Genomic DNA, 71,800 nt, shown 5'->3' with positions numbered 1-71,800 from the left:
CAAGCAATTTACTTTGGAATGGCGGAGAAATACCATGTAGTAGGTAGGTATGGTGGACACAAATGGCATAATGGTTGGCTCAAGGATTTTGGATGCATGAGAAGTATTCCCTCTCGATACAAGTTTAGGCTAGCAAGGTTTATTTGGAAACGAACACGCAAGGATGAACGGTGTTTGTCAAAACTCACATAAAAGACATATTATAAACATTATACACGGCAAGACATTGTACCGTAGTTAGGCAACTTGTATTCCGGCTAGGACTCTCCATGTAAACCCTAGATCCGTGCGCCTTTATAAGCCGGATCCCGGGAGCCCTAGAGGCACAACCACAACTCATTGTAACAACGCGAAAGCGCCCGGATAATTCCGGACAAGCAGCGAGTAGGCCCTGTCATCGTGCAGGTGTTCCAAAGCTGGGTAAATCGCGTACCACCGTCCCGTGTGCACTCCGCCCTATGGCCCCTACTTCTTCTCCCCCTCGTGAGGATCCCTCCTCCGAGGCACCGTCGATTAGGCAACGACACCTAGGAAGTTACCTCCCGCGAGACAATCAAGAACATATCTATTCCAACTAGAGATACCAACATAAAAATTCCTGAGTAAGATAGTGGTGGAGTGTTTCTTAGTGCACCTATTATGGGCATCACTAATTCTATACCAAGCATCTTTTAAACATTCTCCCCCATGTTGCTTAAATGAACGAACTTCAACTTCAGGATTACTCATTTTAGCAGTAGTAAATAAAACAAACAAGATAAAGTAAATGCAAGTAACTAATTTTTTTGTGTTTTTGATATAGCAAACAAGATGGTAAATAAAGTAGAGCTAGCAACTAATTTTTTTGTGTTTTGATATAATGCAGCAAACAAAGTAGTAAATAAAATAAAGCAAGACAAAAACAAAGTAAAGAGATTGGGAAGTGGAGACTCCCCTTGCAGCGTGTCTTGATCTCCCCGGCAACGGCGCCCGAAAAAGAGCTTGATGGCGTGTAACTCACACGTTCGTTGGGAACCCCAAGAGGAAGGTATGATGCGCACAGCAGCAAGTTTTCCCTCGAAAGAAACCAAGGTTTATCGAACCGGGAGGAGCCAAGAAGCACGTTGAAGGTTGATGGCGGCGGGATGTAGTGCGGCGCAACACCAGAGATTCCGGCGCCAACGTGAAACCTGCACAACACAACCAAAATACTTTGCCCCAACGAAACAGTGAGGTTGTCAATCTCACCGGCTTGCTGTAACAAAGGATTAACCGTATTGTGTGGAAGATGATTGTTTGCAGAAAACAGTAAAGAACAAGTATTGCAAGCAGATTTGTATTTCAAGTATAAAAGAATGGACCGGAGTCCACAGCTCACTAGAGGTGTCTCTCCCATAAGATAAAAGCATGTTGGGTGAACAAATTACGGTCGGGCAATTGACAAATAGAGAGGGCATAACAATGCACATACATGTCATGATAAATATAGTGAGATTTAATTGGGCATTACGACAAAGTACATAGACCGCCATCCAGCATGCATCTATGCCTAAAAAGTCCACCTTCAGAGTTATCATCCGAACCCCTCCAGTATTAAGTTGCAAAACAACAGTACAATTGCATTAAGTATGGTGCGTAATGTAATCAACAACTACATCCTTAGACATAGCATCAATGTTTTATCCCTAGTGGCAACAAGCACATCCACAACCTTAGAACTTTCCGTCACTCGTCCCAGTATATCAATGGAGGCATGAACCCACTATCGAGCATAAATACTCCCTCTTGGAGTTAAGAGCAAAAACTTGGCCAGAGCCTCTACTAATAACGGAGAGCATGCAAGATCATAAACAACACATAGGTAATAACTTGATAATTAACATAACATAGTATTCTCTATCCATCGGATCCCGACAAACACAACATATAGTATTACAGATAGATGATCTTGATCATGTTAGGCAGCTCACAAGATCCAACAATGAAGCACAATGAGGAGAAGACAACCATCTAGCTACTGCTATGGACCCATAGTCCAGGGGTGAACTACTCACTCATCACTCCGGAGGCGACCATGGCGGTGAAGAGTCCTCCGGGAGATAAATCCCCTCTCCGGCAGGGTGCCGGAGGAGATCTCCGAGAATCCCCCGAGATGGGATTGGCGGCGGCGGCGTCTCCGGAAGGTTTTCCGTATCGTGGCTCTCGGTACCGGGGGTTTCGCGATGGAGGCTTTAAGTAGGCGGAAGGGCAACGCGGGGGCCACACGAGGGCCCCACACCATAGGTCGGCGTGGCCGGGGCACTGGGCCGCGCCGCCCTAGTGTGGCGGCGCCTCGTGGCCCCACTTCGACTCCTCTTCGGTCTTCCGGAAGCTTCGTGGCAAAATAGGACCCCGGGCGTTGATTTCGTCCAATTCCGAGAATATTTCGTTACTAGGATTTCTAAAACCAAAAACAGCGAAAAACAGAGAATCGGCTCTTCGGCATCTTGTTAATAGGTTAGTTCCAGAAAATGCACGAATATGACATAAAGTGTGCATAAAACATGTAGATATCATCAATAATGTGGCATGGAACATAAGAAATTATCGATACGTCGGAGACGTATCATCGACCCGTGTGGAGCGCAGCCTCGGGGCTGGCGTGTGGTGTCGTGGTGTAACGGTTTTTCGGCCAATTTTCCTCATAAACGGCCAACTCTTTTCTCCTATATCAATAAAAGACAAAGCTTTTGCCTCGTTTAAAAAATATAGTTGATGGTTGGGAAGGAGCCAAAGAACTGCGCCTTATAGGCAGATGCCGAGTTGTAAAAAGATGCCTCCAGGAGATTTGATCATCCTCATTGGAAAGAGTAATGCCATGGAGCTTTATCCACAGCTGAGTGAACTCTCTAAGCTAAATCTTTTGAGTTAACACGATGCAAACACGCCATCCATTTGTCGTTTGACATGGAGCTTCTTGAGTTTAGAGAGCTTTAACATGTTTGGAGCCACATCAACCAGAGCAATTCCATCCAGCCACTTAGAGCTAGAGATCCAGAACTTTGCAATGTTGCCTCTCCCCGAAGTGATTTGAGTGCAAACATCAAAGAGAGCAGAGCACTCCATTTCCATCTCAGCGTTAACGCCCTGTCCAGAATTCGAAGCGCAACTAGTAGAGGATAAACCCAGTTATGAATAGTATCAAAAAGATAAAATTGGAGAGACACTTGTCAAAGTTAGGTCCACCTTTATTATTTATCTGCGTGTAGATCGACTTTAGAATTGGCCTTGTGTGTTTACACACACATTTTGTCAATCCACTCAATTACACCCTCCGTTCCATGAAACTAGTTTTAAGTTTGTCTAAATTTAGATGTATGTAGATATTATTTAGCATCTAGATATATTTAAATTTTGATAAGAATAAGACAAACTTCATGGAGCGGAGGGAGTACTACCAAAACCCTTTTACAAGTCGTGAGAGATACATCCGTTTATTTGTAGCAGCCAAAGTGCTTTTAGCATGATAACGTTTCTCTTTGCTTCCTCGTTAGTTGGGTATTGCCAAACTTGTGTGATGTGCTCAAGTCGCATTCCCCATCAGAAACAAGAATACTGAGAAATTATTTTACAAAAAATCCCGAGAAACTACTAAGCGCGATGGATCAACACCATGAGAATTGGATGTTTTGGATGATCTGGCCCTGAATATGTGATCCTTATGAGCCAAGGAAATTGGATGTTTTGGTTGATCTGGCTATGAATATGTGAACCTTATGAACCAAGGAATGTTTCGCCGTGACAATACTACTGCAAAAGATAAGGATAGAGATTGAGGAAGTATGATACATGGTCTAGAAAAACATCAATGGATGAAGTACGTGATCGGACTCCGTAACACATTTGGTTGTACCAGATTTTTTCTCCACTCAAGAAGAAGCTGATAGCAACGAACATTTTGGAAGAAGAAAACTTATTACGAGCACTTGTCAAGCTTTGACGCGAGAGAATGATATCTTGTCGACTCTTTGCAACTTTGAAGCAACGTACGTATGTACGTACGTACGAGCACCTGTCAGGCTGCTGTCACGTGAGAAAAAAGGATCTTTTCAATTCTTGGCAATTTGGATCAGCATAGGAGCACCTGTCAGGCTGTCACGTCCTGCATCTTCTTCTTTTTCCTTTTCTGCGAGAACACGTCCTCCATCTTCGTGCTACCTTTGGTTTCATGAGAAGGTGCTACGATACGACACGCTGATGATGAAACTGTTAGCGTATGTATTAGCGTGTATAGTAGTTCTATTTGCTTTTGTACTCTAATTGTATTGTACCCTAACTCTTGGCCTTTGGCCCATTATATAAACACCTGGAACCCCACGTATTACCGTGAGAGGCTTCCCCCAAACCCCAGCAACCTTTCTACATGGTATCAGATTGATCTCTCCCGATCCAAAACCCTAGCCGCCGCCCTAGTCCATCTAGCCGCCGCTGGCCTCACCTTCCGCTGCACCCCACGATGGCCCTCAACTCCACCTCCGGCGCCATCGTATCCACCACCACGGGCGCTGTGTCTCCCGCCGGTGCTGCCCGCTCCGTCTCGCCCGTCGTCCTCTCCTTTGACGCTGGTAACTACACCAAGTGGGCGATCTACCTCCGCGCCTCGCTCGGCCGTGCCGGCCTCATCGGCCACATCGACGGCACCACTCAGGCCGCTCCTACCGACGGCGCATGGATGGCGGAGGACTACACCGTGCTCAACCATCTGCACGCGGCCATCGACGAGGACGTCGCCGACATGGTCCTCGCCAGCAACCAGACCGCCCGCCAGCTCTGGCTAGCCATCTACGAGCTCTTCTCCGCCAACAAGGCCAGCAAGGCGATCTACCTCGACAACGACTTTCGCCAGCTGGTCCAGGGCACGTCCTCCATCACCGAGTACTGCCGCCGCCAGAAGCAACTCTCCGACGCCCTCGCCGACAACGACTCCCCAGTCTCGGCCCGCGCGCTCGTCCTCAACACTCTGCGCGGCCTCGGGCCTCGGTTCTCCTCCGCGGCTACTGTGATCTCCATGACGGACCCGCTGCCCACTTTCATCCGTGTTCGGAGCATGCTCCTCATGGAGGAGATGCAACAGGCCAACGCGGCTGCTAACGCCGCCTCCACCGCCCTCGTCGCCCAGTGCCATGCGACCGGCGCCTTCTACACCACCGTGCACGGGCACCGCCCGTCAAGGCGGGTCGTCCAACTCCGGCCGGTCTCGCAAAGGCAAGAAGAAGACCGCCACCACCCGTGCTGTCGCGCCCAACCGCGCGCCCACCCCTCGCGCCTACGGGCCCCCGGTTCCGCATCTCCCCGGCGCCGGACAGTGGCGCCCTCCTACGGGCGCTGGCATCCTCGGCCCCCGTCCTCAGGCCTACACCACCATCAACGCGCCCATGTTCCAGTCCGCGCCCTCGACCTCGACATCGCCATCGCCTGCCTGGGACAACGCCGGCCTCATTGCTGCCCTCAACTCGCTGTACCAGCAGGGCGGCTGGGTCATGGATTCTGGCGCCACGTCTCACATGACGAACGACGAGGGTAACATCCAGTTCTCCGCACCTCTATCCTCTCCACACTTTGTCACTGTTGGGAACGGTACCTCTGTACCAATCTCCTCCTATGGCTCTACCTCTTTTCGCTCTCCTTCTGGTCATGTGTTTAAACTCAATCATGTTCTCCTTGTTCCACGTTTAATTCGCAATCTCCTATCTATTCGCAAATTTACTCGTGACAATTCATGTTCTGTTGAGTTTGACTCTCTTGGTTTTTCTGTGAAGGACCTGAAGACTCGTCGTGTGATCCTTCGCTGCAATAGTGAAGGGGATCTCTACACGTTTCCTGGCACCCCTCGTCGAGCACCACCCACCACCGCCATGCTTGTCTCCACCAACACCGATCTCTGGCACCAAAGACTTGGTCACCCTGGTCGCGATGCTATGTCGGCGCTACAGAGTCTTTCTTTTATCAAGTGTAATAAACTGCGGCGGCCTCATGTCTGTCATGCTTGTCAGCTCGGCAAACATGTGCGCCTTCCGTTTAGCTCGTCTACTTCTGCGTCTAGTACCAAGTTTGAGTTGATACATTGTGATTTGTGGACATCACCAATTATTAGTAATTCTGGTTTTCGATATTACCTTGTTATTATCGATGATTACTCTCACTTTTACTGGTCCTTTCCGCTACGCCAAAAATCTAGCGTCTCCAGCACTCTTGCTAAATTTTTCGCCTATGTACGCACTCAGTTTGGTACCACCATCCGTTCCATGCAAACGGACAACGGCACCGAGTTCCTGAACTCTGTCGTTGATGATATTCTTGCACAACACGGCACCACTCTCCGTCTGTCGTGTCCTTACACTTCTCAACAAAATGGCAAGGCTGAGCGTGCCATTCGTACCATCAACGATACAATGCGCACCATTATGTTTCATGCTCACATGCCTGAGAGTTTTTGGGCTGAAGCTCTTGCGGCCGCGACCTTTCTCCTTAATCGCCGTCCTTGCACGGCTATTGGGTCACTGATTCCGTACACACGTCTCTATGGTCGTTCTCCCAAATATGACTCGTTGCGTGTCTTCGGATGTCTATGCTATCCCAATGTTGCATCTACGGCTGCACACAAACTTCGCCCCCGCTCGGTGCCGTGCGTGTTTCTTGGCTATCCGTCTCAACACCGTGGCTACCGCTGCTTTGATCCATCCTCCGGGAAAATAATAATCTCTCGACATGTTGTTTTCGACGAAGGTGTATTTCCGTTTCAGCTTGCAGCGACCACTTCGGGCGTGTCTACCGCCACGCCCACGCCACGGCGGCTGGACTTCCTCTTCACCGACATACGGAAGCCCGCTCCGCCCGTGCCACCCGCCCCGCTCGGGCCGATTCTCCACCCACGGCAGCGGGCTCGCTCCGTCGCTGCCTCGCGGCAGCCCCGGCAGCCTGCCCCGGCCTCTTCGTCTGCCACGGTAGGACACAGTGCTCCCGCACCTGTCTCGCCTCGCTCGCGAGCCGCTGCCCGGCCCGAGCCTTCTGCACCCAAGACGACACGCTCTGGCCGTGTTCCTCGTCCTGTCCATCGCTCGAATCTTTCTGGCTGTGGACTCCGTGGCCCCGCCCGTGCCCACGACATTCCGACAAGCAATGCAAGATCCTCTCTGGCGTCAAGCAATGGCTGACGAACACCAAGCTCTTCTGGACAACAAAACTTGGTCTCTCGTTCCGCGTCCACCTCAGGCAAATGTGGTCTCCGGGAAGTGGATTTTTCGTCATAAGTTTCACTCTGATGGCACCTTGGCTCGCTATAAGGCTCGTTGGGTTCTGCGTGGGTTCTCCCAACGCCCCGGTTTGGACTACGACGAGACTTTCAGTCCGGTTGTTAAACCAGCCACGATCCGTCTGGTCCTTCAGATTGCCGTTTCCAGCTCATGGCCGATTCGCCAGCTTGATGTGAAGAACGCTTTTCTCAATGGTTACCTGGATGAGGTTGTCTACTGTCAGCAGCCACCCGGTTTTGTTGATCCTGCTCATCCCGATCATGTTTGCCGTCTGCACAAGTCCCTCTACGGTTTGAAGCAAGCTCCTCGTGCCTGGTACCAACGATTTGCTGCTTATCTCTCCACCATTGGATTTGTTGCTTCTGTGACGGATACATCACTGTTTGTTCTTCGGTCTGCTGCTGACACAGCCTATCTCCTGCTGTATGTTGACGACATCATAGTCACTGCTTCATCATCTGCGTTTCTGCAGCATCTTCTAGACAGATTACACAGTGAGTTTGCTATGACTGATCTCGGCGACCTACACTTCTTCCTGGGAATTGCTGTTCGTCGCTCTTCTACTGGGCTGTTTCTGTCTCAGCGCCAGTACGCCGTTGATCTCCTTCAACGGGCTGGTATGTCTGATTGTCATCCATGTACCACACCGATCGATACTCAGGCCAAGCTTTCTGACATTGAAGGTGAACTCGTCACTGATGCTACGGACTACCGGAGTCTTGCAGGTGCTCTCCAGTACCTTACTCTGACGCGTCCGGACCTTTCATACGCGGTACAGCAGATATGTCTTCATATGCATGCTCCCAGACAGCCACATCTTGCTCTTGTGAAGCGTGTTCTACGCTACGTTCGTGGAACCTTGGATCTCGGCCTTCATCTGTCCGCGTCCTCTTCTACAGCTCTTACCGCCTACTCCGATGCTGACTGGGCTGGGTGTCCTGACACACGCCGCTCCACATCGGGATACTGCGTATACTATGGTGATAGCCTGATCTCTTGGTCATCCAAGAGGCAGACCACCGTTTCTCGCTCTAGTGCAGAAGCTGAGTACCGAGCCGTGGCACATGTGGTTGCTGAGTGCTGTTGGCTCCGCCAGCTCTTGCAGGAGCTTCATCGACCTCTCAGTTCTACGACTGTTGTCTTCTGTGACAACGTCTCTGCTATCTACATGTCCTCTAATCCGGTGCAACACCGCCGCACCAAACACATTGAGATTGACATTCACTTCGTTCGCGAGAAGGTGTCCCTTGGGGAAGTTCGTGTTCTACATGTTCCCTCTGCGCTTCAGTTTGCTGATGTGATGACAAAGGGGTTGCCGACTCAGTTGTTTCTTGACTTTCGGTCCAGTCTCTGCGTTCGAGAACCTCCCGCTGTGACTGCGGGGGGGTGTTAGCGTATGTATTAGCGTGTATAGTAGTTCTATTTGCTTTTGTACTCTAATTGTATTGTACCCTAACTCTTGGCCTTTGGCCCATTATATAAACACCTGGAACCCCACGTATTACCGTGAGAGGCTTCCCCCAAACCCTAGCAACCTTTCTACAGAAACAGATGGCGTCTCCGGCTGCATCATACATCACCAGACCGCGCTCCAATATATCTTTTCTAATTAACCTTACATTTTTGTAATTCTAGGTCAACCTAAAATTAAGTTAATTTCACGTCGATTTAAAATATAGATATGCATGTAAGAGTTACAGTCATCAATAATCAGGTGCAATTATATGTGTTAAAAGACAGGTGATGTTCCTCTATGGTACATGTTTTGTAACAATCAACGAAGATTTTGTGGTACACTTGAATTTTCGTATGCGTCATTCCTTCCCCCAAACTAAGAGCATCTAAAAAAAACGCTTCCACTCGTGTTTTACAAAATGAAAAAAACGTCACGTTTTGTGCCTATGATCTCCGGTAGAGACTCTATACACATGGAACGGGTTGGGAACGCCGGAAAGCGACATATCATCCTCTTTTTTCCACCTACTCCACACTTTTTCTTACCTACTTTTTCCACATGGATTAGTCTCTCTATCAAAATGCATGCATCTCGACGTTTTTGGGAAAAAGTCTCTTTTTTATCTAGATTTTTGGTTTATTTTTATCCGACGCTCTCTCAAAAAAAATAACATCGTAAACCGCCGGACGTTTTCTGAGAGAACTCAAAATGCTCTAAGACGAGTGCTCTCAAGATTTTGGTCCCCTGTGCGAACGACTTGTCAGTCATCCACTTATTTAGTGGACGGTGATGTAAAAACAACTTAAAATAACCGTTCACTCTTCGAGAACGAGTTTGTATAATATTGGCGTCTCGGCGAAGATGACTGACAAGTCCTACGAGTGAACTTTGGCATGCGCTATTCGTTTCTTTCCCCGAACTTGAACTAAGATGAGTGACTAATAGTAGTACTCATAGTAGTACTGTAACTAGATTTCAGTGGTACGACTCCTAATTATACAAAAACCGGATGTAATGTTTAAGTTTTTAGATAATAAATCATTTCCTATAAAAAGATAGTAGTAACTAGATGAGAGGTCAAAACAAAATGAAAGACTCCGGCTTTTTCGCTGCATTTTTCTCTACCTAGTATAGTATGTGCAAGTGTGTGTTGGCAAAAAGACAATCCTCTGAATGTATGTATGTACTCGTACAATTCTCAGAAATTCCATTCAGCTCCGAGACGCATATGCTACCTCTACCCAAAAAAAATTTACAATTTTGAAAAAAAATTGACGAAAAAATTCTATATGTACATCCCCACAATATAAGTTTGTTTATCAAGTTTCGCGAAAACCAATATTCTTAGTGGTCTATGTAAAGAAAAATTCATCTTGTGAAAAGCTTTATTTTTTGCACTGAATTTTGACATTTTTACACACACCACACGACAAGTCGATTATTTATGAAATGACTTTGTGGGCGCGTAGCACGTGAAGATGTACGTGTGAAATTTTTATTTCAAAGTTTTTAACATAGCAAAACAAGGGAAGATGCATTTCAAAATAAAGGAAGCATATGATCTCATGAGCCAAAACACCACACTGATTAGTTATACATGTTTTGCACATAATTGCTACTTCTTTCGATCCAAAATACTTGTCGTGAATGAGACTCCCGTGTTGCCTTCTCTTGCGTACCGGGAGAGACCAAACCCTAGCCATCGGGGTGTGCACTTCCGTCTCTACAACCGCCAATAACGATGGTTGGGTCCACGGTGTGGCGAACCTCGTTTCCTAAGTGCATGTACAATAGGAGATGCTTAGAGGAGTAAACACCGGTGCTTATTTCTACTAGACAAATGCCTACCTAAGCACCTCTCATGTGCAAATAAGCACCAATGCTTAGCAAAAAAGCTTGGTTTATTTTTCTAAGCACCCCTCTAAGCTCCTCCCATTGTACATGGCCTAAGGGGATGGGGCCCTCCGGCGGGCGGCGGATTCTGGATTCTAGGGCGGTGATCCTGGTCGGTGGAGGAGGATGAGGCTCATGCCTCCTTCGGCTACGCAACGCGGTGAAGTCCAATGCGAGTTGGTTGTGCACCGTTGGTCTAGTGTCTTCGGCCTCCACGTCTTCTGGATGTTGTGGCGGCAACGAGTAGGGCTTTCCCGACGGCTCGTCCTACGAGATTTGGTGGGGGTGGCGGCTCTCATCCCTTGCATTGTTGGTGGCGCGCTTTGGCAACGGTCTCCTGAGGTGTTCTCCAATGAATAGCAGTCCAAAAATGCAAGTTATCTAAGGATTACTCAAAAGTCAATGTTTTCTAAGTTTGACCAACTTTGCACACAAGAATCTGAACAATTGTAATATTGAACCAATATCAAAAGATTGACCGTAAAACATGTATTATCCTAATGTGTTTATTTAATATTATAGATGTAGATATCCTTTTCTAAATATTTGGTGAAAGTTAATAAGATTTGTCTTAACTAATCTCTAGGCGTCTTACACTTTAGGGACGGGACGAAGGGAGTATTATTGTATTAATCACCTTTTACTTAATTAATACAGTGACTACTATGAAGAATCTAGTATTAGCGTGTAATGGCAAATGATGAAAGCCGCATGTGGTAACTCCACAGGAACTGCTAATCATGGCATAATTCGCACCAACTCACGCAGATCACCAACTCATTACTCCAGGTCCAGGACGACTCCTACCTCGCCTGGCCGGCACGCCCGGAACTGCAAGGCTCCCCCTCCCCTCCTCCTCACGCCGGCCGCAATGGCTAACCATGATGGCCAACGGGAGTAGTAGAGTACTAGTAGTAGCAGAAGTTGCCAAAACTAGGCGCATCGCTTTCCCCCAAATCAAAAACCACCGGAGAATCGCAGATACGCTTCGCTTCCCTCCCTCGCCCACAAACTCATTACTCCCCCCACTTCCTCCAACTCCCCAGTCCTTTATGCCAAACGCGCGGCGGGCTCGTGAGTAGCCAGCCACCCAGCCAGCCTCCCGTGCTCCTCGGCCGGTTCCGGGCGACGGACGGGAGATCTCTCGCTTGGGAGGCGGGGATGGTGGGGGAGCCGGCGAAGCGGCGGGTCATGAGGAGGCCGCTGGAGAAGGGCGGGGTGGCGGGGCTCGCGGCGGCGGCGGCGGCCGCCGTCGCGCTCGTGCTGCTCGTCTGCGCCGCCTCGCTGCGCTGCTCCGTGGCCGTAGACTACGCGCTGGCCGCGCCCAGGAAGCTCTGGAGCGGCGGGGTCTCCATCGCCGCCGAGGCCTCACCATCAGAGAAGCCGGCGCGCGGAGGCGCTGCGCCTTCGGCCGCGGCCGCAGCGGCGGTCCCGGGGGAGGAGGAGGAGTGCGACCTGTTCGACGGGAAGTGGGTCTGGGACGAGGCCTACCCGCTCTACGACTCCAGGGACTGCCCCTTCCTCGACCCCGGCTTCCGCTGCTCCGAGAACGGCCGCCCCGACGCCTCCTACTCCAAATGGCGATGGCAGCCGTCGCGCTGCGATCTCGCAAGGTTAGTTAGTTAGACTTCTTCACTAGTACTTATTGCTTCTACTACGAGTATTATCCTTGTCACTAGATACGAATCGACTGCCCCTCCGTTTGGTGATTCGATTTGAGGGGGTTTCACTTTCAGGGTTTACATACGAATCGACTCGAATTTCGCACTAGTTTCGCCAACCTTTGCCAACCACGAATTCCTCTGTTGCTTAAATTGAATGAACACCTGAAATGTTCCTTTAAAAAACATGACGCTCTGTGGCGGTGGGATGAATGCGCACCTGACATTTCAATTCGCAAGTTCCAGTCCAATTCAGGGCAGGTGGGTACGTGTCTGTGCAGTTTAGGATGTCGACTTGGGACTTTCTAATACCTCCTATGCAGTTTAGGATGCCGACTTGGGATTTTCTAGCACTTACTCAGTTCCTCTCGTGAACTCGTCAAACGAAATTAGGACGGCGATGGCTTTAATTAAAACAAAACTGATGCAGTCTACCAATCAGCACGTTACATTGCCGATATGATGAGATTAAAAATTGCAGGAGTACTACTTCTGACTTGCGAGATGTGGATCCATCGGTGTGGATTGTATAATCTGGACGCTACTTAACATTAGATTATTGGAACCTGGCGCAGTAGACGAGAGTCTCGCCTTGGGTGCTGGTACGGCGCGGTACGATTGGGAACTCGATGCCCTTTCACCCTTTGCTCTGATTAAATTAAAGAAATGTTATGAAGAGAGTTGGTCCTTGGGTAGATATACTATGGAGTAGCCGATTAATCGGTATTGTTTAATTACTCGATCTGCCATTATGTTGCCATCTTGACACACGTGATGCCAGGTGGTATCTTCTTGTAATTTGCTGACTGCTCTGTTATTTCTGCGTTGTTAACTTTTATCATAGAGTGTGGGATATGTGGTTGGTTTGCTTCATTAGTTAAAATTGGAAAAATGTAGTGAGTCTGGCCTAACTTTCCAGGGTCTGTTTTCTGCCTTGTTACCAAAAGCAAACCAAGTATGGATTCTTGTTTTCATGCGTACCTGGAGTAACTTCGTTGTCCTTCGGTAACAACAATTATAGCTTATCTTATCTCAAAAAAAAAAAAACAATTATAGCTTATCTTACAGAGCTATTCTAGAATATTGCTATGTTAGGGATGTGCTATGTATATAGTAAAAGGTTAATGTGGCCTCACGCAACTGTACAATGTTCAATAGTTTGCTGATTTATTTTTTTCCTTGGTCAACCCGAACGCAGTAGTACAGTTAAATTTTGTTCTCTAACAATGGTGTATGCGTATCAATAGGCTATGAAGTCGCACCCAAAATAATTCATTTTTTGTTTTGTTGAAAATGACAATCTAATGTCATCACAGTGTTATGTTTTCACTACCTAACAGATAGAGATTGATGGTGTTAGTTACTAGTTACATGGGGCTAGCGCTAACCGTAGCCATGCGGTACTGCGGAATTACCATCATTGCAAAAGCAGCTAAATAACAACACACTGTGCCACTGTTGCTGCCATTTGATTTGTGCCGCTGATGGTGGCATCTAGGAAATCCACATGTTTACAGTATGTAAGAGGGCAGGCACATGTGGTTGATCTTAGGTAATGTATTGCTGTGACTGCAGCGGATAGCTTACTCTGCTTAGCACATTACTGATGGACAGACAAATCATGAGCCTGTATGGTGAAACAAGAACATTGCCTTGTAGTGAAGTTGGAACTTGTACATTTGGCGCTTGTGAATTGTGATGTAGTCAAGCTTTACTTAGAATAACCACGGTACCAATATTACTGAAAATATCACCACCTTTGAGCAACTTGAAACTTCTTGGAAGCCTAAAAATAGTAGCTGATTTGAAGTTCCATTTTATTTATGCAAGTTCATGATTTTTTTTATACTCCCTCCGTCTAAAAATAGGTGTCTCAACTTTATGTAGGTACGGATGTATCTCTAACTAAAGTGCATCTAGACAAAAGTGAGACACCTATTTTTAGATGGAGGGAGTACTTTTGATCATGTCTGTGTGCGCGGAACAACCTTAATAATCTGCACTTCTCCTCTACCATAATTGATGTCAACTTTCTGACTTGAGCATATTTTTTTTCTCCCATTCCCTAGATTTGATGCAAAAATTATGCTCGAGAAGCTACGGAACAGAAGAGTAGTATTCGTTGGTGATTCAATTGGAAGGAACCAATGGGAGTCTCTACTTTGTCTGCTCTCTAGTGCTGTTCCTGACAAGAGCTCCATCTATGAAATCAATGGGAGTCCCATCACTAAGCACATGGGTTTCTTGATTTTCAAGTTTAGAGACTATAATTGCACTGTGGAGTATTACAGATCCCCTTTCATAGTCCTTCAAGGCCGTGCACCAGCTGGAGCCCCTAAGGTTGTCAAGTACACAATTAAGGTGGATGCCATGGATTGGATGTCTGGCCGAGGTAGGTGGAGGGATGCTGATATTTTGATCTTTAACACTGGGCATTGGTGGAACTACGAGAAAACAATCAGAGGGTAAGCAACTATGATTATATATTATGTTGACTTAATAACTTGTCCTGTTCACTGCCAGATTTTATTGTAGATTTCCTCTTTTGGCCAACCATACCGTTTTCACATTCATGAATTCACCTTTCAAATTCGAAATTAACATCCACTGCTGATTAGTACACAGACCAGCAGATTAGTAGTTAATTAATATACACACTCCTGCAATATGTTCATTTGTATATTTTTCTATTAGCTATTTCACAGAATTATGCTATCACAGTTCATGTGACTACTGAGGATATGGAATGTTAAGATTTGGTTAGAGCTAAATGCATAAAAATAGGCCTTGGTACTCTTTTTGTTCTTTTAATCCATACAGAGAACTTACTATGGGTGGGATTTGGTTCCCAGCCTGATCTATGTGATGATGGATACATCATTATCTTTATTTTGTTCTATTGCAATCAATTATTTTAGACCAGCATAATTGCATATTCTGTAGTCTACTTGAACTAGGCTTACTTTATCCATACCAGGGGTGCCTATTTCCAAGAAGGAAATAAGGTGAAGATGGAGATGACTGTTCATGATGCGTACCAAAGATCAATACAAACACTATTCAATTGGCTTCACAAAGAAGTTAACACAAGCAAGACCCATGTCATGTTCCGTACATATGCTCCTGTGCACTTCAGGTCTGTTTGAACCACTTCCTTTTTATGTTTCCTTTGCTAGAGCATTACCTTGAGAATGCTCATGTTTGAAGGCCGGAAACAATATCATCACGTCCTGCTGACTTGACTCAATAAGTTTCAGAGTCGGGATTTACTCATCATGTTATTGATTTGAAACTCCATGAGTTGCACTTCACCGGAACATTTTTGTTCAGTATATAATCCACCTTTCGGCAGCTGTTTTCACCATTTTTACCAATGCATGGCATTCTGGGTTGGGAAGCCTTGCTTCTTGAATCTTTTGTTACTGTTGATATTTCTATTTAGTTAACTCCTTAAATTCATGGAGATATTGACTGCTCTTTAACTGGAGTTATCCATGTTTTCTGCAGAGGCGGCGACTGGAAGACTGGAGGGAGTTGCCACTTGGAAACACTTCCAGATGCGACACCGTTTAAATCGCTGGAGGAATGGGCAGACCAGCTTCAACCTGTGCACAATATTCTTGGGAGCAGCATCAGACCCAAGCTGCCTGGGTTAGCTATACTGAATGTGACACAGATGACAGCGCAACGAAAAGATGGCCACCTCTCAGTATACATAAGCCCTTCAGGACCTGTCCCTCGCAACAAACAGGATTGCAGCCATTGGTGCTTGCCTGGAGTCCCTGATAATTGGAATGAGCTTCTCTACGCCGTCTTCATGAAAAGGCAAACGATGATAGACCAGAATGTTTCCCTTGCTGGCTCAAGAACACTGAACACCGGCTGACTAAACAGATGGAGTAGGCTTGCCCAGTGAAGCTTGGAATCTATGTCCGGCGGGTAGGTCATCATGAAAAAAAGCAAAGATTCGTGATTCTCCTGCATGATAGCGCTGTCGATCTGCTTCCCAATTGGGTAGCCCAATGGCGAAAAACAATTTTGCAAGATAGGGGTTGTGGTTTGCAGTAAGCTGCACCACTCTGCTATGCTGTGTGCTGAGAGGTTAGGGAGTATTAAGAGCAAAATTAAAGAAATGCATATAGCTTACTGTGATGTGTATGTTTCACAGAGGCGGCAAAAGTGTCGGCCGACGTGATCATAGCTTAGGGGCTGCAGTCAGTGATGTAAGATTAGTCATAGTGGGGAGTAACATAGAGTAGTAACATGGTGCATGTTAGTACTCTATGTTACTACCTTCATAGTGGGTAGTTACATATATGTGGTATCATGCATGTTATATTTATTAGATTGTAGACTCATCTTGTCTTGAGAAGTGTGATGTTATGGTAACATAGCTAGTTACCACCCCACTCTCTTTCTTCATTTATTGTCATGCCATGTCACCAAAATGTCTTGGGATGTGTGATGTTACTACCTATGTTACTCCCACTATGAGCAGTCTAAGTAGTAGATTGGGTGCTGTGATATTGGCGGTGTTACCGTGGCAATTGTATGTAATTCAGGAATTTGTCTCCCTGATGGGTATATTCTCAGTTGCTCCAGCAGTTTGTTTGGCCTACGATTCGGTGTTCCTATCCTATCAGAGCAATTCCAATAGTATAGCCAACTGTTGGCTATAACAAGATGTCATATCATTTGTAGTCATCATATAGCTAATATGTACAATAGTTGGCTATAAGAATGTAGTACTTTACTAATATATGGCCCACATTTCACTCTCACAAGGTGCTTAGGAGCACGTGCAAGAGCTGGCTATTGCATAGTAGCCCACCTCCCTTCTCTCTCCTCTTCTCTCTCCTCCAACTCATCTAAAATATATTATTTAATGTCTTATAGTCAGCTGACTGGACTCTATTGTACTTGCTCTCAGGATCCTCAAGTGCTTGTCACCTGCCACTTTTCACATGATCCTTGTTGCATCATCTGCAAAGATTGATGCACGAAATTTGGGTGGATCAACCATCAACTTAGGCAACTTCGCCGAGGACCTGGGCACTGTATGCACTTCATGTTTCTCCCGTCAGAACAAAGAACGGAACCAGTTACTCAAATTTTAGAACCTGCCTCAACCACTTCCTACAAACGAAACACCACCACCTGTTCGTTCTCCACAAACCAGTTCTCCTTGTCAACCCTGACAATAAATTTGGGTATGGGTATGTGCTGTGGAGAAAAATGAGTACAAACACCCTTTTTTGAATGCTTGGCCTGACGGAAAATGACTCTGAACATGTGTATGTGCAGCCATATGCAATAGTTTTTCTTTTTTGAAACAGAGGCAAAAGTTTTGCCTCATCCATTCATTAAGCAGAAGCATTCATTAAGCAGAAGGTGCTCAGTTTTTAGGAGAAAACGGGGCGAAAACCAACAACAACAGTGCCAAAGCACACCCACAACCACACTCACTCCGCCACAAGGGGCACACCTAGCCACCCTGGCTACCCACAAAAGCTACACGAGAAGCTCAAATCGGCCTATGCCGAACAGATGACTCTTCGAGAAGAGACCGGCAGCTCCGATTCCGAAGACGAACCTCGGAGAGGAGATGCGCAAGACAAGCGCCGAATAGGACCTTCATCGGACCGCCCCTCAAAGGTCATCGTACACCGCCCAAGAGCGGCTTCGACTTCACGGCAAGAGGAGACCACCACGAAGACATCCGGACACGTCGGAACGGAGCCGACTAACATGACCTTGCCGCAACCGGACCTTGGTCACCACCATTGTCGTTGCCTCACAAGCCTCCACCCGGAACACCCGCATCTCCGGTTGACCTCCTGCCAACCCAGATGCCTAGTGTGTCCAGGCCGCCGGAGAGCGCGAAGGGGATCACCAACTTCAAGACGACGCCCTCAAGAGGAAAAACGACGAAGAGACGACGCCATCGTCCGATCCCGCGGGATCTAGGTTTTCACCCGAAGTTGTGAGCCCGAGGGCAGCGAAGGCCGGCCTATGCAACAGTTTTTCTTGTGTTGTAGAACTCGTGAACATGTGTATGTGATCCGGAATTGGTGATACTATCCAGAATTTGTTAGTGGTTAGCTGTTGAGATTCTTTCATGTTCAGAACCTTTGTTACTTCCTCCGATTCATATTACTTGATGCTAATATAGATGTATCTAGACATATTTTAGTTGTAGATACATCCATTTTAGCATCAAGTAATATGGATCGGAGGAAGTAGTATTTCTACTTTGTATTCAAACGTACATCCCCCGGCTCCTTCCCTGCGCGGCTCCAAGCTCCTCACTGGTGGCGCGCACGCCGCACGGCGTACTTCCGGTGGCAGCTCAGCTGCAAACCGTCCGTCGACGACGTTGCAGCCGAGCTCAGACGAGCCTTAAGCCGAGCTGGACGGACCGAACTCGAGCGCGCCTCCAAACTCGCAGGTAATTCTGGGCTCGCTCGAGCCGGTTGTGGGCTATCTCTAGCTCGGCTCGACCCTGGCTCGCTCGCGTCCGGCTCGCTGACAGCGCTTCAGGATCAGACGTTGGAATCTCGTCAGACTGCAAGTCCACGAAGCGGCGATCTGCTGCTGCTGCTCTCCTCGACCCCTCCGCCTCCCCGCAACAAACCACGACACACGCGGCCGGCCGGAGCGATGGCCGTCGTGCCGGAAGATGCCGCGCCTGCAGCCGACTCCCCCGCCCCGACCGGCTCTACCGCCGGTGAGTGAGCCCCTCCAGCTCGCGGTCCCTCTCTCTCTCCCTCATCTTTCGCTCCGCCGGGCGCTGCCGCTTAGCGAGATTCCTGCTTCCTTTTGTTCGTACTGGAGGCTCTGAATCTCCATCGTGACAAGTTAAGTCTTCAATTCACGGGGAGCTTCTTTTTTCTATAGCAAATTTGGTGTGGCATTGCTGTGCGACTTTCATTCCGATTTGTAAGAACAAACCAATTAGGCTCCTTGATACATGTTCTTTTCCGGTTTGTACTTCGATCTAAGGGTAGTTAGTGTAAAGACACATGATCCAGATCACTCTGTTCCTGGCTGAAAGAACCACAAAGGCTCAAAACAAAATGATATGCCTCATAATTGTTTCTCCCTCCATCTACTCCCTCTGTTCCATTCTATAGTGCACTTACTCTTTTCTCAAGTCAAACCTGTTTAAGTTGCATTCATTGATGAATTTGGAAGAGTCCAGACACTAAGCTGGGACAGGGGAACTAATCTATGCAGCGTACAAACAAACATTGGACAAAAATTGGGGGTGGGGTCAGTCAGAGCTCATCGGCCAATGCGTCAGTGCTGACATCTGGCTTCGACTGGTTTGGTTCCAGTCTTGTGCTTCCGCCACTAGACAAGCCTATACCACTACTGGAGTCGATCCCCAATGGTTGAAGACACGTAATAAAATTGTTAAGCAGTGAAGTAGCTTTTGACAAATGGACGGAAATGTTGCAATTGGATAGAAAATTTTCTTTCTAAATTTGGTTGTCCTATGCAAAAGCAAATGGATTTAGTTCCGGTATGGGTTTGTAGCACAACTCAACTCTAGGATTATCTATTTCTGTTTCTGGAGCTCACGCTTCACGCTTTAGCGGGTCAAGTAAGGATACCACAATGTTGTATTGTGCCAATGATCGGTACAGAAATACTAATGCAACAATATGCAAATCTATATCTAGGTGGACGATAATTTCTAAAACCTCGCCGTTCTTTTTCCCTTTCATGCTTGACTTATGTTCTGTTTTTTAGGTTCTAGTGATAATGAGATAACAGTGGAGGAAACCTCTTTTGTGCATACTGAACCTCAACAAGATGGCAGTGCACCACCTGTGGTTACCACTGATATGGAAGTTCTCCACGATAAAGTCAAGAAACAAGTCATTAAGGAAGGCCAGGGGAAGGTGCCCTTAAAATTTTCTACATGCTTTGGTAAGTATGACGCGCGTGATTTGTCTGCCTCGCTTAATTTCTGATTTCGATCTCTAAAATTTCTGTTGATTTCTAGGATGATGCTACCAATCTATATTACTTGCTCACATGTAATTATATTTCATGTAAGTGCTATATTCACTGGTACCATGCCGGAAAATCAGTTTACACATACTGGGAAACCATTCCACGCCTTTGGAAAGGAAAACATTTGAACTTTACATGTGCATTTCTCCATGTTGTGTGGAAGACCCTCATAATCCTGATTCATGACCATGAGAATATACTCATCTCCGTTACAACTTCAGTATAGATAACTAGTTATTTGGCATAATGTCTACTACCTCCATCCCAAAGCTTAAGGCTTGTATTATTTATAGAAAGTCAAACTATGTCAAGTTTGACCAAGTTTTTACCAAAAATCATTAACATCCAAAATACATAATCAATATCACTAGATAGATAATGAAATATATTTTCATATGGTATCTACAAAATATCATATTTGTTGATAGATTCTTCTAAAAGTTTTGGTCAAACTTTACTTGGTTTGACTTTTCAAAAAATATAAGCCTTAAGCTTTGGGATGGAGGTAGTATAACTTTGGCTGTATTTGTCATGCTTTATCCACCTGCTCCTTTTCCTGCCTTCTTACTTGCATGTGATATTTAAATGGACTGAACCCTCCTGTTTATGTTTTTCTTTTCTTCCTTTCAATGGTTAATGATATCCATTTACTTTGTTGTGTGATATTTTAGCTTTGTTCACTGTTATGCATAAATAGCCTGCTTCCGTAGAGAAAATAAATATATTTGCCTGTTCTATGTGTAGATTAAGGTTGCCCAGTTACTTTAATTTACCAGTGCGCCATCCAGTCTTAGGTTTCAGAGGATATATGTATTTAGCTATTTTTTCTGTGGTTTGAAATAATGGGGTTATGTCTAACCCTTGTTTTACAGTGCATTATAGAGCATGGGTTCAAAGCTCTGTGCATAAATTTGAGGATACTTGGCAAGAACAGCATCCAGTTGAAATTGTCATTGGGAAAGGTATAATTACTTTTTTTTTCACACATTCTATTGTCAGTTCTTCGCTGCTGCATGCATGTCATCTATCATTCCCATATGGTGCATGGTTGTCAGATTCAGACTATAATATTTTGGTTTTCTAATGGTATATGTTGTGAAAATAATTCATTAGTCCACCAGTAACTAGTTACTTTCCAGACTTAAAATGTGAAGAGTTCGCATTGGAATTAGTCAAAATAATCACTTTCAACCTGAGCGTTTGAAATAACTGTCATGGCAATCGCCTGTGCGGTTTTCATCTACAGAGAAAAAGCAAATGACTGGTTTGGGCATTGGTGTTGGTAACATGAGAAGAGGCGAACGTGCGTTGTTGCATGTTGGCTGGGAGCTAGGCTATGGGAAAGAAGGAAGCTTTTCATTTCCGAATGTCCCTCCAACGGCAGATCTGATATATGAAGTTGAACTCATTGGCTTTGATGATGCTAAAGAGGTAATGGAGAACACCCTCACCTGCCTCATCACCGCTCAACTAATGAAAGGCTTAATGAAAAATAGAACCAGTTTTTTTAATGTAAAACACTAAATCAACGTGTTATCACTTTGTCTTGACTACTTTTCATAGTAGACTGAGATGCGTGATATTGTTTGTCATTTTGTGCCCGCAAAATCAATAAATTAGTTTACCCTTTCTCGAACACTGGATTTTCTAAGCGAACCTCACAATCATGGTGTCATGTCTGAACAAATCAGGGGAAAGCCCGCAGTGACATGACGGTAGAAGAGAGGATTGAAGCAGCAGATAGGAGGAAGCTTGAGGGTAACGATTACTTCAAAGAGAAGAAATTTGATGAGGCCATGCAGCAATATGAGATGGTTAGTGGTCTGGTCTACTTGCAAATGTGCATCCTTTTCTGTTTCCTGAGATACTCCAGATGATGGTGTTCTACTGTTTCCTCTTTTCCAGGCTGTTGCATATATGGGAGATGATTTCATGTTTCAGCTGTTTGGGAAGTACAGGGATATGGCTTTGGCTGTGAAGAACCCCTGCCATCTCAACACAGCTGCATGCCTAATCAAACAAAAAAGATTTGATGAAGCTATTGCACAATGTAGCATCGTAAGTTCTTCACTAGTTCAATTACATTTCATGAACTTCACTAGTTTGAGTTGCGTATAGCTTTGCATAAGGTAGATGCTCAATTTGAGAGTAGAATGCTCTGCTTGCATTATACAAGTATCCTTATGTGCTGATACTCAGTCAGTTTAGTTCACCTGCTTTTGTTTTTGTACCTCAACTTTTTTGTAAATGATTATCATCACCAATTCGATTTGCAAATCGTAGCCTGATGATTGGTCAACTTAATAGTATCATGTTTCTATTGCAATATTTCCCCCCATTTTTCTGAAAATCATTGAGCAATTACTGTTTTGATGATCAATCGATTGCATAATCCTATTCTCCAGGTGTTATCAGAGGATGAAACCAACGTGAAAGCACTGTTCAGACGGGGTAAAGCTAAAGCCGAGCTCGGTCAGACAGAAGCAGCAAGGGAAGACTTCCTGAAAGCCAAGAAGCACTCCCCGGAAGACAAGGAGATCCTGCGGGAGCTCCGTTTGCTCGCCGAGCAAGATAAAGTCATGTACCAGAAGCAGAAGGAGCTCTACAAAGGTCTCTTCGGGCCGAGGCCTCAGCCCAAACCCAAGACCACGAATCCCCTTCTTGTCTTCTGGCAGTGGCTCGTGTCACTGATTAGTTATCTTGCTAAGATGTTCACACGCAAGAACGACTAGCAATCTAGCACGATCGGCCTAGTGTGTACAAGTGTGACGGAGACACTGAAAATCCTGATGATATATCTGTTAAGAGAACCCCACTTTATCCTTTGTTACTTAATCCTGGTTCATTTGAATTTATGCTTGAGCTTTATAGTGTGAAGAAAGTTGCTGCTCCACGGTCTTTGTAGGCCTGACCACAGAGCAACATAGATTTATAAAATGTATTGGGCCCTTATCTCTAACCAGCTAAACAGTTTTTAGTCTCCATTGTGTCATGCGCACTGTCCACTAGTGTCCCACGGTACCAGCCTGTCTACGCCCAACCACTCAACCTTAGAAGTGGTCTTGTGCCAAAGCCACTCGGCTCTATCCCCGTCCTGATGTGGTCGTCTGAGCTGGCGTGTCCCACATTGGACGAATTGTCGTCTATCAGTTGGACCTGTTTTGACCGTGGTGGCCGTCATGATAGTCCTAGGTGTGTTTTGGTCAGAGGTCCTCTTGTTTCGATCTTGTGTGTGTTCTCGCTCTTTACCGACAGTTGTTGCAACGGTGACACACGATGAAGGATTCAGAGAAAGTTAACACTACAGGAAGACAATGTTTTGCGCAGTGTAAAAACTTGCTGCGTTTTTTTGTTTCTCTGTTATTTATCTGGTTCTCTAACCGATCCTATTACAAAGGAATCAAACGGAAATTTATCTAAGACCGAGCACTACTGGCCGCTTCCCACGTTCACCCGATCTCGCTAAGATTTCTAAGACCGAGCTGGTTTCCTGCCATCCCATGAAGCACGTGCAACGACCTAGTCTATTCAAACTCTAACTGAATTTGAACTAGATGTATCGTGTTGAGTACAGGCAACTGCAACATGACCTGGTTTATTTGGTAACTAGAAAAACAGTAAAGGATTATGGTCAACATTCAGCCCCTTAAGCCTTTCATGCAGCCTTTACCTCGATGACACCGAGCCTTTGCCTCATCTCACCAAACTTACTCGTCCCAGTGCATTGGCGAGGAGATCTGCTAGTTGATCATTTGTACCAATGTGTTGAATGTCAGCCTTTCCCTCCTCAATGAATTATCTGATGAAGTGATACTTAATATAAATATGCTTGCTTCTATCGTGATGCACTGGATTCTTCGAGAGAGCTATTGCTGACTTGTTGTCCACCTTGAGAATGAACTTCAGTTCTTGCCCGGTCATCTCATCTAACAAACGATTGAGCCATACTCCTTGACAGGCTTCACTTGCAACTGCAACATATTCAGCTTCACATGACGAGATCAGAGCTCCAGGAAACGATGTTGTCTCCAAGGAAGAAAGCAACACATGAGGTACTCTTCCTGTCATCGATGTCCCCCGCAAGACCGTTGTCGCTAAACCCTATCAAAACCGGGGGTTTCTGGTGTGATTTGTAACAACATCCATGTATGATTGTGCCCTGCACATATCTCAGAATCTGTTTAATCAGAGTCCAGTGTTGTTTTGTTGGTGCCTCCATATACCTGCTGACGATTCCCACCGAAAATGCAATGTTAGGCCTTGTGTTAAAAAGATATCAGAGGCTTCCTATCACACTTATGTATACTGTTGCATCGACATGACGGCACTCCAAATTGCCGTTGCTGGGCCAACGATTCGGCCGGTTGGAGGGACGCGCGGCAGGGTCGCAGAAGAAGAAGGGGTGGCGATGGAATCGGCAACGGCGGGAACACACACAGAGCATCTAAAATAGAGGCTGTAAATTAGCGCTGCGCTAAAAAAAAGTCAATATACAGCGCGGAACGCGTTTGCGCCCTCCAGTAGACGCTGCAAAATAGGCCGCACTGTAAATATTTTAGTGCGTACGGCAGTTTACGCTATCCAAAGCTGTATATCTGGTGCACCGGCTAGCGCACGTTGTATTTTGGCACCGCGATTCTTCCCACCGCGCGAAAAAAACGGCACTGAAATTTCTTAGCTTCGCCTCTCCACGCTGCGACGAGGAGGTCCGCCGGCTGCCCCCAGCCTTGCCCAGCTCTCCGCGCTGCGACGGAATGGACGCCCAGTGCAGCGAGCGGCTAGCTCGAGCTCAATGATTTGCTTGTGGCTGCTCAACATCGTTTCTGAATGGGGCGGCAACGCGCGCATGGAATGGACGCCCAAGGCAGCGCGCAGCCAGCTCGATCTCAATCGTTTGCTTGCGGTTACTCAATCGTTTCTGAATCGTTTCTCTCTGTGAAGCCGCCGTAGAGTTATGCAATTTAGTTGATTTTTGAGATTTATTTGTGGCCTGTTTAATCTTGTTTGTTGTATGTAGGGTGAAGAAGTTTGTTTGTGGAACTCTATTTTACAGCCTGCTAAAGGACTGTTTTTTAGCTTCTTAGTTGCGCTGTAAAATATAGTCTCCGGTAAAGCTCGTGTCTGGGCCGCGCGCTGTATCCGAATCGAGCGCGCTGCAAACGACTTTTACAGCGTCAAATTTTAGAGCCTCTGTTGGAGATGCTCTAAAGTTTCCTATTTTCTCTGAATTCTAGATACTACTAGTAATATTTAGGAATTTGCTAGTTCTCAGCTAGCTAAGAACTAATTTCGTGCTCGGTCAAATCTTACGCCATTTGATTTGCATCTTGATTTATGCTTAGTCATGAGTTGCAACTGAAATTTAATGATATCATTTAACCGAGAGCGAAATTAATTCTCAGTCGACTGAGAAATAGTCACACCCTAATATTTATCTAAAAAGTAAAAGCAGCGTGTGTACGAATAAAGTGTTTTTGCATCTGGGAGTAGATGCTCACGTTTTCCAAAATAAGTTTTGAACGCATTTTAAAATGTTAAAATATTTTGAGAAAAAATGTTACACATACATCTCAACGTTCTATGTTCTCGCAAAGTTGTTTCACAAAAAAACAATATTATTTGTGTCGTGTGTAAAAAAAAATTGGTGCTAAAAAATATTTTTTATTGAGACATTTCTTTATCTTTTTTACATAGGACATAAAAAACGTCGGTTTTTCCTAAATTTTTTTGCGTGCACGCCTGAAATATCAACACGTATGCGCAAATTTTTTGTTTGATATTTTGTGAACATTTTAAAATATTTTTTAGAGTGGCAGGAGAATATGCAGCTGGGATCAAAATTGTATTTGCGCGTATGTACGCATTTTTAACGATTATTACAAGATGCATACACGATGGAGAAATTGGTGTGGTCGGATGAGAAGTGAGAGCGATGGTCGACACAATCGGACCAATTCACCGATGCAAAGAGTTGTCCAAGAAAACTAGGAACCCTTCGCCACGAGGCGTGGCTGCCGGAAAACTGCCTCGCTACCCACCGTCGACCGGATCTCCATGCATATGACGGTGGCATAACCGCTTCCGGCAAGGCACTCGCTTCCAGCCTCCTCTTCCCCTCCCACGCTTCCCATTCCCGGCGCCCGCCCCAACCAACCCTCGCGAGCCCCGATGGACGCCGTCGCGTTCCCGCCGCCTCCGCCGCCCTTCCTCGACGACGACTTCGATTTCGGCGACTTCACCTTCGCGCCCGCCGCGCCTGCGCCCCCGCCGCCGGCTGATTTCGCGGCCTTCGACGACGACTGGGGCGACTTCGTGGTCGGATCCAACCCGGACACCCCCGCCACCGCTCCCAAGGACAAGCCGGCCGCCGGAGCCTGGGAGAAGCCACGCGGCCCTCTGCCCCTATCCCTGTTTGGAGCCGACGACAAGGAGGAGGAGGAGGAGGAGGAGGAGGAGGACGCAGGGCCGTCCATGCCGCCGCCCGCGAGCGCGCACCAGCGGACCCCGTCGTTCGAATCCAAAGGGCTGAGGCCCGCGGATCTGAAGGACCTCATCGTCGGCCTCTACGGATCTCAGCCCGCGCCCGCCACCGACGCGCCAGGGGCGAGCGCGCCGGAGGTGGCGGAGGACGATGACGGGTTCGGGGATGACGGTTGGGAATTCAAGGCCGCGCCTCCCTCGGTTGCTGGGCAGGAAGGAGGCGGGCCAGCTCGCGGGGATGGGATTGAGGTGAGCTTGCAATTTCTTCCCGTGGTGATCAACACCTTCCCTAGATGCCTTTGTCGACATTTCATGATCTGTACAGTACAGTACACTGACATCAACGGGATCTGTAAGAACGCTTCGATTGCGCTAGTACGGTATCACGCTCACAACTGACGTGATAAATGTAACCGTTTCTGAGCTTCCGGGGTCTTCCAACTGCATCACGGCGGTACATCGTGGTATTTTGTTAGATCAGTACATCATGGTATATCGAAGCTAAAGAAACTTGGCACTTCAGCAAACACATGCAGGTGCTAAGGAAAGAGTTAGCTAGCTTATGAAGCAGGGGATGTTCATTTCTTACTAATCTGCTGCTACTTGCTAGTCCACTAGAGCTAGCTCAGTTTTGAAAATTCCTGGCTCTACTAATCAGGTTTTCTTTCTCCTAATCTGGTTTGATCTGAATGTTTTCATATTTTCAGGGTATGCCAAAATCATTGGAAAGTGACCAGGAAGACTGGTCACTATTTACTAGTGTGAATAATAAGCAGAACCATGTCCAGACTACGGATCATGTTAGAAATCATGAGTCCATAGGACAAAGTACGAAGAACTTGAGTTATCGTCCAGATAATAGTTCATCCATACTCAACTTGTACAAAGAACACAACCTAGTCGATGAAGTTCATGCACCTCAAAGTTGTTCAGAAAGTGTGCTGAGCTCTTCTGATTTGTTCTCCAACAATGAAATGGTAAGTATTTCATGGTTGTTTTACTTACCTACGGATACCGTTATTTTATTTCGATATACGCTAATGATCAGTGATCAGAACTCTTCGTATGGAACAGATGAAAACCATTCCATTAAATCAGCAAGCGATAGCATTTTGATTGATTTCTACCATAAGCTGAGAGAAGAGGCAGTGGCAATGATATTCCGGTATAATAAGGACATTAAGGTCGGTCACTTTTTATTGCATTTAGCAGAGACATCTTTTATATTTTTACCCTTTGTAATCCAGTAATAATTATGGATTCAGGAGGCCCAGAAAAGTCCTACACATTTAGATAGAACCAACAAGGTGGCAGCAATAGAAGGGGAGATTCAGGTATGCTCTGCTTATGTTCTGCTATATAAACTTTATCTGTAAATTTACTAATTGTTGTCTTATGTACTACAAAACAAACAATTTATTTGCTGCAAACGAAAACATTAATTGGTGTGAATTATTGAACTGGCCATAGTACTTCGCTCAGTGTTTTTTTTTATAATTTCTAGGAAATTTGGGAGAAACTACAAGATTCATCAGTTGCAGAAGGATTTTGCATAGGGGAACAGCCTTCAAGGGATGCATGTTTTTCTGAACTTCTTAAAAGTACCAAAGAGGAACAAGTGAAGGATTTTGAGCAACAATATCATTTAGCAGAAAAATTAACACTGGTATGTATCATCCTCATTATCGACACATCTTAGTAAGGACTCATCTCTATGATTATTAGCCAAAAAATGCACACAACATATTTTTTGTTGAGAAAACAAGACCATTTCTTTTTGTCTTGTTTCATTATTTGGTAGAATCTTACAATTTATTCTCTAGTAACTCGAGATCACTTTCTATAGATGAAAGCATGACTGAATCTGAAGAATAATTCGATTACTGCATTCCTTGCAGAGTTCTGCAGACCTTGTCTACCTCTTGACGTTATCTGTATATTAATTGAGATTATTTTGCTTCTTCAGTATAGAATATGTGCAATTGATCAGAGTTTACCATTTTACCTTCCCCTTGTTTTTCTCAGTGATTCATGATTTGATCTTCTTTGGTTTGATAATCTGATAATTAAATATAGGCACAGCATGACATGAGTTTGGCAGTTGAACTTTACAAGCATAGTGTGTCAACCTTACTTATCTTGGAACTAGCATCCAAAGAGGAGCAATGTGATTATGTAGCCGCATGGTACAGTTTATTTCTGTCCTGTGCTCAGGAATTGCAGCATGGTGCTGTGCTTTGGCAAGAATCTTGTCATGCAAAAGTCTGTGACCAAGTAATCTCTGAAGGTACATATATTTTGAACAATGAGTGGTACTGAATCACTACTGTTACAGATAGAAGATCAACCATAAACCTGGTTTTCTGTTGATTGTACAGGTGTTCATTGCCTTATTGCTCTTGGGGAGATCTACAGAGTTGCACAGATCTTGCATTTGTCCTTGCAGTATTTCAAACCTTGGGTTCTTGCAGATCCCGGAATGCTTAATAAAATGTCAGCTTGTTGGGACAGCTGCACTAATGCATGGACTGGTGGTTTAGAAACAGCTCTCGGAACAGTTATTGACAGCAATCACTTGGAGGCATCTGTTGTTAAAGCTCTTCTGGAGACTATCATTAGTATTAATGAACTTGAGGTGGCCAATCTTCAGAATGGCCTTCCCAACAGTGAGTTGACATGTCAACTAACACTCATGCCAACTGGTTTGCTACCAGGTAATGCATTCATGCCAGAAAGGACAAATTAAGTTAAACTGTAAGTGCCCCTTTCTACCAACTAACAAATTACTTTCTTCATTCACTTAATGCAGAGCTGAAAGTGATCGTGTGGAATGGTAATCACTATTTTGTTAAAGTTGCAAACTTGTGGGTGAATCGAGTGTCTTCCAATCCTCCTCGGTTTTCACTCACTCATGTCTCTACAATGAACGGTACAACCAACAACTGATGTTCTATTTAGAGGATGAAACTTGTCATTCAATCCGGTGGAGGCATCAGAACAAGGTTTCTGTGCCAAAAAAATTCAGAAGGTTTCCTTGCAGTACAGCAATATAGAGTAAAGTAAAACATCTCCTGGATCTGTTGACCCATGTGGCACGGCGGTGGGCTTCTGGAAGGTCAGTAGATGGGGATTTCGTTCCAATATTGGTCGAAGGCCATTCTTTTGTACAAGTATTATCACGATTCTTTGCAGTGTCTGGTAGCGGCACTGGTATAGTGAGCCTAAAGGGCTGTTTTTCTGCAGTAAGCATGTGTATCATACATTTAATCTTGAGACCATTGCAGCAACTGAGTTGTGAGAAGCAACAGAAGCTGCTGCGACGGCACAAATTGTGAATTGTCAACTACAAAAATTGGTGTGAAGTAAGGGAAAGTTGTATTGATCTGTTCGTGCTATATGTATAGTTGCAAGCAGATAGTGTTTGGTCCAATGCCACATATTGCCAGTTGTATACAAAGTTCTGTCGCCGTTGGTCCAATGCGCGCATTTTCGCCACCAGGAGAACAAAGGTGCCCGACAAACCCCTCTGTGCACCACTACTCCATTCCCCACGCTGAGTGCGACAGGAGCAATCAGTACCAGTAGCAAAAGAGGTGGAAAACTGGGCCCATGTTAGGCCAAGGCCTTGTTTGGAACGTACGAATGCAAAGCACAACTAACATGATTTAGGACTGTGTTTCAAAAAAAACATGATTTAGGTCTACAGCCTTAGGGTACCAAATGAGAATTTCCCAAGTAAGAAAGTTTTTTTCCTTAGGGCGACGCAATGGTTCAAATAAAACGCAATGGTTCGTCTTATATGACAATGTTTGCAAGGCTGCTGCCGTTCTGAAAGAAAAAGGCGCCGCCTCCACCTCCTTCTCCACCATAAATCGGTTCCCTCTCCTCTGGTCGGCCTCGCCGGCATCAGAGGGGTGGAAAATCTGATCTATGAGTGCATGTTTCAATAAAAGTAGTGCTTTGCTCATCTTTTGACGATGTCAATGTCGATGTTGGAAGATTAAAATTCTCTAGGTATGATTCTTCGGATCTTGCTTCGTCGGATGGCTCATGGTTGCTGCGAGGATATTTGTCCTCGTAATATTTATCCTAACTCCTATGTCCTCGACAATGGTTATTTGTACCCTCAGCTCCCTGGTGATATCGATTAAGCTGTTCAGTTCCTTTACATTGACATGCTGGTGTTGGTACTCTTGCCGATGATGATTGACTATTTCAATGGTTGTGTGTGCACGTAGGCTTAGGCGCTTAGCATAGCATTGCAGGTCAAATTAAAGTTATGGAAGAATCTTCGTTGATATTTTCGTCTATGATTTGGTATCTTTTTTTGGCTGCCTCCAGGTAAGTATAAGATTGTGGAGAAATACTTTTGTACTTACACACATGGATGTGGGTGTTTCTATCACCGTTCATTTTGCTTTGAGATTCGGAAAAGATGAGAAGAGAAAGAAATATTTCCATCTACCAAACAACAACAATAACAATCAAGCCTTTCAGTCCCAAACAAGTTAGGGTATGCTAGAGTTGAAACTCATAAGATCTCGAAGCCAAATCATGGTTCCGGAACGTGGATAGTTAACTTCCACGCACCCCTGTTCATGGCTAAATCTTTGTCGATATTTCAAACCTTCAGGTCTCTACCAAAGCGTGCGGAAATCTCGAGAAACAAATCGACGGTCCAAAACATGAAATTATGTCATGTAAGAAGAAAAGAGTTCCCCGAAGATTTGCTTGTTTCTTTCAGATTTTATTTTATAATAGTTGAAGTCGTGTATCTTTACCATGTACAATTTATTGAGTATTATAAATACATGTGGCACTAATTGTCCAAAAAAAAAAAAACGGTGCCAGTAAGAAGCTAAATTATGGAGAATCTCACTCCCCTCCAAGGCCCCAACACATCGATTCCTGCCACAGGATTCGATGTCCAGCATCTCCACCAAGAAGCTAAATTTGCAACTCATTCGTGGCATTGTCTTGAATAAAACGATGCTCCAAAACATCCAACTACCTATACGAATATAGGCACAGAATGACTATAGGCGGGTAAACGGAATCGACCAGATATCCTCCCATAACAGCAAGTCGACAAAGAACAGACAATTCAAAAACCAAATGCGTGAAAACTAGACTCACATCACCCGTAGGGAAGGGTGTACAGTCTCGATTTCATTATTCCACCTGAACCTGATCATTTAAGTGATACACTGCAGTAAAACCTGAGCAAATTTCCATAACTAGGAACGTAGGTTTCAGAACTGGAAGGTGGATCCTATGATGACACCATAGGGAAAATAGCTTGTTTAGCAAAACTATAGAATTATACATATAGCCACCAAGCAACGTTTTGGCCTAGTCAAAAATCTGGCAAACCATGAGCTAGGCTAGTAGTAGCCTAGTCGTCCAGCTCAATGATCTTCACGACCGAGGAATCTCCCACCTTCTGACAGACGACAACACGGTCGTGCGATTTGATCACACCGGACACCTTGCCGTGGTCAAGAGCAACCTTCAAAACTGACTCATTTGTAGTGCTAGTAGATTCAGCCTGTGGGACAAAGAGATCAATGCAAGTTATCAGCCAAGCAGTAGTTGGGTCAAAAGCAAATCAAGTGATCCTAGTTACCCAATACAAAAATGAAATTCATTCAAGTGAATATAGTGCATCAAGCCTCACTGCTGCACTGTTGTACAAAAACACAGAATCCAGAGACCAACCTAACCAAAAAGTTGAATACCTTTTGATTTATAAATTCTATGATGCAAACTGTTCTAATCTGAACTGCATTATTACATGTGGATCTGCAGTCAGCCTAGTACTATCTGCAAAGCATTCTGTGTTATCACAGTTAAACCTGGGAATATGCACTTATGAGTTATGAATTTTCACCTATATCATCTTTATGATCAGAACAAGGATGTTGAAATCAGCAAGGTAAGTAGTTCGGTTTTTCATACTACCTCTGTCCATAAAATGATGTCGAAGGTTTGTCTAAATTTGAATGTATCTCGACGCTTTTTAGTGTATAGAACTATAGATACATCTGAATTTGGACAAACCTCCGACATCTATTTATAGATGTAGGGCTATATTTTATATGCCCATCAACTTAAATTGACAGGTATCTGAAGCGACAAACAACTAAGAAGCCATTCCTCCAACATTGGGAGGGTCATCTGGTTTTGCAATTGAACAGAACCACCAAACATGATCCACGTGCATATGTTTAAATTATTGTGCCAACAAAGGTAAGACTAGTTAACTTACTGGGTGACGTGGATCAGCAAGCATGGGAAAAAGGCCTCTAACTATAAGTGATTGTCTTGCCTGCAAGAAAATAATGCAACAAATATGAGTGACAACTGTATGAACCGCCAGGAGTAAGCTGTACTGTTTCCCATAGTAAAAAAAATCTTATCAGTACATGTTGATTAGCAAGGCAAGCTATTGCACTTGGAAAAAATAAAGAGCCACTACATATCAGCAACAAAAGTATCAAAGAGATGGGAAGGATGTCAAAGGTCAACCATCAAGTTAAAAGCTAAGTGGCATACATTTTATATCAAGGTCAACCATCAAGTTAAAAGCTAAGTGCCATACATTTTATATCAAGGTCAACCATCAAGTTAAAAGCTAAGTGCCATACATTTTCTAGTATATTGTATCACACAAACTTATATATAGTCCTTCTGTAAGCATTACCCAGATAGCACATACAGAAAAGTACTAAAGCAGGCTGCAAAAAAAAGGGGTGTTACGTACTTCAAATGCGCCTGTGAAGCTCCACTTCAGTTGGTTTGTTTTAAGACGAGGAATGACAACAGACAGAACAGGCATCGTGGGCCTGTACTTGGCAATTAGCCTGCAGATAGAACAAACAACATATGAGATCAATTTCCATTAAACTACAATCCTATTACAAGCAATATATTCTTCTAATTCTACCTTGCGGCCCTTCCAGATGAGGTAAAGCAAATGATGACAGAAGCCTTCACTTTGATAGCAGCCCGCACCTAGCAAATAGATAGGAAATATTTTCAGACTTATAAACCCAAGTTTCATATCTCTGGAATTGAAGACAGAAAATGTCCCCATGTAAACAGTAACAAAAGGTCGGAAACTGAGAAGAAACAAAATACGCACTGCAGAGGAAGCAATAGATTCCAAGTGAGTCATGGGTTCTCCCACGTATTTCACGGTCCGCTTGAAGTATAAATCTTGGTTGAAGACCTTCTCAGCCTGTAAGCAAAGCACAGACACATTTCAACATGATGGTACCATACTAGCTGAAGAGGAAAAAGGCTGGAAGCAGTGAGCTTCCGTTTGAGTACTGAAGATATAATTGTTGAGGACATTGAGGCGCTATTTGGAAGAATGGCATTTCTTGGGGATGTTTTGGTATGCAAGTCAAGAACTACCAAGACTTTACCAACCAATACTACTACTCCAAACAGGCCACAAATTCTGCCTACTGTTGAAATAGTCTCAACTGGGTACAACCCACAGAGTGTCTATGAAGAAAACATAGATGTCGGAAGAAATCTTACCTCAGCACAAATTCTGCCTACTGTTGAAATAGTCTCAACTGGGTACAACCCACGAAGAGTCTCAGCACCAAGGAGAATGGCATCACTACCTGAACAGAACAATTGGGATTCCTGTTAACCTTTTTTTCATATAATAGATAAAGTATATGAGAATCTGCAAGACGCAAGAAACATCATCATCAACTCACCATCCAGTACTGCGTTTGCCACATCAGTTGCCTCCGCACGAGTAGGCCTGAGGTTGTCAGTCATACTGTCCACAACACGAGTAACGACAGCAGGCTTTCCAGCCATGTTGCACTTGTGGAGAGCAGATTTTTGAAATAAAAACACCTGCAGAATGGGTTAGTAAGGATTAAATTACAATTAAAAGCAGTTCGCATTGGAGGACCCTTAATCGAAAAGAGAAACTAATTAAATAACATAACGATGTCACTAAGCTTCATGTGCAGCGGTAAAGTACGTTTCAATCAAGCAATGCCTTCAGGACTGCTAAAGAAGGTTGAGATAACAAACCTTTTCCGGTGGAAGATCAATTCCGAGGTTACCCCTTGACAGAATTATACCATCTGCTTCTTCCAGGATTTCATCAAAATGGTTTAAGCCCTGCAAAGGAATAAGGAGTGAATAGGTGGTAAAAAAAATCAAATTTGCCCAGAATTGTTGAAGGAGTATCTTTGAGAGGCACTGAGCCTCTTGAATTTACCTCCACATTCTCTATTTTGGCAAAAATCAAAGTTTGGCTAAGATCACCCAACTTTGAGAGGTACTCGCGTGCCTGTAGAAAAATACTAGCGCCATTAGAAACATTCTGAAGTACAAAATGCAAACAAACTATAGCAATACAATTAAATGAAGATGGTAACTATAAAGAACGGCAGTTTGAAGTACACTAAAAGTATCCTGAGTTACTTACTTGGCGCACATCTTCCGCATGTCGCGTATAAGAAAGCGAGAGGAAGTCAATCTTGTTTGGGGCACCCCATTTTTTCATAACCTGAAAGTGATGCATGCTCATAAGTGGTACGATGAGTTATAGCAGGGAGCTCCACATTGATGAATATTTATTGTTTTTTCATTAGAACTCTTGTAAGTTCTGAGGCAGGTTAAAAAGACGAGGAGCAACCAATACGCCAGGAGGGTATAAATCACGATTCTGAGAAGAGTTCCTTACATCCTTGTCCTCATCAGAAAGTGTGGGTAAGTCGATATGGATCTGGGAGCAGTGCAGTGTGAAGAGTGACCCAGCCAAGGTAGCTGAGTTCTTGATCACACAAACCACGTCATCCCCTTGGACTTCAGAAACCTACATCAGGAAGATGAGAGTTTTGGTATCAGAAAAGATGAATAACAAACAAAATCATGTAACAGGCATTTATAATATCAGATATGTCAAATGCTAGGCACGTCAGACTTTTTACCTCTAGCCAAACTGAAGTAGTCTCACTGCCTGTGAACAAGTACTGCCCAACAAATATCGTGTCCCCTGCCTTCAGAGCCTGCAAAGTACCAAATGATAGAGTGAGTGCGTAAATATGAGTAGGAATTGGGATCTGCATGCAGCTACCGCCACACAAGTACTAGATGCAGACAGTGCAAGATTGACGGGAGATAATATAAGAGGTTTTACCTTGGCAAGTCCAGAGAAGTTGATGGGCAGCAATTTGGAGGAGGCCTCCTGGCCCTTGTGAGGTGTAAGCACAACGGACTCGTTCTCTTCAAGCGAGATAGTGACTTCACTCTTGTTCACCACTTGCAGCTCAGGGCCGACTGTGTCGAGCATAACCTGCCCCCCAAGAAAGGACACAAATGTCAGGTCAACTCAATACAAATTTCGCCTAGCTAGCATCAGATCCATTGTAATAGTTAACTGCCAGCAAACTCTACACAGCATGTTCAGATTTTTTGAGAGAGAGAGAAGCATGTTCAGTTGTGTGCTTGCCCATATGTAAACAAATTTTATGTGCAAATGTCAGGTCACCCTCAATACAAACTTGGCCTAGCTAGCATCAGATCCATTCTAATACTAGTTAACTGGCAGCAAAATCTACACAGCATGTTCGGTTGTGTGCTTGCCCACATGTAAACAAATTAGATGTACTATGTCCACGGATCATTTATCGGTAGTGATGATGGCACTTACTGCGCACAGCTTCTTGGTGGCCTTGATGGCGAGCTTGAGGTTCTCGAGCGTCTCCTGGTGGTACGCGGCATCGCCCCACGAGAAATCGAAACGGGCCACTGCGAAATCCCCACAATTGTTGGTACGCAAATAAATAAAAAACGCCGTTCACGGGAGCGAATTGGGTGGATGGACGGTGAGACGAACCAGACATGCCGGCCTTGAGGCAGGCGGAGATGGCCTCGACGGAGCGGGACTTGGGCCCCAGCGTCCCCACGATCTTCGTCATGGCCGGGAAGAAATTCTGGTTTCCGTTTGAGCGGGGGTTCGGACAGGCGACCAGTTAGGGCTCGGCGATCCACGCACGCACGCACAGATCAGCAAATCTGGAGGAAATGGGGGAAGAACTTACGGGCTTGGACGGCTCGAGGATGGAGACCATCCGGATGGGCTCCTCGAGGAGCAGGTTGGTGGAATGCATCTTGGCTCGTTCGGATCGGCGGCGAGGCAGCGACGGCGGCGGGGCTGCCCTCCTCCTTCTTCTTCTTCTTCCCCAAGCAAGGAAAGGGAAAATGTTCCAGACCTAGTGCGATGCGATTGCGAGATGCTGCTCCTCTCTTTTATTAATCCCGAACAAAGGCATATGCCTTCCGGTGGGCCGAAGCGGCGGTATGGCGACACGCGGGTTTTGACGGCCGCTGCCTGGTTTTTTGTGCGGCGGTGGGCCGGCCCGACCCGAACCCGTGAACCGGGCGGACGAATGGAAGGGAGTTTTTGACTTTTTGTGCAAGCTTTGACTCGTTTTTTCTTTTTTCTTGACGTAGACTTGTTTCTCGTTCTCTTCTGATGTGCTGTCCCTGGACATGGACCGTTGCTGTCTCTATTTTTTTTTTCACTTCCTGTCTTGTTTGGCAAGTTGATTTTCTCCTCTAGAACATTGTTTATGACCTGGAAAAGCGACGTTTACTGCGATATTAAATGGCTGCCGCAATGGTAGCGGATTTGTGATGGTCATTGGATTGTTTCCGATTTTCCTTCCCGATGTTAATACAGTACAATCTATGTCTTGAGGCCACGCGCGAGCGTCAACTTGAGATACCAAGTCGTTATGCGATGGTAGGGAACACAATAACAATTTGTTATGCGATTGTACCTCGATCTTGACATATTTCCTAGCATTATTGCTATGATGATTATTAATATTAAGTTCTCGTAAGAAAATATTAATATTAGAAAATACGTGATCAAACACAACTAATTGTACGACGGAGAAAAACATATCTTACAATAAAAAAAACATTATGATCCGTTTACAAAGAGAAACATATCTTACTCGTCCACGCATGGTACTATGATGATGGAGCGACATGGCCGGCATCATCCGTGCATGGCATTATGACGACGGTGGCGACATGAGACTGACATCGTCCATGTATGGTACTATGACGGTGACGGCGACATAGCCACCATCCTTCGCACGCCTAGTGTTGACGACGACGTCCAGATGCCTGCCATCCCCCGCGTGTCTAACTCTGATGAAGGAGTCCAGATGCCCTTTATTCTTCACGCATGCTTGGATCTGAAAGGACAACATATCGATTAGAATCGAGAATGGGAGTGGAGGTGAAAGAACAAGATGCAACACGGTGAGTATAATAGATGAAGACCATACCTTATAATTGGGAGCGAAGGTGCATGACTGCGATGCGGAGGTTGCCCTAGATCGAGGGACAATACCCGACATGGACAACCTTCAGGTCTTCAACTTTCGCATCTCCTTGCTACGATGAGAGTAGGAAGGGTAGGAGAGAAGGGAGTTGGTGAGATCTAATTTTCATTGACACGATGGTTCGATCTATGATTGTATTGGCTAGTACGACTGACTAAGAGTGAGTGAGCTGGCATGCGGAATGGAGAGTGGGTAGATGGCACGAAAGGTTCCATGTACTATTATATAGTAAACGGTGCAAGAAAGTGGGAGATACCTTTGTCGACCACTTGTGTCCCTTAGGACCCGACTTCTTGTTACTTGTTCCAAGATTAAGCACTCTACCCATACATGGAGAGTGGGACCCCATCACCTCCTACCTTTTCTCGAGTCTGTTTAGCGGGAGCCACGTCATTGGTTTCAATTGCTCATTTGCACGGTATGCACGATTTACATTCTTGTTGATTTCCATGTTTATATTTTAAATTGTACCTCGTGTGCCGCCTTTTTCCTGGCCGGTTGTTCCTTTGGGTTCGTTTCGAAACACCAGTCGGACTCCATCACAGGTACCTTAGTGGGGTGGCTCCCTAAACTTTCTTGTAGCATTGGGAATGGTCATTTTACGAGACTCCGTCTTTATAAAACGTGGTTGGTCATGTATATGGTTACATTTGGGCAAGCTCTGCAAGGTGTACATCTTATCGATAAGTCGTGTCCACGATTATGAATTACTTGGAGCATGCATGGCTTGATCATAGAACATCTTATACATTTATATTGTTGCTTATAATTTGCTAATAACTTGTGTAGTAATATAGCATTACTACAATCAATATATAATAAAAATAATTCAACTGTGGAGTGACCATACATTAATTTTTCGCTATAAGTAAAGGGGAGATGTGTGTTTGGCTGGATTATACTTGTGTAGTATCTATTTGTTACTACATTTATGCGCTCTCTTATCTTTTGTGAGTAGATGGATGTTGTAGCGTGTCTCTATTGGTTTTGGTGTAAACTTTCCTTCCGCTAAGTCCACCATATAGTCCACCATACAACCTAGTTCTAATCTCGCTGAGTACGTGCATGTAGGATAACGTTGCATAGAAAACAAAAATTTTCCTACCGCGAACACGCAATCCAAGCCAAGATGCAATCTAGAAGATGGTAGCAACGAGGGGGTATCGAGTCTCACCCTTGAAGAGATTCCAAAGCCTACAAGATGAGGCTCTTGTTGCTGCGGTAGACGTTCACTTGCCGCTTGCAAAAGCGCGTAGAAGATCTTGATCACGATCGGTTCCGGCGCCACGAACGGGCGGCACCTCCGTGCTCGGTCACACGTTCGGTTGTTGATGAAGACGACGTCCACCTCCCCGTTCCAGCGGGCAGCGGAAGTAGTAGCTCCTCTTGAATCCGGCAGCACGACGGCGTGGTGTCGGTGTCGATGGAGATCTCCGGCGGAGCTTCGCTAAGCATATGCGGGAGAAGTAGTGGAGGAGGGGTGCTAGGGTTTGGGGAGAGGGGTGCCTTGGGCGCCGGCCACAAGGGGGGCAGCCAAGGTTGGAGGCAAGAGTGGCCGGCCACCCTCCCCTTGTCCCTCATTATATAGGTGGAAGCCCCAAGAGTTGTAGTCCAAGTCTTCGAATAAGACCCCAACAACAAAACCTCCCAAAAGTGGGAAACCTACTCAAGGGGGGAGTCCTACTCAAGGTGGGACTCCCACCTTTCCTTGAGTGGGGCTGGCCGGCCACCAAGGTGGAGTCCACCTTGGACTCCTCCCCTTTAGGGTTTGGCCGGCCATGCTAGTGGAGTCCCTCCGGGACTCCACCTTCCATAGTGCCATTTTCCGGACTTTTCTAGAACCTTCTAGAACCTGCCATAAATGCACGGATCATTTCCAAACTTGGAATATGACTTCCTATATATGAATCTTATTCTCCGGACCATTCCGGAACTCCTCGTGATGTCCGTGATCTCATCGGGACTCCGAACAAATATTCGAACTCCATTCCATATTCAAGTTCTACCATTTCAACATCCAACTTTAAGTGTGTCACCCTACGGTTCGCGAACTATGCGGACATGGTTGAGTACTCACTCCGACCAATAACCAATAGCGGGATCCGGAGATCCATAATGGCTCCCACATATTCAACGATGACTTTAGTGATCGAATGAACCATTCACATACGATACCAATTCCCTTTGTCACGCGATATTTTACTTGTCCGAGGTTTGATCATCGGTATCACTCTATACCTTGTTCAACCTCGTCTCTGACAAGTACTCTTTACTCGTACCGTGGTATGTGGTCTCTTATGAACTTATTCATATGCTTGCAAGACATTAGACGACATTCCACCGAGAGGGCCCGAGTATATCTATCCAGTCATCGGGATGGACAAATCCCTACTGTTGATCCATATGCCTCAACTCATACTTTCGGATACTTAATCCCACCTTTATAACCACCCATTTACGCGGTGGCGTTTGATGTAATCAAAGTACCTTTCCGGTATAAGTGATTTACATGATCTCATGGTCATAAGGACTAGGTAACTATGTATCGAAAGCTTATAGCAAATAACTTAATGACGAGATCTTATGCTACGCTTAATTGGGTGTGTCCATTACATCATTCATATAATGATATAACCTTGTTATTAATAACATCCAATGTTCATGATTATGAAACTAATCATCCATTAATCAACAAGCTAGTTTAAGAGGCATACTAGGGACTTCTTGTTGTCTACATATCACACATGTACTAATGTTTCGGTTAATACAATTATAGCATGATATATAAACATTTATCATAAACATAGAGATATAAATAATAACCACTTTATTATTGCCTCTAGGGCATATCTCCTTCGGTCTCCCACTTGCACTAGAGTCAATAATCTAGTTTACATTTGTAAAGATATAACACCTTGGCCTTCGGTGCTTTATCATGTTTTGCTCACGGGAGAGGTTTTAGTCAACGGATCCGACACGCTCGAAACGTATGTATTTTGTAATTCATTTGCGTCTCAACGCATCACTCATTTCCAAATGAGTCGGCATTAAATATGTTTGGTCTTCTGGTGGAACCTTAATTCCGCGGTTTGAAATATGTTACTAATATTGTCACACACAATATAGCTTTAAAGTTCTGACTCTGTCGGAAATACACCAAGTTCTCAAAGAACCTCTTGACTTAACATCCTTTTTCATTGTCAAAACAATGACATACTCTGCCTTCTTTTGTAGATTTCCGTCACAATATTTAGAACTCTTCTAAATCTAGCATAGACAACTTCTAGCTCATTGTGCTACTTTTAAACAACACTTAGTCTAATTTGAGATTGAAATTATATTCTATATGTGACAAAACCAATATCGGTGTAACACCTTACAGCGATTTGTTTGTCATTTCTTCATACAAATATATATATATATATATATATATATCCTTAGTTCTTCTAAAGTACTCAAGGATATTCTTACTAGTCGTCCAATGATCATCATATGAATCATTCGTATATGCTCATAACACTTTATAGCACATGATATCTGATTGTGTACATATTATTCGTGATCTATAATCACTCATGTGTTTTTACTCATTGAGTGTCGGATACACTCAAGTCTTGTTAAACCTTCACATGACAAGAACATTTTCTTAATATTTCTATATTGAACTACTTCAATATCCATCATATGTACTTTGACTTAAACTTATTTATATGTTTCAATCTATCTTCATAGATCTTGACACTAAATTTGTTTCAGTCCATATCCTTTCATTGAAGTTAATTCTCAATGAAACCTTTTTAATCAAGTATATAATTACATCATTTATAACCAACTATATGTCACCTACATAAAGTATTATAAATGTGTCTTAGCGCTCCCACTTAATTTCTTGCAAATGCAAGCCTCTTCATCGTCTACGATGAAATCAAAGACTCTTTGACCATTTCATCTGGTGAAGATTCCAACTCCGTGATACTCACTTCATCCAATTGAAGTTTGTATATCTATCTAGTATTTCACAGACCAGCAAAACTCTTGGTTGTATCTTTTATACATACTTCTGTTAAGTAGTGTATTTTGCCATCCTACTAGCATATCTCATAAAAGAAATATGTAGTGATTACTAGAATAATCCACATAGACTATAAGCATTGCTACGGAAGATCTAATCTTATCGTATTCAACTCTTTGAACTTTGTCGTAAACAATTTTTCGATAAGTCAAGCTTTCTTCAAGGATATTTCATCCAAGTCTATCAATTTCATAGATCCATTTACTTTCATAAAGTATTCATCTATCTTGGATTTCATGGCGCATGGCCATTTTAATGGAGTCGGGGCCCATCATAACTTCTTTGTTTTGTAGTTGGTTTATCATTGTTCAAAATCAATCCTTTGTCCACAAATCATTTATTTGATCACAAAGTAAACCATACCTACAAGGTTCAATATGTACTTCGATCTCCATGGCTAAAACACTTTGTAGTCATGAGAGCCATGATCGTCGTGGCCGCTTCGAAACCAATTCCGATGCTTGCGCTACTACGATCATTATGCTCGAGTTCATAAACCTTATCAAATTATATTGTCCTCCCACTCAAATACTTCACTCGAAACAATTTCTCGGAAATAAGAAACATTGACAAACACTTTTGTCTTTGTCTCGTGGGAAGAATTCCCAATTAAATCTCTGGGATAACCAACAAAGACATTCATCCGATTTTTGTTGACTATTAGGGTTTATACCCATGCCATAACTTGTATGGTGTCATTTCAAAGGATCATGATGATGCTCTATTCAGTGTAAAAGCGGTAGTCACTAAAGCATAATCCACAAAAATATAATGGCATCAATATTTTATCTCATCATTGATCCAACAAAGTTTGGATATATCTCTTGGATACTTCATCATCACTATGATACTCCAAGAAACGTAAGTTGTAGAACAATTTCATAACTCTCTTAGATGTTCGCTAAAACTCGTAATTCAAATATTTCCACCATGATCCAATCATAGATATTTGATTTCTATTACGATGATTTTCACTTCATGCTGAAATTTATTTGAATCCTATTCAAATGTTTCAAACTTTTCCTTATTGAATATATCCACATATATACTCAATTCATTGTTTGAAAGTTTTCATGAAGTAGATGAATCTTCCGCACACAACTATGCCCGATGAACCACATATATCATTATGTATGTTTTCACTAAGTTAGTTGCCCGTTCAACTCTTCGGCCTATGAACGGTATTTCAGTCATTACCTTTTTAGAAAAGATTTTGCAAGTGCCAAACGATTCAACAAATCGAATGACTCCAAAAATCCATTTGCATGGAGTTCCTTCATGCGATCCTTTCTAATATGACCTAAATTGCGGTTCCACAAATAAGTGGAATTCAAATCATTTGCCTTATGGCATTTTTAGCGTCAGTGTTATGTATGTGTGTTTCACCATTAAGATTTATAATAACTTATCCATCATACATGGAGTAATGTCATAATTTGAACAACTCATTGTTTTCATTTGACCGGAGCAAAATAACAATTATTAAGTTCTTTATTATAAATTCTAAGGGCTAGATAGAATGCCAACGACGAACATAATAACACTTTATTTTGTTCCGGACGTGCATTCCTATCATATTCCTTGTCGATCACTTAGGCCATTGTATTCTTGTATTGCGTTGTTTTGTATGACACTTCATACCAACCAATATGGTATTAATACCCAAGAATTTCATTGTGTGACTTAACTAGGAATACAACCATAACATGTATATCATTTATATACACTTGAGCTAGACTTTCTAGTCTTTTCTTTTCTTTTGCCAAAATATCTTTTGCGGTTTCTCTTTTAGTTTTCCTCATTATTCGGAAAAACACTTCAACATCAATAACTTCTAGGTTTGTTGGTCAAATACCAATAACCTTGAGGTTCTTACTTTGAAGTTGATCATCATATGACAAGTGTTTCAGATTTCACTATTAGTAAATTTGTAATACGATGAACAATTTCACTCATATTTTTATCCATCAATTCATGATAACTTTCACGAGACCATGTACGTACATGCTAGGCTCATAAAGTTTAAACCTTAGTATTCGCATATGCAAAACTGGCTTGCACCCGTTGGAAGCACACGTAGAATCTATAACACCCGATCATCACGTGATGCTTCGAAACGACGAGTCTTAGCAACGGTGCATACTAAGGGCAATCACTTCATGGATATGCGAATATCGGTAGTGCCCCAATAGTTGGAGGATTGGGACGCCTTGCGTCTTCAACCTTCGTACATTCCCATAAAACTTATGAGTTTATGTAGTCTCACCAAATTTATATTCTATCATCTTGCAATAAGGTCTTAGATATCACATATATCTCGTACCTTGATTATTTACGAAAACTAAATTTTCAGCTCCTTACTTTTCAAACAGATTTGAACTTCAAGTTTCACGGAGACAAGATAACTTTAGGTACTAATTGAAACCATAGCTCTCTCGAATCAACAAAGTGAGTTTCACTAAATGTTTGCAATAGGACTTAATCATTTCTTGATTCATTAACAATACGGTACTAATCCGTAAAGTTTCTAGTCAGATTTTAACGAGTATTTCTATCTCAATTATAAGACTAGCGCATAGTAGTAAACGGATGCCAATACTACAAAATTAATTCAAAATACTACTCAGACTATGCTTATGATAATTAGTTCATGTTTTAATCTAATTACTAATGAACTCCCACTTAATACAACATCCCTCATAGTTGTTAAGTGGTACACGATCCAAATCCACTACACCAAAACCGATCATCACGTGAGATGATGTAGCTTCAATGGTGAACATCAACATGTTGATCATATCATCCATATGACTCGTGTTCAACCTTTCGGTTTCCGTTGTCCCGAGGCCATGTCTGTACATGCTAGGCTCGTCAAGCAAAACCAAGTATTCCGCGTGTGCAACATGGCTTACACCCGTTGTATGTCGAGTTTATCACACCCGATCATCACGAGATGCTTCAAAACGTCGAACAATGCAACGGTGCATACGAGGGAAGAACACTTTATTATCTTGATATTAATGTGAGGGATCATCTTATAATGCTACCGTCGCGATCTAAGCAAAAAAAGATGCATAAAGGATTAACATCACATGCAATTCATATGTGATATGATATGGCCCTTTAGTCTTTGCGCCTTCGATCTTCATCTCCAAAGCACGGACATGATCTCCATCATCAACGGGCATGATCTCCATCATCGTCGGCGTAGCGTCAAGGTTCATGGCGCCGTCTTCATGGTTGTTCACCTCATGTAGCAACTATTACAACCACTTTGAAAAACTACTCAACATGAAATTTAAAGACAACCATAAGGCTCCTGCCGGTTGCCACAATACAATAATGATCATCTCATACATATTCATCATCACATTATGGCCATATCACATCACCAAACCCCGCAAAAACAAGTTAGACGCTCTCTAATTTGGTTTGCATATTTTACGTGGTTTAGGGTTTTCGATATAGATCTAATCTACCTACGAACATGAACCACAACGTTGATACTAATGTTGTCAATAGAAGAGTAAATTGAATCTTTACTATAGTAGGAGAGACGAGACACCCGCAAAGCCTCTTATGCAATACAAGTTGCATGTCGAACGAGGAACAAGTCTCATGAACGCGGTCATGTAAAGTTAGTCCGAGCCGCTTCATCCCACTATGCCATAAAGATGCAAAGTACTCAACTAAAGATAACAAGAGCATCAACGCCCACAAAACCATTGTGTTCTACTCGTGCAACCATCTATGCATAGACACGGCTGCGATACCACTTGTAGGATAACGTTGCATAGAAAACAAAAATTTTCCTACCGCGAACACGCAATCCAAGCCAAGATGCAATCTAGAAGATGGTAGCAACGAGGGGGTATCGAGTCTCACCCTTGAAGAGATTCCAAAGCCTACAAGATGAGGCTCTTGTTGCTGCGGTAGACGTTCACTTGCCGCTTGCAAAAGCGCGTAGAAGATCTTGATCACGATCGGTTCCGGCGCCACGAACGGGCAGCACCTCCGTACTCGGTCACACGTTCGGTTGTTGATGAAGACGACGTCCACCTCCCCGTTCCAGCGGGCAGCGGAAGTAGTAGCTCCTCTTGAATCCGGCAGCACGACGGCGTGGTGTCGGTGTCGATGGAGATCTCCGGCGGAGCTTCGCTAAGCATATGCGGGAGAAGTAGTGGAGGAGGGGTGCTAGGGTTTGGGGAGAGGGGGTGCCTTGGGCGCCGGCCACAAAGGGGGCAGCCAAGGTTGGAGGCAAGAGTGGCCGGCCACCCTCCCCTTGTCCCTCATTATATAGGTGGAAGCCCCAAGAGTTGTAGTCCAAGTCTTCGAATAAGACCCCAACAACAAAACCTCCCAAAAGTGGGAAACCTACTCAAGGGGGGAGTCCTACTCAAGGTGGGACTCCCACCTTTCCTTGAGTGGGGCTGGCCGGCCACCAAGGTGGAGTCCACCTTGGACTCCTCCCCTTTAGGGTTTGGCCGGCCATGCTAGTGGAGTCCCTCCGGGACTCCACCTTCCATAGTGCCATTTTTCCGGACTTTTCTAGAACCTTCTAGAACCTGCCATAAATGCACCGGATCATTTCCAAACTTGGAATATGACTTCCTATATATGAATCTTATTCTCCGGACCATTCCGGAACTCCTCGTGATGTCCGTGATCTCATCCGGGACTCCGAACAAATATTCGAACTCCATTCCATATTCAAGTTCTACCATTTCAACATCCAACTTTAAGTGTGTCACCCTACGGTTCGCGAACTATGCGGACATGGTTGAGTACTCACTCCGACCAATAACCAATAGCGGGATCTGGAGATCCATAATGGCTCCCACATATTCAACGATGACTTTAATGATCGAATAAACCATTCACATACGATACCAATTCCCTTTGTCACGCGATATTTTACTTGTCCGAGGTTTGATCATCGGTATCACTCTATACCTTGTTCAACCTCGTCTCCTGACAAGTACTCTTTACTCGTACCGTGGTATGTGGTCTCTTATGAACTTATTCATATGCTTGCAAGACATTAGACGACATTCCACCGAGAGGGCCCAGAGTATATCTATCCGTCATCGGGATGGACAAATCCCACTGTTGATCCATATGCCTCAACTCATACTTTCCGGATACTTAATCCCACCTTTATAACCACCCATTTACGCGGTGGCGTTTGATGTAATCAAAGTACCTTTCCGGTATAAGTGATTTACATGATCTCATGGTCATAAGGACTAGGTAACTATGTATCGAAAGCTTATAGCAAATAACTTAATGACGAGATCTTATGCTACGCTTAATTGGGTGTGTCCATTACATCATTCATATAATGATATAACCTTGTTATTAATAACATCCAATGTTCATGATTATGAAACTAATCATCCATTAATCAACAAGCTAGTTTAAGAGGCATACTAGGGACTTCTTGTTGTCTACATATCACACATGTACTAATGTTTCGGTTAATACAATTATAGCATGATATATAAACATTTATCATAAACATAGAGATATAAATAATAACCACTTTATTATTGCCTCTAGGGCATATCTCCTTCAGTGCATTGGTACGCACACTCTGCTTTCTCCCTCTTTTATGAGTAACCATTTGCGGGAATGTTTTGATGGGTGAAAGGATCGTATGGGCAACTAGATGGGGGTGAATAGGTTCTAATCAAATTTTAAATCTTTTTTAAATTAGGCTTGACACATAGGTAATTCTCTAAATATGCAACTATGTGAATTTACATATATGATAAGATGCAAGCAACAACACAAGATACAAGATACAAGTAGTAAAGTGCGGTAAAAGGATAGAGGTAACCGAGAGAGGAGCACGCGGAAACACAAGGGTCCCCGTAGTTCCTTCCTTTTGAGGGGAAGTACGTCTACGTTGGAGGGGTGCGGTGTCACGAAGGCCTACCAATGCCACAAAGGCCTCACCCTATTCTCTGGTGAGCAAACCACGAAGGTTAACTCATGCTCCACTAAGAGGTAGCCTTGAAGGTGGAAACCGGAACCTTTACACCAAGTATGGGGCACACCCAAATTGGAGGCTCCCAAATGATGCCCTCAAAGCTTTACACAAAGAACTAGCTTCAGGACGACCTCACAAAGATGCTCAAAGTACACACGAAGAAACACGAAGGATTTGAGCGGTGGTAATAAATCGGTTTGGTGGTATTGTAGATCTACGGCTTCTCCTTCACTCCTCAAAGAATCAAGGTGTTTGGGTGGAGGAATGGGGAGATCTAGATGAATTTACGAAGTGTAGTAATGGTGGATAGAGAGGGTAGCTTGTCGAGGTCTTGCTGGGCGCGGAGTTGATGAAGGAGAATTTATGCGCAACGTTGAGTCGAAACCCAAGAGGAAGGTATGATCAACACAACAAGAAGTTTTCCCTCAGTAAGAAACCAAGGTTTATCGACCAGTATGATTAAAACGTTCTCTCCCGAAGTGTTGCGAACCAACTCGTGGCAGGGCGCACTGCCGGTGTCAGCAGCAACGTGGAGACCTGCAAACAAACAACCAAGTACTTTGTCCCCAACTTTCAGCGAGGTTTTCAAGCTCACTGGTTTTGTTGAAAACAAAGAATTAAACGAACCGTGTGGAAGAAGAATTGTTTGCAGAGAACAAAACAGAAAAATGTTGTAGAAGATTGCAATTAAAAGAAGAAGGACCGGGGTCCACAGTTCACTAGAGGCGCATCCCCAATAAATAAATATGCTGGGTAAACAAATTACAGATGAGCAATTGATAAACAGAGTGTAAGGGTATATTGCCCCTATGTGTGGTTTTGGTAATTAATGACAACCCCTATGGACTAATGTTTTCATTGAGTTTATATGAAGGAATATTCCATAGGTACTACTTGTATTCCATGTGTTGGATTCAAGTATGGATGCCATGAAGATAAAGATACACCTTGTGTATTGGCATCAAGATCATCGATTTGAAGATATATATATGTGATATGATCAAGAAGAAGAAATGAAGATGGAGTTCTTATGTGGAACTCAATATTAACCATACTCTATGTTATGTGATAAGCAATGGATGATCAAGATCTTGAGAGCTTGATTCCAAGTGAAGAAATCTTTATATACATCTCAAGATAGTATGATAGAGTATGAGAAGATACAAGGTTGAGTTGGGCAAGTTCAAGATGAGCATCTTGAGTGGATCACGTGCTTGAGGCTTGTCGTCCATTTGGTGATAATGGACATGTGAAGATGTGCATCAATGAAGCTTTCCCGTCATAGTGTATGGGGGAGCATTTGTGAGTCTTCACAAAGCAACATTGATCAAGTGAGGCATTCCGGCTTGTGTAGAGCTTGAAGAGTTATCATCAAGATCAAGCGGGATGCGCAAGGCAAAGGTATGACCTTGATAGGTTTTCCTTTTACTAGTCTCAAGGTGGTTGATGGGAGACTGGATTATAGGATAGATAGCCGCACTATTAAGAGGGGCTTTCGGTTGGGTAACTTGATCACATCGTCTTAGGGAGCTCAACCCTTTGCATACTTTGCATATCCTTATTGCTTCTTGGTGTTTCTATGTGTAAGGTTCTTGAGCTTGTTGCTAGCTTTACAAAAAAGCCCAAGTTCATCGAAAACGGAGTTCGCATGCATCTTCTATTGCGTTTTCGAGGTTGGGTGATTTTACCGGTTATTCATTATATAAGGTTCTACCTTTTATATTCATGATAAAATCCCCTCCTACAGATTCTTGAGTTTGCACTTTCTATTGGATAGCATTTGTTGTTATCTTCCAAACAAAATTGGTTTCATTCGAATCGGAGTTCGGGAGCATTAGTTATTAAAAGAAAAGGGGAAAAGAATAAAAAGGAAAAGAAAAGAAAAAAAGGGGAGGTAGTGGCCGGCTGACCGACCGGCCTGACCAGCCCACCAGCCGGCCCACCCGGTCCGCGCCGGCCATGGCGCTGATGCCAACCGGGCCAGCTGCTGTAAGGCTGCCGGTCTGGGTCCGGCCCAGCTCCCGGCGGCGACCGGCCTGCCCAGCGCGGCGCTCGGCCCAACCGGGGGCACCGCCGGCCCGGCTTCTCCTCTCCCTGGCACGCGGCCCGCTCCCCCCCCCCCCGCGCGGCTTGGGCTATCCGCCGCACAGCGCGCTTGCCGCCCTGCCCGGTCAGTGGGCCAGCCCGACCGGACGCCTGGCCAGCCTCCTCAGCCCAGCACCCGGTTAGCCGGCTGGGCCGCCAGCCTGGGATGTTTTTCTGCCCATTTTTACTGCGCGTTTTTCTGTCTTTTTCCCCCAACGTCTTTATTTGCTCCCTAGCTATAAATAGCCCTTTCTTCCAACTTGAGCAAGTTAGTTCTTCCCATTCTCTCTCCTCCATTGTTGCATTTGAAGAACTTGCTCTCTCTCTCTTGTCTCCCCCCATGATTCTTGCTCATTCTTGAGGGATCTAAGAGAGGAGATCTAGATCTACACTTCCACCAATCCATTTCTCCTCTAAGTTAGGGGAACTCTTGGGATCTAGATCTTGGAGTCTTTTGTTGACTTTCCCCATTGTTCTTCCCCTTCAATCTCATCCTAGAATTTGTTGTTTGGGTGGGATTTGAGTGTGAAGGACTTGAACACCTCTAGTGTTCTTGCTTTGCATCATTGCATAGTGTTGAGCTCTCCACAACGATTAGTTCGAGTGAGAGACCGTGAGCTTGTTACTCTTGGAGGGAGACCTCCTAGTTGGCTTGGTTGGTGCCCCGGTGATCTCTTCGTGGAAGATTGTGAAGGGGCCGGGCTTCTCCTTCGTGGAGCTTGTGAAGTGGTTGTGGAGCTTGCCATCTCCGGAGCGGAGGAAAAGCTAACCATAAGGAAAGGGCCATTATCCTTCGTGGGTGTGGTTCGGAGAATAGGGTGAGCCTTCGTGGCGCGGGGAATCCTTCGTGGGACCTCCACTCCTCCAAACGTGACGTACCTTCTTGCAAAGGAAGGAAACACGGGAATACATCCTCGTCTCCGCGTGCCTCGGTTATTTCTATACCCGAGCTCTCTTTCCTTGTGATAGCCATCGTGCTTGAAGTACATATATCTTGCTATCACTTGTGCTACATATATCTTGTGCCTATCTTGCTTAGCTCTAGTTGCTATTGTTACACTTAGTTGAGCTTAGCATATTTAGGGTTTGTGCTTGTAAACTAAACGATAGTTTAATTCCGCATTCTTATAAGACAAATCCGCAAGAGTTTTTAATTGCCTATTCACCCCCCCCCTCTAGGCGACATCTCGATCTTTCAATTGGTATCAGAGCAAGGTCTCTCCTTGTTTAAAGGCTTCACCGCCTTGAGAGTAAAGATGTCGGCTAGTAATTTAGTGCACAATGACACAATTATCTTTGTTGGCACAAATTATCTTTTGTGGCGAAATTGCTTGCTTTGCAATCTTCGGACCTTGTGTCCAAACATTGAGCAATTTCTAGATGTAGGTTTTTCTCGTCCGATGGATCCTCAAAATCTATCTTTAGAGGATGAGAAAAATTTACATCTTGAAGCTCTCGTATCTAATGAGCTTTTATTCTCCTTGAGACCCGATTTTCGTAGGTTCTTGATATATATAAAGCGAAAGTCGTCTCATGAGATGTGGATCAAGCTTAAAGAAATGTTTGGTGGATCCATTTCTCATTTGGTTGGTGGTGTCTCCGAGGAGCTCTCTTCCCCTTCACATCATGAAGAGCTCCAAGTTGCTTCCACCTCCGGCCGTGATGATTTATCATCTACTTCCACTTCACCAACGTGTAGCAAGACACGAGATAATTATATGGTGAGTGGTGAGGAAAATTGCAATGATGATATTGTGCTCAATAGTGATGATTCTTCATCTCTATCTCATTGCAATGATTCCTATTTAGACTTAAACACATCTAGCATTGAAAATAATCTACATGCTTGTGTTGATAGTCCTTGCATATCATGTGTAAATTGCTTACATAGATCTCATGATGATATGCTTGCCTTGTCTTGCTCCCATAATCAAAATGCTTCTATTTCCTCTAGTTGCTTGTTGACTAACAATGTAGAGGAAACCGAACACTCTATGGATCAAGACACGATTTCAAATGAGGATTCAAGAATATCTTCATCTTCTTTCTCCGGTTTGCACATGTGCCTTATGGCAAAAGGATCAAAGGTATCTCCTACTTTGACTCCTAACACATCCTCTAGCGATGAGAATGATGATGATAATGATGAAGAATATAATACCTTGGTGCATGATATGGCAATGGTATATGCTTCTCTTCATGGTAATAAAGAAGCTCGTGCTAATCTCGAACACTCTATGGAAACCTTGAATAAATATAGGGAAACCATAGTGGAGTTGGAGTCCCATGTTGAAAATGGGAGAATGAGATTCAATCTCCTCAAGCAAGAGCTAAAAGATGAGAAGCATACTAATTTTATGCTCACACAAAAAATTGAATCCTATGAGCTTGAAAATGAAAAATCTATTTATGATGCTTGTGCTACTAACTCTACTTCTTGTGAAGCATCTATCTTAAAGGAGAATGTTGAGCTAAGGGCTCAACTTGATTGGCTAACTAGCAATTGTAGGGAATTGGAAGAAAGCAATAAAACGCTTTCACACTCTCTTGAGGATCTTCTAACTTCCTACGATGAGCTAAAGTTAGCTCATGAAGCAAGTATCACTAAAGTAGTATCTTGTGAGCCTCATGTGGACATTAGCACAACCTCAACTCAAAATGCTATTTTGCCATGTGCTAGTCCTAGTAGTCCATCTAGTCAAACTAGTGATACACCTTGTGTTGGATTACTTGCTTTGCCTTGTTGCTCTAACGATAAAGCTTCTACTTCCTCTAGTACTTGTATTTCTACTAACCATGTAGAGGAAATCAAAGAGCTCGAGGCCCAAGTCCTTTCTTTGAAGAAAGACTTGGAAAAGCGTCATGAAGGGAAATCCGCACTTGACAAGATGCTAAGTGTGCAACAATCCCCCAATGACAAGACTGGACTTGGATTCAACTCCAATAACAAGAACAAGTCCAAGAGCAAGAACAACAATAAGAAGGGCCAAGACAAAGTCAAGGATTTGGCCAAGATTGTTTGCTTCAAGTGCAAAGTTGATGGGTACCATGTTAGATCATGCCCATTTAAGAAGAAGAAGCACTTAAGTGAGAAACAACAAGGGAAACGGCCACAAGGTCAAGCTCAAGCTCAAGCTCGACCTCAAGTTGAAGATAGGCCACTTCCCAAGAAGAATCAAGATATTGTTCCCCAAGAGAAGAAATTAATAAAGAAGAAAAAGGGGAACACTTGCTACTTATGTCGTGAGAAGGGGCACTTTGCCTCTTCTTGCTTAGGTGGTACCTTATCTAACCCTATAATTGTTGATGATGATTATTCTCTAGGGAAGGATAAGGATGGCAATGTGTTTGCCAAGTTTGTTGGAACTCAAAGTGGTTTCAAGAAAAGAACCATTTGGGTTGCCAAGCCTATTGTGACTAACCTCTTAGTGTAGGATAACGTTGCATAGAAAACAAAAATTTTCCTACCGCGAACACGCAATCCAAGCCAAGATGCAATCTAGAAGATGGTAGCAACGAGGGGATGATCAAGACTAACCCTTGAAGAGATTCCAAAGCCTATAAGAGTAGGCTCTTATTGCTGCGGTAGACGATCACTTGCCGCTTGCAAAGCGCGTAGAAGATCTTGATCACGATCGCTTCGGCGCCACGAACGGGCAGCACCTCCGTACTCGGTCACACGTTCGGTTGTTGATGAAGACGACGTCCACCTCCCCGTTCCGGCGGGCAGCGGAAGTAGTAGCTCCTCTTGAATCCGACGGCACGACGGCGTGGTGTCGGTGGTGGTGGAGAAGTCCGGCGGAGCTTCGCTAAGCGTGCGGGAACTATAGAGGAGAGAGGGGGCGGCTAGGGTTTGGGAGGGGGCGCCGGCCATCTAGTGGTGCGGCCACCTTGTGGTGCTTGGGGTGGCCGGCCCCTCCCTTGGCCCCTCATTATATAGGTGGATCCCAAGTGTTGGTGTCCAAGTCTTCGAATAAGACCCGAAACCAAAACCTTCCATAGGAGGGGGCAAACCTAGCCCAACTAGGACTCCCACCCAAAGGTGGGATTCCCACCTCCCATGTGGGGGTTGGCCGGCCCCCTATGGTGGAGTCCACTTGGGACTCCACCCCATCTAGGGCTGGCCGGCCATGGAGGTGGAGTCCCTTGTGGACTCCACCTTCCTTGGTGGTTTCTTCCGGACTTTTCTAGAACCTTCTAGAACCTTCCATAGAACCTTCCGCGACATTTTATTTCACATAAAATGACATCCTATATATGAATTTTATTCTCCGGACCATTCGGAACTCCTCGTGATGTCCGGGATCTCATCGGGACTCCGAACAAATATTCGAACTCCATTCCATAATTCAAGTATTACCATTTCAACATCCAACTTTAAGTGTGTCACCCTACGGTTCGAGAACTATGCGGACATGGTTGAGTACTCACTCCGACCAATAACCAATAGCGGGATCTGGAGATCCATAATGGCTCCCACATATTCAACGATGACTTTAGTGATCGAATGAACCATTCACATATATTACCAATTCCCTTTGTCTCGCGATATTTTACTTGTCCGAGGTTTGATCTTCGGTATCACTCTATACCTTGTTCATCCTCGTCTCGTGACAAGTACTTCTTTACTCGAATACCGTGGTATGTGGTCTCTTATGAACTCATTCATATGCTTGCAAGACATTAGACGACATTCCACCGAGAGGGCCCGAGTATATCTATCCGTCATCGGGATGGACAAATCCCACTTGTTGATCCATATGCCTCAACTCATACTTTCCGGATACTTAATCCCACCTTTATAGCCACCCATTTACGCAGTGGCGTTTGATGTAATCAAAGTACCTTTCAGGTATAAGTGATTTACATGATCTCATGGTCATAAGGACTAGGTAACTATGTATCGAAAGCTTATAGCAAATAACTTAATGACGAGATCTTATGCTACGCTTAATTGGGTGTGTCCATTACATCATTCATACAATGACATAACCTTGTTATTAATAACATCCAATGTTCATGATTATGAAACTAATCATCCATTAATCAACAAGCTAGTTAAGAGGCATACTAGGGACTTCTTTGTTTGTCTACATATCACACATGTACTAATGTTTCGGTTAATACAATTATAGCATGATATATAAACATTATCATAAACACAAAGATATATAATAACCATTTATTATTGCCTCTTGGGCATATCTCCAACGATCTCCCACTTGCACTAGAGTCAATAATCTAGTTTACATTTGTAAAGATATAACACCTTGGCCTTCTGGTGCTTTATCATGTATTGCTCACGGGAGAGGTTTTTAGTCATCGGATCTGACACGCTCAGAAACGTATGTATTTTATAATTCATTTGCGTCTCAACGCATCACTCATTTCCAAATGAGTTGGCATTTAAATATGTTTGATCTTCTGGTGGAACCTTAATTCCGCTGTGCGAAATATGTCACTAATATTGTCACACACAATATAGCTTCAAAGTTACGACTACTGTCGGAACTACACCAAGTTCTCAAAGAACCTCTTGACTTAACATCCTTTGTCATTGTCAAAATAATGACATACTCTGCCTTCTTTTGTAGAATCCGTCACAATATTTAGAACTCTTCTAAATCTAGCATAGACAACTTCTAGCTCATTGTGCTACCTTTTAAACAACACTTAGTCTAATTTGAGATTGAAATTATATTTTATATGTGACAAAACCAATATCGGTGTAACACCTTACGGCGATTTGTTTGTCATTTCTTCATATAAAAATATATATATATATCCTTAGTTCTTCTAAAGTACTCAAGGATATTCTTACTCGTCGATCCAATGATCATCATATGAATCATTACGGTATATGCTTATAACACTTTATAGCACATGATATACGATTGTGTACATATTATTCGTGATCTATAATCACTCATGTGTTTTTACTCATTGAGTGTCGAGATACACTCAAGTCTTGTTAAACCTTCACATGACAAGAACATTTTCTTAATATTTCTATATTGAACTACTTCAATATCCATCATATGTACTTTGACTTAAACTTATTTATGTGTTTCAATCTATCTTCATAGATCTTGACACTAAATTTGTTTCGATCCATATCCTTTCATTGAAGTTAATTCTCAATGAAACCTTTTTAATCAAGTATATAATTACATCATTTATAACCAACTATATGTCACCTACATAAAGTATTATAAATGTGTCTTAGCGCTCCCACTTAATTTCTTGCAAAAGCAAGCTTCTTCATCGTCTACGATGAAATCAAAAACTCTTTGACTATTTCATCTGGTGAAGATTCCAACTCCGTGATACTTACTTCATCCAATTGAAGCTTGTATACCTATCTAGTATTCCACGGACCAGCAAAACTCTTGGTTGTATCTTGTATACATACTTACTGTTAAGTAGTGTATTTTGCCATCCTACTAGCATATCTCATAAAAGAAATATGTAGTGATTACTAGAATAATCCACATAGACTATAAGCATTGCTACGGAAGATCTAATCTTATCGTATTCAACTCTTTGAACTTTGTCGTAAACAATTTTTCGATAAGTCAAGCTTTCTTCAAGGATATTTCATCCAAGTCTATCAATTTCATAGATCCATTTACTTTCATAAAGTATTCATCTATCTTGGATTTCATGGCGCATGGCCATTTCAATGGAGTCAGGGCCCATCATAACTTCTTTGTTTTGTAGTTGGTTTGTCATTGTTCAAAATCAATCCTTTGTCCACAAATCATTTATTTGATCACAAAGTAAACCATACCTACAAGGTTCAATATGTACTTCGATCTCCATGGCTAAAACACTTTGTAGTCATGAGAGCCATGATCGTCGTGGCCGCTTCGGAAACCAATTCCGATGCTTGCGCTACTCGATCATTATGCTCGGAGTTCATAAACCTTATCAATTTATATTGTCCTCCCACTCAAATACTTCACTCGAAACAATTTCTCGGAAATAAGAAACATTGACAAACACTTTTGTCTTTGTCTCTATTGTGGGAAGAATTCCCAATCAATTCTACGGGATAACCAACAAAGACATTCATCCGATTTTGGTTGTAAACTTATTTACTTATGCTATGCATACCAAAATTTAAGAAAAGACTATCGGGGTTTATACCCATGTCATAACTCGTATGATGTCATTTCAACGGATCATGATGATGCTCTATTCGGTGTAAAAGCGGTAGTCACTAAAGCATAATCCACAAAAAATATAATGGCGTCATAATATTTTATCTCATCATTAATCCAACAAGGTTTGGATACATATCTCGGATACTATATCATCATTATGATACTCCAAGAAATGTGAGTTGTAGAACAATTTCATAACTCTCTTAGATGTTCGCTAAAACTCGTAATTCAAATATTTCCACCATGATCCAATCATAGATATTTGATTTTTCTATTACGATGATTTCCACTTCATGCTGAAATTTATTTGAATCCTATTCAAATGTTTCAAACTTTTCCTTATTGAATATATCCACACATATACTCAATTCATTGTTTGAAAGTTTTTATGAAGTAGAAGAATCTTCCGCACACAACTATGCCCAGTGAACCACATATATCATTATGTATGTTTTCACTAAGTTAGTTGCCCGTTCAACTCTTCGGCCTATGAACGGTATTTCAGTCTTTACCTTTTTAGAAAAGATTTTGTAAGTGTCAAACGATTCAACAAATCGAATGACTCCAAAAATCCATTTGCATGGAGTTCCTTCATGCGATCCTTTCTAACATGACCTAAATTGCGGTTCCACAAATAAGTGGAATTCAAATCATTTGCCTTATGGCATTTTTAGCGTCGATGTTATGTATGTGTGTTTCACCATTAAGATTTATAATAACTTATCCATCGTACATGGAGTAATGTCATAATTTGAACAACTCATTGTTTTCATTTGACCAGAGCAAAATAACAATTATTAAGTTCTTTATTATAAATTCTAAGGGCTAGATAGAATGCCAATGACGAACATAATAACACTTTTATTTTGTTCCAGACGTGCATTCCTATCATATTCCTTGTTAGTCACTTAGGCCATTGTATTCTTGTATTGCGTTGTTTTGTATGACACTTCATACCAACCAATATGGTACTAATACCCAAGAATTTCATTGTGTGACTTAACTAGGAATACAACCATAACATGTATATCATTTATATACACACGAGCTAGACTTTCTAGTCTTTTCTTTTCTTTTGCCAAAATATCTTTTGTAGTTTCTCTTTTAGCTTTCCTCATTATTCAGAAAAACATTTCAACATCAATAACTTCTAGGTTTGTTGGTCAAATACCAATAACCTTGAGGTTCTTACTTTGAAGTTGATCATCATATGATAAGTGTTTCAGATTTCACTATTAGTAAATTTGTAATATGATGAACAATTTCACTCATAATTTTATCCATCTATTCATGATAACTTTACGAGACCATGTACGTACATGCTAGGCTCATAAAGTTTAAACCTTAGTATTCGCATATGCAAATCGGCTTGCACCCGTTGGAAGCACACGTAGAATCTATAACACCCGATCATCACGTGATGCTTCGAAACGACGAGTCTTAGCAACGGTGCATACTAAGGACAATCACTTCATGGATATGCGAATATCGTTAGTGCCCCAATAGTTGGAGGATTGGGACGCCTTGCGTCTTCAACCTTCGTACATTCCCATAAAACTTATGAGTTTATGTAGTCTCACCAAATTTATATTCTATCATCTTGCAATAAGGTCTTAGATATCACATATATCTCGTACCTTGATTATTTACGAAAACTAAATTTTCAGCTCCTTACTTTTCAAACAGATTTGAACTTCAAGTTTCATGGAGACAAGATAACTTTAGGTACTAATTGAAACCATAGCTCTCCGAATCAACAAAGTGAGTTTCACTAAAAGTTTGCAATAGGACTTAATCATTTCTCGATTCATTAACAATACGGTACCAATCCGTAAAGTTTCTAGTCAGATTTTAACGAGTATTTCTATCTCAATAACAAGACTAGCGCATAGTAGAAAACGGATGCCAATACTACAAAATTAATTCAAAATACTACTCGGACTATGTTTATGATAATTAGTTCATGTTTTAATCTAATTACTAATGAACTCCCACTTAATACAACATCCCTCATAGTTGTTAAGTGGTACACGATCCAAATCCACTACACCAAAACCGATCATCACGTGAGATGATGTAGCTTCAATGGTGAACATCAACATGTTGATCATATCATCCATATGACTCGTGTTCAACCTTTCGGTTTCCGTTGTCCCGAGGCCATGTACGTACATGCTAGGCTCGTCAAGCAAACCCAAGTATTCCGCGTGTGCAACATGGCTTACACCCGTTGTATGTCGAGTTTATCACACCCGATCATCACGAGATGCTTCAAAACGTCGAACAATGCAACGGTGCATACGAGGGAAGAACACTTTATTATCTTGATATTAATGTGAGGGATCATCTTATAATGCTACCGTCGCGATCTAAGCAAAATAAGATGCATAAAAGGATTAACATCACATGCAGTTTATATGTGATATGATATGGCCCTTTTGTCTTTGCGCCTTCGATCTTCATCTCTAAAGCACGGACATGATCTCCATCATCAACGGGCATGATCTCCATCATCGTCGGCGTAGCGTCAAGGTTCATGGCGCCGTCTTCATGGTTGTTCACCTCATGTAGCAACTATTACAACTACTTTGAAATACTACTCAACATGAAATTTAAAGACAACCATAAGGCTCCTGCCGGTTGCCACAATACAATAATGATCATCTCATACATATTCATCATCATATCATGGCCATATCACATCACCAAACCACTGCAAAAACAAGTTAGACGTCTCTAATTTGGTTTGCATATTTTACGTGGTTTAGGGTTTTCGAGTAAGATCTAATCTACCTACGAACATGAACCACAACGGTGATACTAGTGTTGTCAATAGAAGAGTAAGTTGAATCTTCACTATAGTAGGAGAGACGAGACACCCGCAAAGCCTCTTATGCAATACAAGTTGCATGTCGAACGAGGAACAAGTCTCATGAACGCGGTCATGTAAAGTTAGTCCAGGCCGCTTCATCCCACTATGCCACAAAGATGCAAAGTACTCAAACTAAAGATAACAAGAGCATCAACGCCCACAAAACCATTGTGTTCTACTCGTGCAACCATCTATGCATAGACACGGCTGCGATACCACTCTGTAGGATAACGTTGCATAGAAAACAAAAATTTTCCTACCGCGAACACGCAATCCAAGCCAAGATGCAATCTAGAAGATGGTAGCAACGAGGGGATGATCAAGACTAACCCTTGAAGAGATTCCAAAGCCTATAAGAGTAGGCTCTTATTGCTGCGGTAGACGATCACTTGCCGCTTGCAAAAGCGCGTAGAAGATCTTGATCACGATCGCTTCTGGCGCCACGAACGGGCAGCACCTCCGTACTCGGTCACACGTTCGGTTGTTGATGAAGACGACGTCCACCTCCCCGTTCCAGCGGGCAGCGGAAGTAGTAGCTCCTCTTGAATCCGACAGCACGACGGCGTGGTGTCGGTGGTGGTGGAGAAGTCCGGCGGAGCTTCGCTAAGCGTGCGGGAACTATAGAGGAGAGAGGGGCGGCTAGGGTTTGGGAGGGGGGCGCCGGCCATCTAGTGGTGCGGCCACCTTGTGGTGCTTGGGGTGGCCGGCCCCCTCCCTTGGCCCCTCATTATATAGGTGGATCCCAAGTGTTGGTGTCCAAGTCTTCGAATAAGACCCGAAACCAAAACCTTCCATAGGAGGGGAAACCTAGCCCAACTAGGACTCCTACCCAAAGGTGGGATTCCCACCTCCCATGTGGGGGTTGGCCGGCCCCCTATGGTGGAGTCCACTTGGGACTCCACCCCATCTAGGGCTGGCCGGCCATGGAGGTGGAGTCCCTTGTGGACTCCACCTTCCTTGGTGGTTTCTTCCGGACTTTTCTAGAACCTTCTAGAACCTTCCATAGAACCTTCCGCGACATTTTATTTCACATAAAATGACATCCTATATATGAATTTTATTCTCCGGACCATTCCGGAACTCCTCGTGATGTCCGGGATCTCATCCGGGACTCCGAACAAATATTCGAACTCCATTCCATAATTCAAGTATTACCATTTCAACATCCAACTTTAAGTGTGTCACCCTACGGTTCGAGAACTATGCGGACATGGTTGAGTACTCACTCCGACCAATAACCAATAGCGGGATCTGGAGATCCATAATGGCTCCCACATATTCAACGATGACTTTAGTGATCGAATGAACCATTCACATATATTACCAATTCCCTTTGTCTCGCGATATTTTACTTGTCCGAGGTTTGATCTTCGGTATCACTCTATACCTTGTTCAACCTCGTCTCTTGACAAGTACTTCTTTACTCGTACCGTGGTATGTGGTCTCTTATGAACTCATTCATATGCTTGCAAGACATTAGACGACATTCCACCGAGAGGGCCCAGAGTATATCTATCCGTCATCGGGATGGACAAATCCCACTTGTTGATCCATATGCCTCAACTCATACTTTCCGGATACTTAATCCCACCTTTATAGCCACCCATTTACGCGGTGGCGTTTGATGTAATCAAAGTACCTTTCCGGTATAAGTGATTTACATGATCTCATGGTCATAAGGACTAGGTAACTATGTATCGAAAGCTTATAGCAAATAACTTAATGACGAGATCTTATGCTACGCTTAATTGGGTGTGTCCATTACATCATTCATACAATGACATAACCTTGTTATTAATAACATCCAATGTTCATGATTATGAAACTAATCATCCATTAATCAACAAGCTAGTTAAGAGGCATACTAGGGACTTCTTTGTTTGTCTACATATCACACATGTACTAATGTTTCGGTTAATACAATTATAGCATGATATATAAACATTATCATAAACACAAAGATATATAATAACCATTTATTATTGCCTCTTGGGCATATCTCCAACACTTAGGACCCAACTTGGTTGGGGACCAACAAGCTCAAACTTGATCAATAGGTACAAGTGGAGGGCATTGGAGACTTGGCTACTTCATGAAGAATTAAGGGATCTTCATATATTATATTTTGACCAAGCCAAGTCGTATGGATTATCATCTATATCTTATATCCAATGTTCCTCTTTGCGGTAAGTTATACTTCAACTCATCATATTTATTGTAAGTTACTTGCCCCTTTGCATGTTTGGTTTTGTACCAAATATGTGTGTGTATGTGTTGTGTCTTACTTACCTATCTTGTGTATTCAAGTATGTTTGTTTGACTCATCATATACTTGTGTATTGTTGTGAGCCTAATGCATCTTGATGACATCTTATTTGGCTCTCTTTGAGTGATTAATGGAACATCCCATTTTGGGGGAGTGATATGCATTGTGCATCTCTCTTTCTTTAAAATGTGTGTATGTAGGTACCACCACTTAGTATTGATATTACAAAATTATCTAGTCACTATGTGGTGTGTCATACTCATGAGAAATTCAAATTCTAAATGTCCATTAATCATCTCTAATCGAATTTTAGTTGCCTCTTATTTAGAAGAAATGTTTTATCACATTATGGGGGAGTAATATGTTTTGTACATATCACAAGCCTAGAAAATGTGAACATATGAGGTTATGCCACTTAGAGTTGATGCTCTTAATTATCATGCTCCTAGGTGGCATGTTTGCTCAAACAAGCTCCATTCTTATTAAAAAAAATCTTTTATTACTCATCTTATGGGTTCTTGTTTGAGTAAGAAATTCTTGCTACGGTTTTTCCTCAAATACATATCTCTATATCTTATTTGTGACACCGTTTGCTTCAAGTTATTCTAATCATTGCCGTGCGTGATTGTTTGACTAGTTGAAGCTATCAAGAATCTTCATCCGTGCATAGTGCTTAATTCTATATACTTATCCTATGCCTTTTATTGTGAAGTTGATCCCTACTATCCTTGTTGAAATATACCACCGGAAGTTAATTCCAATATTCTCATTGTCTTTGACAATTGACAACCTTGTATGTGGTTGAATTTATGGATCATCTTCATCTTGGATTGCTTATTATTTCCTTACTTTATTTCCAAGAAATTTTTGTTGCTCCCATGTGTCTTCCTTGTCCCTTTGAAAAATATTTTGATAAATTCTCTTGATTCATATCAAGTGTGTGTTTTGGAAGACAAACCTTTTCCTTACGGTACATTGTGCCATTGTGAAAAGTGTAGAAGGTTTTGGTTTGTTTGTTCGAACCTTGTTCTTTTGGGAGTTTTGCTATCTCATTCCTTCTTCTATGCTTTATTTGTTGAATGAGATAAATCTTTGAGCATGTTTGCTTTATTTCATCCTTTATGCTCAATGGTTCCTTCTTAGTTCATTTGTTGAACTTTATTGAACAAATCTTTTGCGATTTGCGTCTTTGATATAATTTGGACAACAAATTTGTTTGGTCACATCTTTATGCCTTCTTCAATTCATTTGGTGTTTTGTCCAAAGTATATCTTTCTTGGATCTTTAAAGTCTTTATGCGTGCTTATATGTAATTTGTTTATATTTATAGCATGCTTTCTTTCTTTGATCCATTATATAGGGTATACTCCATCAAATCCTAAATGGCTAAGATGTGCATGAAATTCAAATTTCATCTAAATATGCACATATTTATATGGAGTGTGTCCTATATATTGTGGTTAGTCTAACCATGTTGGACCCAATGAGTTTGGGGACCAAGATGTACTTGAATGTTGTTTTAGGTACATTGGAGAGGCAATGGAGGCTTGTCTCATCATTAAGGAAGGTGTTGTCACCATATGATAATTGGAGTCAAGCTAGGATGATCGATGAAATCTTATCTACTACATCATGTCATTGCTATCTCGGTAACAAGTATCTTATTCATGCATTCTCATATAGCATCCAACCTCTTGTAGGTTGTATCTTGGCATGAAATTATTTATTTCGAAAATTTTGCGGTTCTTGAAAAATCCTTTTAAAGTAAAACTTCTTATTGTACATTTGAGTAATTTGAGAAGATGCATATATTGGGAATATATATAAATCATGTTCATGATTCACCTACCCAAATATACATGCCCTCTAGCAATTTATTCCTCAAAGAACTCTTATGTGCAATTTTGATAAAGATTGCGAAATAAATCCCTATTTGTGATACTTGTTGCCTCTCTCAAAACTTTCCAACTAGATTTACTTCCCTTATCGGTAGTTGTGATGTTTTTGATATTTTCTTGGTTGAAGCTTATTCATATACCATAAGTGAAAATTTGAGCCATAGGCTATATATGCTTCTTAAGCAAACATCCTTTGGTATATTTTATGACTTCATCTTGGATATCTTATCATATTTAGTTTGTTAACCTCTTGTGTGTGCATGTTTCTTTATGGATCATTTTGTCCACTTTAGAAACTTATATACATAAGAGCGTTAATCCATCACCTTGATATCATTGTTCTTTGCCGACCATCTTTTATCCTTTTGTTTCTTAGTGGTGTTGGTAAAGAAGATTTATGAGTCCTTGGTTTATTTGTTTTTCTTATTGCACTCATATCTCGTAATTGTTGGACTCAAGTTATTCTTGATAAGCATATTATCTTTATCTTGGTTGTGTCAAATAATATTGAGGGAGTAAGGATTCCATGTTTGTACATATTGTATTCAAATGCAAACACTATAAATTATGCACGAACCTTGGGGAGCTTCCTTATTTTATTTAGAGCATTATATCTCTCTTATCATGATGTCTTTGTTTGTCCAATTGGATCCTTGATTGCATGCTTTATTTGCTAAAACTTCCTTCACCATGTTATCCTTGTGCAATCTTTGATCCTCAATATAGTTTGACTTCCTTCAAATATTCATCATTGGATATGTGCATTTGATTCCACTCAAATTATGAGAAGTGCACACTTTGGGGAGGAACTCACATTATATTGGCCTTCTAAATTTTTCACCCATTTTGACAATCGATGCCAATGGGGGAGAAGTTTAGAGGGTTTAAGGGAATGGTTTTATACTTAAGTTTGGTTTGTGCTTAAGTGTTTTGCCTCTCATGCATTCCATATTTGTATGTCTTGCATGGTTGTATATATATAGTGGAAATTGTCCCAAAGGTTAATCTTGACAATGTATGCAATAAATTCATGTTCATCACACGTGCATACATTGTGGGGGAGTTTGCTCTATATATATTGGTTCTACTCACATCCCTTGCATTAGTTGTAGTTGTGCGAGTAGAGTTGATTTTGATATGGGATAGTAGCTTTGTGTTACTTGACCATATCAAATACAACCTCTTGTATACAACTTATTCTCGGATAAGTTGCGTACTTGTTTCTAATATTCATTATATAAACCCTCTTATTGTGTTTGTCATCAATTACCAAAATGGGGGAGATTGTAAGGGTATATTGCCCCTATGTGTGGTTTTGGTAATTAATGACAACCCCTATGGACTAATGTTTTCATTGAGTTTATATGAAGGAATATTCCATAGGTACTGTTGTGGGTATACTTTATGGGTATATCAACGGCGTGGCCTAGATCCGGCAAGCCCGGGTGGCCCATAGTTGGTGATGAGGCATGTGGCCCATCGGGCGGCCCAGTTGTTGTAGATCCTGAAGGATGAAGTCCAGCCCAGGAACAGGAAGCCGGATCTCAACCGACCTACGAAGGAGTCCGGATCCGTGATGGCCCATGAAGTGTCTGGACGGATCCTTGACGTACACGGCAAGACATTGTACCGTAGTTAGGCGACTTGTATTCCGGCTAGGACTCTCCCTGTAAACCCTGGATCTGTGCGTCTTTATAAGCCGGATCCCGGGAGCCCTAGAGGCACAACCACAACTCATTGTAACAACGCGAAAGCGCCCAGATAATTCCAGACAAGCAACAGTAGGCCCTGTCCTCGTGCAGGTGTTCCGAAGCTGGGTAAATCGCGTACCACCGTCCCGTGTGCACTCCGCCCTATGGCCCCTACTTCTTCTCCCCCTCGTGAGGATCCCTCCTCCGAGGAACCGTCGATTAGGCAACGACAGTTGGCGCCCACCGTGGGGCCAGCGGCGTCTGGAGGCCGGAACCGGGAGGGTTCCGCCATGGGAAGCTACGACGACACCATCGCGGTGGGGCGCGTCCTTTACGTCGGAAACCTACCGATCGTCCCTCCGGATGAGTGCTGGATTCCGGCCAAGACCGACCCCGTCAAGCTCTCCATCGTCCCAGTTGGCGGCATACACATCTTCATCGGGGAAACCGTCGATTCCGACGGAAACCCACTGGTAAGTAGCGCTGACGCGACCGCCACTGAGCAGGACGCAGTCGCGAAGATCCGATCTGAGACGCAGGAACTTCCTAGGGAAGATTCCGCCTTAGATCTGGAAAAATCAAAGCCCACCCAATCCGCCCCTGAGCAGGAAATAAAGGTGGAAGACCAATGCAGATCCGACTGGGTCTCCCAGGTGTTAGAAAAGCAAAGGTGTCACTTCGTGCACTTCTTAGCCCATACCGCCGGAACCGCCCCTCAAGAAGCCGGAGCTGGTCCCGAGCAGGTCGAGGCACCGGAAATCAATGCTGCTTCGGATCAGCAGGAGGCTGTCGGAGAAAGCGGAACTCCGGTTGAAGAGTCGATTCTGGGTAACCTAAGCCCAATTTCCGGAGATGCCCCCTCCATGGATACTGATGAGTTCGATCGCAAGGTGAAGGAATACGGATACGGTGATCAACCCGAAGTTGAATCCGCCCAGCCTAAACAGGTCCTCGCAACATTGGCGGCGCTGGATCAACGCAAATCACAGGATGACAACACCTACTCCGATCCACAGCCATCCCGTGCAGGATCTCCGCTATCACGAGAGCGTCCGCACAAGGAAGTGTTGTCCCCTGAAGAGCTGGTTGAACAAGCAGACATGGAGGCAATTGCATGCTCGGCTGTTCTCAACAAACCCATAACCCCCGACGATGCCGCAAATCCGGAGGCTCTAGAGGCCACAAGACATGACATGCTGGCAACAGCCCAAAAGTTCGCCAGAACCGCAGCGGCAATGCTGGATGAAAGGAAAGAAGCCGCGCACTTCGTGGAAAATTTCCACCAGCGAGAGCTTGAGGTTGACGAACAGCTGGTAAAAGTCAAGGAGCTGCAGCAGCACTGGAAAGACAAGGTCACCAAGCTTCAGCAGGAGGCCGACAAAATCAGGCGGGATGCTATACCTCCCCGCAAGATCACCTTCGCGACCCCCACTGAGCATCAGCCGCTCGCAACTCCAAAGGATAACATGAAGAAGGCTGCGGAGATCTTGAAGAAAAAGACCAAGAAGATTGACATCGAATACGTCCGTACGCTCGTTGCCTCAGCAATGAAGCAGCAAAGCAAGGCACACACTTCGCGCAGGCTGGAATCCAATCCAGAGCATTGCGTCTCTACTGCGCAGAAGGACGCCTACGACAATCGCCAGCGCGATGACGAATCACGAACCGAATCCTCGGAACGAAAAAGGAAAACCAGAGAACACCCAAATCCAATCCCTATACCATCAAAGACACCGCCGTCAGATCCAAGAAAGGGAAAGGATGCGATGTACACTGGTAGAAACAAGTACCGGAACCCCTCACCTCCGCCCAATGGATACCCGCGTCCTCCACCTCCTCGTCGCCGTAGTCCAGTCGGAAACACCAGGCCTCATGGTCCAGGTGGAATCAACATCCGCGACAACGTGCCACCTCCGAGAAACAGAGAGCGTACGCCGGAACCCCGCCGAAGCCGGAACAATGATCGAGAACCCGAGCCTAGGAGGAGTCGGAACGAGGATCGTGACCCGGAGCCTCGCAGAAGCCGGAACGACGAAGGCAACCAGAACCATGGTGAAGGCAGCCATCGAAGCCGGAGTCAGCACCGCGAAGGACGGGGAGACTCAGATGGCAGAAGCAAGAGGTCATACCGGCCCCCTCGCAGGTCTCCCTCACCACCACCTAGCGGTGGAGGTGGAGGTGGAGGCGGAGGCGGCGGCCGGAGATCCCGCTCTCGCTCAAAATCCCCCCACCACGGCTCGCGTGACGCGCGGGAACGCCTCAACGAGTACAAAACTGATTACATTGGCCCAAAGTGCTTTGGCAGGATAATTCGAGAGGAACCAAAGCCAAGGATGAACCTCAAGCTACCCGGAAACCTGGAGAATTATGATGGTACAGAAAGGCCGGATACCTGGATTGAGGATTACTATAATGCAGTAACCTTCGCCGGAGGAACCCCCAATATCGCCTGCCGCATGCTTCAGTTGTACCTTGTAGGTCCAGCCCGGATCTGGCTCAGCGACCTCGAGAAGAACTCCATCTTTTGCTAGTTTGACCTGAAGAACGCCTTCGAGAAACACTTCAGGGGCACCTACAAGAGGCCTGCCACAACAAGCGACCTACATGCATGTATCCAGAAGAAGGTTGAAACATCAAGAAGTTTCCTCACCCGATGGCTGGCATGCAGAAACGAGTGCGAGAACGTCGATAACCGCACAGCAATGCACGCCTTCATCGGTGGCTTGCAGCGAGGAGGATTGCTGCGGTACAAGCTAACCTGCTTGGTCAATGCAAACAAATTAACGTTGGATGACATGATCACCATCGCCAGCGATCATACTGCCGCCGATGACGACGCAGGCGGAGATCTAGCAGCTACAGCAATTCCCCTGCATCAGCAAAAGAAGAACCGTGATAACAGCAGCAGCGGCGCCAAGCGGAAAAACCCCCCTGATGACCAAAAGAGTGGCGGATCCGACTTGATCGCCATGGCCTTCCACCTGGCAATGACGCTGCCTGCACCCGCTCTGTGCCAACGACGTGCCTGTACTCTGATGAGGAAGGGCGACACCTAGATCGAATTTCAAGTGTTTCTCATCTTCATGATTCAATTTTCAGAGATGCAAATTTTGGTCCAATCCGACAGGAATTGCTATATGGATCAGAGTTGGTCTGCCGGTACTGTTGGTGGGTTGTTTTTTTTGGAAAGTAAGGAACTTTGGAAATTTGATTCATGTGTCTATTGATTTCTTTTTTTACAACACTTGATATGGCTCTGTTTCAGGTTGTTTCCTTTTATTCTAGAGCTCAAAAGTTCAGATCAGGAGATCATGTTATCATTCCACTCGAAGTTCTGCTTTATGTTCCCTGTAAAAATAATCTGCTTTCTGTTCGTAAGTCAATCAGGCCTGATGCTGCACATCGATCTCTAATTTTATTTGTATCCATACACGTATTGTGGCTACTTTTTATGTCAGAATAAGCCAAATGCTGAGGGAGAGATCAGAAGCTGACTCGGAGCATCAACCACTGAATGAACTTGATACTACAAGCGATCTCTAATGAAATACTTTATTTGTATCCATAAACGTATTGTGGTGCATTTTATGTTAGAATAAGCCAAATGCTGAGGGAGAGATCAGGAGCAGATCATCAACCACTGAATGAACTTGATCCTACAACATATACAGAGGTATGAGCAATTTAAACGGATTTTGGCAGCTGGTGTGAAACTCAAATTAATGTATGGAAGTATTAGTTCTTACTATTCCGTATGTTGAAGATATGCATCAAGTAATTCAATTTATCTTACTGCAGATCGCTGAACAGATTAAGCAGCTTGTAAAGTGATAGACTGCAAGATTTTCAGAGTTAGTTTTCACATACGATCTTTTGATTTGAAAGTAGAAAAATATGTTTTTTGGCAGGGAAATAATAACTGAACATACTTTCTCTATATCATATTTTACTATGTTGTGTTTACCTTTCATTTCTAAAGAGGTCTTTTACTCTATAAAAGGCACATGACATATTTTGTGCCGTGTGAGCTTTATTTTGCTTCCAGTTTATCAACGAACAAATCAAATTTGAAGCCATCAACTTTTGTCAGGCAATCCATGTAATTTCTGTTGTGATGTTGGTCACATGTTCGTATAGTGACCTTGTTTGGCATGATAACTGGAAAAGCATTATGTGTCACAACCAGCTTTCCAACAGTTCAGGTCCTACCCATCAGGATTAATTGGTGATTCTAATGCAAATGGGGGTACAAGTACAACTGGAGCAGCTGCTGATCCGGATACACGCGCATACAGATTTCCAACATGGAAGTTAAGTGTTCTACTTTTCATGTTCATATTTTCATCCATATGCATCATGATACATGGAAATGATAAATGGATTAGTCTAACTAGATGCCATCACTTATGAATTATTTATCATTTCATAAATTTGTCACTTGCATTTATTTGCAGTAACCGGACTACAATTTCCTTAACATTTTTCAAAGGAGAGTTCGTAGGGGAACTGATATTGTATTAATTATTAAATAGGCGCACTAGGCAAGTGAATTGATATCATTAATTCATTCACTAGGTTATTCGGTGCTTCAAGAATGTCCTTTTTTTCCTTATGTGGAGACCTTCCTGAACTACTGGGAGAAAAACTCTAGAAGGACGCCAATTCTGTTTCAATCAATTCAGATTTCCTTGGAAGAGATCGGTATACCTTATGCCTCTGCTGTACTAACTTGTAAAAGTTTATTTGCAGTTTGGAGGGCGTCCAGTGGTTTTGCTGCAGTTGGGTTGCTGGCGCTAATAAGGTTATGTCTTGGTTCTATGTCGAAGCAGTGGCCAAGATCGCCGGTGTTGACGGCGGAGTATGAATGTAGACTTCTTGTGTTTGCTGTAATATTTTGGAATTTAATATATTTTATTTTTATGACTCTGTAGACTTCTTGTGTTTGCACATGCACATGTACTTGCATAATGGCGATAGGATATGAGGTGATACTCTAGAGAAAATAGTTTTAAATAAGGGTGTAAATTTAGCTTCAATAAATAACAAACCTAATCAATATTAGTTTGAGGCTTTTTTTAGAAGGCATTCATCCAAAACATGTGTGTCTTCTAGTTTATCTTTCAAAGATATATTTTTTCTGGTTTAATCCATTTGCGTCAGGATACATGGAGATAAATGGTTTGTCTGCTAGCTAAGATGACAACACTTAGAAATTATTTATCATTTGGAATATATTATTGCTTACATCAATTGTTTATTTGTATAGTAATTAACTAGCCTACAATTTCACAATTACTTAGGACAGTTCGTCTGAGGATCTCATCTCAGATTAAAAATATACTAGGCAAGTGAACTGATCATCCCCATCTCATTCACCAGGTGTATTGAGCCAAGTTTTATCTGCGCATGTTTTTAAGTCTTTCATGTCCAGCGTTTACACCGCCACTTTCAATCTTTGTGACAAAGTCTGTAGATTGATTATCTTACATTTTCTGCTACTTATGAAGACGTGCGTTGCACGTGCACACTAACTAGTGATTTGCAAGTTGTAGGATCCTGCTGTAGATTTTACAAGT

General features: G+C 43.3%; 4 protein-coding genes across 4 annotated transcripts; 3 read left to right on the top strand and 1 right to left on the bottom strand.

Annotated features, from left to right (window-relative positions):
• The first annotated feature begins 11,781 nt into the window (after positions 1-11,781).
• LOC124652991 (protein trichome birefringence-like 11) lies at positions 11,782-16,433 on the top strand. The gene is made up of 4 exons (XM_047192040.1): positions 11,782-12,233; positions 14,351-14,746; positions 15,259-15,417; positions 15,789-16,433. Exons 1-4 carry the CDS (start codon positions 11,782-11,784, stop codon positions 16,165-16,167), a joined length of 1,386 nt encoding a protein of 461 aa, XP_047047996.1. The 3' UTR covers positions 16,168-16,433.
• A 2,365-nt stretch (positions 16,434-18,798) lies between these two features.
• On the top strand, positions 18,799-23,138 carry LOC124652619 (peptidyl-prolyl cis-trans isomerase FKBP42-like). The gene is made up of 7 exons (XM_047191656.1): positions 18,799-19,008; positions 20,037-20,216; positions 21,176-21,265; positions 21,550-21,734; positions 21,995-22,117; positions 22,209-22,361; positions 22,709-23,138. Exons 1-7 carry the CDS (start codon positions 18,942-18,944, stop codon positions 23,033-23,035), a joined length of 1,125 nt encoding a protein of 374 aa, XP_047047612.1. The 5' UTR covers positions 18,799-18,941; the 3' UTR covers positions 23,036-23,138.
• A 3,303-nt stretch (positions 23,139-26,441) lies between these two features.
• On the top strand, positions 26,442-30,178 carry LOC124652678. The gene is made up of 8 exons (XM_047191718.1): positions 26,442-27,032; positions 27,491-27,760; positions 27,839-27,967; positions 28,049-28,117; positions 28,288-28,449; positions 28,860-29,070; positions 29,162-29,497; positions 29,593-30,178. The coding sequence occupies exons 1-8, from the start codon at positions 26,472-26,474 to the stop codon at positions 29,727-29,729; spliced, it is 1,875 nt and encodes a 624-aa protein (XP_047047674.1). The 5' UTR covers positions 26,442-26,471; the 3' UTR covers positions 29,730-30,178.
• A 1,721-nt stretch (positions 30,179-31,899) lies between these two features.
• Positions 31,900-36,971, bottom strand: LOC124651636 (pyruvate kinase 1, cytosolic-like). Its single transcript, XM_047190681.1, has 16 exons — positions 36,866-36,971; positions 36,661-36,757; positions 36,475-36,572; positions 35,962-36,117; positions 35,753-35,830; positions 35,506-35,637; positions 35,248-35,328; positions 35,038-35,109; positions 34,848-34,937; positions 34,520-34,664; positions 34,332-34,420; positions 33,928-34,023; positions 33,730-33,797; positions 33,547-33,646; positions 33,052-33,111; positions 31,900-32,331 (listed from the first exon to the last, which is right to left on the bottom strand). The coding sequence occupies exons 1-16, from the start codon at positions 36,932-36,934 to the stop codon at positions 32,179-32,181; spliced, it is 1,584 nt and encodes a 527-aa protein (XP_047046637.1). The 5' UTR covers positions 36,935-36,971; the 3' UTR covers positions 31,900-32,178.
• Positions 36,972-71,800: the final 34,829 nt, after the last annotated feature.

Source organism: Lolium rigidum, chromosome 5, assembly GCF_022539505.1.
Source record: "Lolium rigidum isolate FL_2022 chromosome 5, APGP_CSIRO_Lrig_0.1, whole genome shotgun sequence".
Taxonomy (NCBI): domain Eukaryota; kingdom Viridiplantae; phylum Streptophyta; class Magnoliopsida; order Poales; family Poaceae; genus Lolium; species Lolium rigidum.
Note: the sequence above shows the minus strand (reverse complement) of the source record. Positions and strands in the feature narration are given on the sequence as shown.

What these genes read in the sequence shown, in the direction of transcription:
- LOC124652991 (XM_047192040.1), top strand. Translation starts at nt 11,782, where the DNA reads ATGGTGGGGGAGCCGGCGAAGCGGCGGGTCATGAGGAGGCCGCTGGAG. An exon ending in TCGCGCTGCGATCTCGCAAG is followed by an intron (nt 12,234 to 14,350) that starts GTTAGTTAGTTA and finishes CCCATTCCCTAG; the next exon opens with ATTTGATGCAAAAATTATGC. An exon ending in TATGCTCCTGTGCACTTCAG is followed by an intron (nt 15,418 to 15,788) that starts GTCTGTTTGAAC and finishes TGTTTTCTGCAG; the next exon opens with AGGCGGCGACTGGAAGACTG.
- LOC124652619 (XM_047191656.1), top strand. Translation starts at nt 18,942, where the DNA reads ATGGCCGTCGTGCCGGAAGATGCCGCGCCTGCAGCCGACTCCCCCGCC. An exon ending in CCCGACCGGCTCTACCGCCG is followed by an intron (nt 19,009 to 20,036) that starts GTGAGTGAGCCC and finishes TCTGTTTTTTAG; the next exon opens with GTTCTAGTGATAATGAGATA. An exon ending in CCATGCAGCAATATGAGATG is followed by an intron (nt 22,118 to 22,208) that starts GTTAGTGGTCTG and finishes CCTCTTTTCCAG; the next exon opens with GCTGTTGCATATATGGGAGA.
- LOC124652678 (XM_047191718.1), top strand. Translation starts at nt 26,472, where the DNA reads ATGGACGCCGTCGCGTTCCCGCCGCCTCCGCCGCCCTTCCTCGACGAC. An exon ending in CAATAGAAGGGGAGATTCAG is followed by an intron (nt 28,118 to 28,287) that starts GTATGCTCTGCT and finishes TATAATTTCTAG; the next exon opens with GAAATTTGGGAGAAACTACA. An exon ending in GCCAACTGGTTTGCTACCAG is followed by an intron (nt 29,498 to 29,592) that starts GTAATGCATTCA and finishes CACTTAATGCAG; the next exon opens with AGCTGAAAGTGATCGTGTGG.
- LOC124651636 (XM_047190681.1), bottom strand. Translation starts at nt 36,934, where the DNA reads ATGCATTCCACCAACCTGCTCCTCGAGGAGCCCATCCGGATGGTCTCC. An exon ending in GGCAAACGCAGTACTGGATG is followed by an intron (nt 34,421 to 34,519) that starts GTGAGTTGATGA and finishes TGTTCTGTTCAG; the next exon opens with GTAGTGATGCCATTCTCCTT. An exon ending in TAGGCAGAATTTGTGCTGAG is followed by an intron (nt 34,024 to 34,331) that starts GTAAGATTTCTT and finishes CTTTGCTTACAG; the next exon opens with GCTGAGAAGGTCTTCAACCA.